At 52.9% G+C, this 69,950-nt stretch overlaps 3 long non-coding RNA genes across 4 annotated transcripts; 2 read left to right on the forward strand and 1 right to left on the reverse strand.

Moving 5' to 3' along the window:
• The first annotated feature begins 11,194 nt into the window (after positions 1–11,194).
• Positions 11,195–13,879, forward strand: LOC119717988 (uncharacterized). Its single transcript, XR_005268478.2, has 3 exons — positions 11,195–11,618; positions 11,961–12,179; positions 12,719–13,879. It is a non-coding gene; the product is annotated as an uncharacterized lncRNA (long non-coding RNA).
• Positions 13,880–28,441: 14,562 nt separating this feature from the next.
• On the reverse strand, positions 28,442–33,146 carry LOC113844892 (uncharacterized). The gene is made up of 2 exons (XR_003499854.3): positions 30,479–33,146; positions 28,442–30,244 (listed from the first exon to the last, which is right to left on the reverse strand). It is a non-coding gene; the product is annotated as an uncharacterized lncRNA (long non-coding RNA).
• Positions 33,147–57,037: 23,891 nt separating this feature from the next.
• Positions 57,038–61,428, forward strand: LOC106018815 (uncharacterized). Of its 2 annotated transcripts, none has more exons than XR_011812009.1 (3): positions 57,038–57,198; positions 59,656–59,712; positions 60,283–61,428. It is a non-coding gene; the product is annotated as an uncharacterized lncRNA (long non-coding RNA). The 2 variants fall into 2 exon arrangements; XR_003499875.3 differs by lacking the exon at positions 57,038–57,198 and adding an exon at positions 58,935–59,113.
• Positions 61,429–69,950: the final 8,522 nt, after the last annotated feature.

Genomic DNA, 69,950 nt, shown 5'->3' on the forward strand with positions numbered 1-69,950 from the left:
CTGAGGGGAACATTGTGGTTTGGGAAGCAGGTAGGTAGGCAGATGAATTGCATGATAAAATATCTTGCTAATGATGTGATGTTAAAGCTGAAGTGTCATTTTCATTCTGTTTTGCACATTTTTTAGTTATTTCTTGCTCGAGATGATTTTCCCCTTTCCACATTTTTTTTTTTTCTTTCCAAAAGCTAAATTACTGGTTACACCTGAAAAGGATGAAGTAGGTGTGATAATTTATGAGTAGACAGCCGTTGTCTGAAGACAATGTGGTGGCACCGTGAGCGATGTGAGAGCCCGTAACAGGGGCTCGTCTTACAAGCACAGCCAGCAGGCTTGACATCTGGGGCGTGTGTGCATGATTAAAGTTTTGCTCTTTTTCAGAGGAGAGAATAGTCTCAAGGAAAAATAAAATAAAGGGATCTCTCCGTGTGCGTTCGCTCCTGTTGACACACACGGTGGCAAAACCGTACATCAAGAACCAGCTCCGCCTCGCAAATAGCAGCCTCGGCGCCCGCCGCCCGCTTCTTGCCTCTGGTTTTGTAGGTGCTGGGTCTTCCACGGTGTTTTTTTTCCAAATCGCTCAGCATCTGGGGGAAGAGGGAAGGATGGGAACAAAGGGAAGAAAATATGGTTCAGGGAAATGTGTTGGAGAGACCCGTTCACGTGGCATTAGGTCATCTCGGAGAACGCACGGAAGCGCATGCGCATGGGAGTGCGGGTGCTGGCGAAGGCAGCCCCGAGGCTGGAGCACGGCGAGGCAAGAGGAGGGTGGAGGAAACGGGGATTTACAGCCTGCCGAGCGAGAGAGCCCTCCTTAGTCTGATAAATAAATGATAAAATAATTAAATTCTGAACTAAACCATCGCCGAATTATTTAACTGCTCACCTAGGAAGGGCTCTGACTCACCCAGCCCGGCACTGTTGTTGTGCTGCGGGTGACTCCGCGCTGCCAAGAGAAACATATGACAGAGCAAAGCGCTGCTCGCGTCACCCCGCGAGCTGGCGAGGGGCCCGCCGCTCCGCTTCGTGACAACACCGGGGGGTTGCAAATCTGTTTTTTGTTCCACCTTGGAACCGGCCCAAGGCGTCGGGAGCGTTTCAGCGCATCAGGGTGGCGAGGCGGCGGCCGTTCCCAGACGGAGCAGGTTGCGTGGGGGCTCAGGGAGCAGAGGAGGTCCCCAGGGTGGGGACCCCGCTGTGAAGTCACGACCGGTCCCCGAGCCCCTGGTTCACATCACCAAGGGGTGCGAGCTCCAGGGCACTACGGTCCTTGCTGCCGCGGCAGCTGTCACGAATTTGGGGTGTCCGTGTCCTTAGAAAGGCATAAAATTATTCTGCTGGTGTTTTGGAAAGTGTGAGCATGTGAATGCGTGTTACAGAGCGAGGCCCATCCCTTCCCAGCACGTTCCCTCCCTCTCTTCCATCCTGGCCCTGTCCCCGTGGAGATCAGGGCTGCTCGGTAGGGTGTCCCCAAGAGCGACACGATCCGAAATGCCTGTGTTGCTTCCCCTGATCTTGGTGATTTACTCGCTGCCACGCTCTCCCAGCTGCACTCCAGACATTTATCTGACGCAGCCTGGAAACGTGGCTGCTGTCAAGGCACGTCCCACCCGGGGTGCTGCAGAGACAGCGACGGGGACAACGTTTCGGTGCTGATCCGCGGTGCCGAGGCTGTGACACGGAGGGGAGCAGGACACTGTCACTGTGTGCTGAGAGCGGTGACACCTCGCTGGGAGGGCAGCAGAAGGAGGCAGGGGTTGGGGAGCCACAGGGCGAGCACCACAGCAGGGCAGGGGGCGGCAGGAGGGGATGCCCCCTGCACCCTGCTCCCCACATCCATGACCCCAGAGCATCACCGAGTGCGGAGCTTCGTGCGTTCATGTTTGCCAACATCGATTTCCCTCTTTGGACACTCCAGCATTGATTTTCCTCTTTGCACACGTTCGTTACTCTGTCTGGGTCCGCTGCTCATCAGTTCAGCTCCTTTGCCCATGCCAGGACGTTGCATTGCTGTAATTGATGTTAATTGGATGAGGTCTGCAGCTGGGGCTGGCTGGCGCCTGCCTGGGGGTGCTGCAGCAGGTGGCACCCGGCGGTGCGCAGCGATGCCTGCGCTCACCTCCACGGGCTGCTGCAGCAGATCCGTGCATCATCAGCTCATGCATGGACAAGACTGGGGCTGCCAACCCCACCAGATGACAAGAGAAAGGGAAAAAAAAAAAATTTTTTTTATTTTTTTTTTAAATGAATCCAAATTCATTCTGTGCTGGCACTGCCTTTGAACCAAATGTCTCGCTGCAGCCAGTGACAGCTCAGCAGCAAGAGCGGTGGCAGCATTCGTGAACTATTAGTGTTAAATTATTCCAACAAAAGCAGGCCTTGATGTTGTGTTGAAGTTGATAACTTGAGGACGTGTTTGAAAAGGATAAAAGCTCTGCCTTCAAAGGATGGCTCCTCTTTTGTATGAGACACGCTGCCGAGCGAATTAACCATTTTGGTAACGAAGGCGCCAATCTAGAAGCTAATTAGCGAGTGTTGAGACTCGTGATTTGGTATCTGCATTAAAAAACAAGACAGGACAAGCTGTTTTCTTGCAGTCCACTGGCACATCTTGTACACCCCTGTGCCCCATATGGGAGGAGCAGGCGCAGGTCGGGCCCTTGGTGAGAGCTTTGGGGTGGCAGAAGCAGGGGAACACGTCTGATACCTCACCTCCTCCCTCACCAGATCAAAGCACAATCTCTTCCAAGAGCATCATCCATCCCGGAGGCTTTTTTCCACCACCAGCCGTGAGTCCTGCCTGTGGTGTGACAGCGGGGCTGGCCCAGGTGGGCACGGCAGCTAACGAAGGGCTAATTGAGCTGTCCCTGTGCTCACAGGCAGCGGGCAGCGAGAGGCTGAGCTCCTGAGCAGTGATAACAAGACGTGGGAGGAGGGAGCTGAATCATCAAATCTACAGCTCCAGCCCCAAAATGAGACCTGGGTTAGAAACGTCACCGTGTGCTGTGCTGGCAGAGGGACGGAGGTGGGTGACACCAGGACCCCGTGCCCAGCACTGGCACTTGCACAATCGGGCACGGGGCTGTGTTTCCCCATGGATAGGGAGTGTTTTAGTGCACGCTTCTGCCCCAGTGCTGTATTTTGGCTTACTGGGTTGGAGCAAGGGCAAAAAAATCCCTTTTTTCCCAGGCTCATGATGTTGGGTGGGAGCTCAGAGCGGGGGCACCTTCCTGGGGGTTTCATCCCCCTGTTCCCCTTCCCTGGCATGGTGAGAGCTGAACACCAACAAGGACAGAGTGGCACGTCCCCAAACAGCCCTATTCCTGCTCGGTCACGCATTTCCCACCCTAAATTTTGGGCACAGCAAGAGCTGATGTTGGTCGTGTTCGCTGTGGCGAGCGGCGGCACTGGGGACAGTGGTTTGGGGTGGTCCAGGGATGGGACCGGGGGCTGTCAGGCAGTGCCCACAGTGGGGCAGCGGTGCCGGGGCTGCCCCCGAGCCCTCCGAGGCCGCATTGGGGCTATATTTGTCCGGCTTGCACTCGGGAGGAGTGACAGCCGCGAGGGGAGAGAAGTGCCTTCCATTTCCAGCGCACTACAGATAGGGTGGAAAAAAGGTTTCACGGAGGATTAGCACCCTTGAGGTACTTCAAGCTGTCACTTACAATATGCACCATCCGCTGCTTGACCCCTGCTGCATGTCAGGGGAGGGGAAAAAAAAAAAAGAGGGGAGAAAAAAGCCTTTTAGAGGATCCCTTCCGCAAGCACGTGACAGTCCACAAATCAAGCCCGCACCACGCAGGACGTACCCGGTAATTAGTTTTATAAACACGCAATTCGGCTGATGTAACAAAAGCTGTAATTTAAAATTCGACACCGTCTCCTTTTCCCAGGGGATGGAAGGGGAGGGGAGGAGGGGGGGGGTGAGGAGGGTTATTAATAGCAGCAGTAAGAGTTTGTTGTATTTTTCTTCTCCGTGGCACTTGGGAGGGGGGCAAATGACCTCAGTGTGAAGAAACTTTATTTTCTACTGCCTCTTGATTTATGTGGGGAATCTGTTGCATGATTAGCGCCTATCATCAATAACCACGCGGCGCGGGCTGACAGCTGCTGAGTGGAATGAAGAAACCCTGTGAAGCAAATAGCTACAAATTTCCCTGACAGCCCCGGTTCGATTACACGGCGTCAGCTGCCAAAACACCAGTTATTACAGGCACGGAGCGCCACGAAGAGCGCAGCGGAGAGGAGCGCGGGCAGCGGTGACGCGGGGGGTGATGTTAACACCCCCCCGAGCTCCTTCCCCTCCGCGGGGGCATTCGGGGATCATTTATTTACAGCAGCCGGGCGAGAGCCTCCTCTTGCTGCCTGGTGCTGGCAGCATCACCCCCCGGGGGTTTGGTGGCCAGAGGAAGGGCTGCAGCATTTTCCCCCTCCTGGCTTGGAGACATTAAAACCAGGAGTCATTTCATAACACCCCCCCACATGCCTTGGTTTTCCAGGGAAATCATTTCTGAGCATTGGCCAATATGCATATTTTTAGGAAAAGCGTGGAGGTTGTATGGAGATGGAGGTGGGACCCCCCTACCCACCCAGGACGGGTGGCTGCATGCAGGGGGAGCCCCACACTGCGCCCCCCTGACACACGCCAGGCTCCACCTGAGAACCTGGCAAAGCTGACCTGGGAAATAACAATAAATTCTAAGCACAAAAATTGGGAAATCCATGTGAAAAAAAAGCAGATGTACGAATTGGAGCACAAAACCTGATTGCAGCACTGCAGGCACCTGCTGAGGGAGCCGTGGTGCTCCCCCAAAACCTATCCAGCACTCCCGAGCTGAGCACGCACAGCCCAAGCTCCCTGTGCCCGGTGCTCGCAGGGAGCTGTTTGCAAACAGACACACCAAGAATCGTTCATGGAAATGATATAGGAAACAGCTCGGAATGACTGATAAATCTACGAAGCGGCATTAGTCTGCAGGCAGCCTGTCCGTGTGGGAGCAGAGGTAGCGCTGCGTAAATTGCTCGCTGTAAATTATTCAGCCCACACCACTTAATGGATGTGCCCCAGTGGACGGGGGATCTCTCCTCCGGGCTGTAATAACGAGCTCTGAGCAGGGCCAGAGCTGCTCCTGGCCGTTCCCAGGGCCCGGAGACAGGGCAGGGCGGGAGGAAATATTGGGTCAATGAAGGTGGTTTGGGCATTTTTCAAGGGATTTTGGTTGGCAAACACTCAGAGTTTCAGCCCGATGGGCACCCACATCTCACCCGTCCTGGTGCTGGGGCCTCCTCCTGCACCCAGGGTTTGCCATCCCTGTCTCCTTTATGCTTTTTCTGCTTTTTTCACTCTCAAAAACATCACCCTTTGCTCCCTACAAAGTTGCAATGGGAAAAAGATGGGGAAAAGGCAGAGCTCTGGGACGCGGCTGGCTGAAAGAAGCCCTGCCTGACGTTTCTTGTAGGAAAAGAAGTTTTTTTTTTCTTTTTTTTTTTTCTTTTTTTTTTTTTTTTCCAACAGAGGGAATGTTTTGCATTAAGTCTTTCGTGTCGTGTTTTGTGCCAGTGTTAGTATTTAATTTTGTTTTGATGTTTATTTATTTTATTTTTTTTTTAATGCCGCATAGCACGCCCTGGCCCGAGCACTTCTGGTGAAATCTGGTTTTCATCTGCGCGTGGCATCTGGAAGCAGAGCCGCTTTGGGGAGATGCCCCTGGGGGCCAGGCAGCGGCAGGTCGGCCCTGCAGCCCCCTGAGCCCCCGCCAGCCCCCAGGCCGCCTGCAAACACACTTTTGTTTTCTAAATGACGACGAGAAAACGCATTTTTGCTTTTTTTTTCCCTAAAGTTCAGAATTATGAATTTCTTTGCCGTTTGTTACAAAAACACCTCCCACATCGATGCAAGCTGCTGCTTTCTGACTGGCATTTTTTTTTTTTTCTTTTTCAGGGCTTGTCAGGGATGCCGTGCACCAGCACCGAGGCGAGGCCGGGCAAGGCTGATGGAGAGCCTTTCCTGGGGCTCCGTGCCCTGTGCTGCATGCTGCAAAGGATGGCCAGGCTGTGCTGGCCGTGCTCCCTGCTGCATGGCATGCAACCCACTGCATGGCATGCACCCTGCTGCACAGCTTGCATCTGCGCCCAGCCTGTGTCCATGCAACGCCCCGGCGATCTGCGGACCCAAATCACATCGCTCTCTGCTGGAAAGTCTCCAGGTGCTAATGAAATATTTACGAGTCAAGGCATACAAGGACTGGGATGCAAGGAAAGGCAGAGTTTTTCTCGTGAAGATGAACTTGAGGGGAACATTTTATTAGAGAGCACGCTGTTGGAAAGCATCGCATGCAGGAGAGGCTGGCGCATGATTTTGCTCCCGTGGAGCGAGGCTCCGTCACCGAGCTGGAAAGTGAAACGTTTCCTCACCTGTCCTCATGATGCTGTGCTGAGGTCCTCCTAAGGACGGGGTCTGCTCTGAAACACAGCTGATGGGGAGCAGCACGTGCTGTCCAAGCCAGCATCCTTGCCCTTCTGCTGGAGTTGTCTCACTCTTGCAACCTCCTGGCTTCAGTTGGAGACGCAAAGTGCCGCCTGCGAGAAGGGAGAAGTGCTGCCAATGCATCCAGGAGGGCTCAGGGAAGGCTTCCCAGCACCCAGCAGAAAAAAAAAGCTCATCCGGGATGGAAAAACTTCCCCTGGAGGTGCAGGACGGAGCCTGCAGCCACATTCAGAAGGGCACCAGGCGCAGGAGCTGCCTCCAAGCCGGCTCCAAGGGCAGGGAGCTCCGCGGCAGGTCCCGCTCTCCAGCACCAGGTTATTTGTCAGGTTTGAGGTTCTCTCAGCTTTCCTTTTAAAATAATTAAAGTGTCAGCGCCGGTTCACAGGCTGGTCAACGTTTTAATTCCGCCCTAACTTTATAAGGCAATTTCATGAATTATACAGTGTGGTAACAGAAGGAGCTAAATAAAGATGCAACACTAGCTGTGTTTAATAAATACACCCGCGCTATCCGTGGAAGCTATTTGCAAGTCAAAAATACGGCACATGATGATATAGCTGTCGATTGCAAATTTTTTAGATTACAGCTAGGTCAGCACTATTTTATGCTAAATCCCATCAACTAAAAATAAAAGGAGGCGGCTGCACTGGGGGGGCTGCGACGCAGAGGCAGCCTCACCGTGGGTCCCTGGCGCTGGGCACCTATCGGGCTGGTGGCCATGTGTGGATGCACAGATTTGGGGTTTTGTCCCCAAAAAGATACCAAATGGCCTCTTGGGAAATCAGGGGCTCTGTAAGGGATGCTGCGAGGTGTTTGTAATAAAGGTGAGCCTTGCCTATGGCTGGATTCTGGGAGGCACCAGGTAGCTGCTGGGGGCAGAGACAGGAGAGGGTGCTCAGGGGGTGCTGATTTTGGGGAGGGTCGAGATGCTGAACCCCATCAGGGGGACAGCCTGGCCCAGGAGATGCCCTTGCTCTTGGTTATGGCTTCTCCTTGCTCTGCCTCCCCTGCACACCTCTATGACAGAAACAAGAATAGAGAGGGGGAGGTGAGGATTGCTCCCTTGGTGTCTGCAAATGGGTAGCTGTGTGTACGGAGCAGGACTGTGCTCACATCAAGGAAATATCTGGCTGTGAGGACATTTTTGCAGTTTTTTGCGCCTCCTGGGGGGTGCAGAGCTGCCAGGGGTCCCTGCAGAAATGCCTGAGGTGGGTCAGGGTGCAGGGCCACGTTGCTTGGAGAAGGCTTTCCATATGGCCACAAGCCTTGTCCAATTTTTTAAAAGAAAGAAGTGACAATAAAAACATCAGGTGATTGATAATTAAGTGCTCCGTGCTGGATTTTGTGGCCAAGTGGCTAATAACTCCTGTGGGACACATCTCACAGACCAGGGAGGGTGGGAAGCTGCCATGGGGTGTGGTGGATGCCCCAAGCCACCTCTGCAAGCGGTGGCACCCATGGGGAGCCTGCAGCACCCTGCAGAGGTGGCTCCCTGCAGCCTGCAGGGATTCCCTGCACCGTGTGAAGCCCTTGGGGCATTCCGGGGTCTGCAGACCGCAAAGGGATGTCCTTGTGGTCATGGCATGGAGGTAAATGTGACCCCGGAGCTGCAGGGCTTGTGCTGGATTCGCATCTCAGCCAACCTCGGTCCTGAGGTTGGAGACGGACCAAGGGAGATGCAGCAGCAATTCCCGTCCTCATCCCTCTCTGCATGCCCCATAAATCACCCTCCGGTTACCAGCCTGGCTGTAGGACAGACCGAGGTTTGTTCCAGACGTCGCAGAAATTAGCGGGATTTAATTAAGCTTGACTCATCGCAACCGAAGGGCGAGGTGTTTGCGGCTGCTGCACTCCGAGGAGCAGCAGCACGGGGGACGGGCACGATGCTAAAAGCGACGTGTTCGGGGTTTTTTCACGGGGAGGGAGCTCAGACCTGCTTCCAGCAGTCCCTAATCCTGCTGCCGTGCTCCATCCTCAGCGCCTGAGCAGCAGCATTACCTGCCCGTGCATTAAATCTGCTCCTACACAAGTGACATCAGTCTTGGCCCCGAACCAGGCAGACCCACTTTCCCCCCCATGCACACCGAAGATATCCCAGCCTCTTCCCCAGCCCGTGAGCAGAACACAACTGGAACTGTGTGCTGGGAGGAAACGAGCACGAAGCAGCCTTCGGTCATAGATCGGGAGCACATCATGAGTTTCATTACCTGCTGAAAGACAGTTGCTGTGCGATGGGGAACATTCATAATTCCAAATTATTTGCAGCTCTCCGTCTGCTCCTTTCGAGCATGAAGCCAGAGAAGCGTTAATAAAGTAGCCTCGATGATCCGGATGATTTATGGAGCGGCAATTCTGTAAACAGGGTTTAAACTTTTAAAGATTTATTTGTTTTCCAACCGAAAGTCATCCTGGTGGTACGCAATGTATATACCGTGTAGGTTAATTATGCTATTTATATCTAAGATAAATTGTTCTGTGGGCAGCGTGCCAGTGCACCAGTTTAGCCTGATGCTAATGTTTTCGAAGAGATTTTTTTTTTTTTTATCCCCCTGGAAGTTTTGTAATGAGTTCCTGAGACTCTGCCAGCTCTGGGGGACGTGCGTCTGAGCCAGACATCACACCACTTGTGTGCCCCTCACGGCTGGGCCACGGTTCTGATTCCTTATTACAAATTCTCTTTGTTCCCCTCTGCCTGCTGTCGGTCCTTCTCGAGCCGAAGCACGCGAGAAGCAGAGCGCTACGGCGGATTTTGAAGTGCAGGCAGCTTTCTTTTCAAACGTCTCCTTTAAAAACCCCTTCAATATTGCAGCCTTCAGAAGTCCTCCCTTCTGCCAAGCCTTTACATTACTTTTGTCCTTTGTTCTGCTTCCTTTACGCCCGGTCCCCTTTCCATTACGCCTGCCAGAGGAATCCCAAGTACAAAGATTTCCACCAGTGGCTTCTCTCCCTCCCTCCCCGCCTCTCTCCCTCCAGCATCCTCCGCGATTACATCCTCGCCGTTGCTCTCCAGCTGTTCCCAAACTCCCCCCCAGCGTCTGAGGCTGCAAATCACGGCTGCCCCACATACGCACAGAGGGTTTGAATTTGCGCAGCAGCGCTTGAATCCCAGGGCCTGGAAGGTTTCTGCTCTCACTTTCAGCTCCAGCCTGGATGTGGTGGATAAGGCTGACTCCCAGTGGCTCGTGCTCATTGACTCGGCTGATGCTCGCTCGGCTTCCTATTCAGGCGATGAATTGTAGAAGCACTCTGCTCTTGGAAAGTCTGCCCGTGCACATAAGTAGATTTTTATCCTTTTCCTTCCAGATGCTGCGGCTATAAGTGCCCGTGTACATTTTGTTATGGCTCCCCAGATAACAGCATTTGGAGTATCGCTCCTTCAGAAAATCCATGCAAAACCATCTGTGATTTTCTGCTCTTGGACGGATAATTGGATTGTAGGGGAGGGTGAGCTTGGGGCTTGGTTTTGTTTCCTCGCCTCGAAACTCAACAGTCCTCACCATCGGGCGACAGGAGGCTTTCAGACAGTGCAGACCCAGCTCAGATCCCAGGCTGGAGGTGGGCAGCATCGTGCCCCCAGCCCCAGCTCAGCCCCCAGCACATCTCAGGGCCGTTCCCCTGCAGGAACCCCAATTTTTCTCCTCTGGGTTTGGTCCCATATTCTAAAGCACCTTTTGAAAAGCCACAGAACGTGATATCATTTTAATATCTGTGATAAGTTCCTCCAGGGCAACCCAGCTGTATTTCTGTAGATTAATTAAACTCTGGGTAACGGTGGCATTTTGAGGATAAAATCTACAGACAGGGCAGTGCTGCGGCTCCAGGCTGTTAGGGACTTCTGGGCAACCTGCTGGGCTGCCACTGCTGCTCCATCACCGTCGGTCTGGTCAACTGGACGGGCATTTAGCTGCGGGGCACTGAGCATCTGCTGCCATTTCGGTCCAGTGGATGTGCTCGTGGAGGGCTGAGCAAATGAGGAGAGAGGGTCGGGGCTTGGGAGCAACGTCCTTGCTTCCTTGGGTAAAATAGCGTAAAATAGAATAAAATGAAATAGTAAAATTAAATTAAATTAAATTAACAAAAAATGAAATGAAATGAAATGAAATAAAATGAAATAAAATAATAAAATAAAATAAAATAAAATAAAATAAAATAAAATAAAATAAAATAAAATAAAATAAAATAATAAAATAAAATAAAATAAAATAAAATAAAATAAATAAAATAAAATAAAATAAAATAAAATAAAATAAAATAAAATAAAATAAAATAAAATAAAATAAAATAAAATAAAATAACTAAATAAAATGCAAGACCAAAGCAAAATGCAGCAAACAACGAGTGGGAATTTGCATGTGGGAGCAGGCTGGGGGGCACTGGTCACGCTGCAGCTCGGATGAGGCTGGCCCAGGTGGCTGCTCCATGGCCCTGAAAGCTCCAGGGCTGCACAAACATCACAGTGGGGTGCGGGTGAACACGGGGCCAGCCGTGGCCATGCTCAAACCCAAACCCCTGCAGCACTTCTACAGGCAAGCCCTGGCCGATTTGGTGGCCGTGGCTCCAGGGAGAAACCTTCAGCTCCCATCCACAGCAGGGCTGGAGGCACGCTCATAAATGCACTTGACATTTGTTGGGTTTGCTGTTTTGCTTTTTTTTTTTTTTTTCCTTTTTTTAAGGAAAAGCAGCCCATTTCCCATCTGCCAGCTCAAGTGCAGCCAGTGCCACGGCGTGTGCCTGCAACGTGGACGGGCAGCTGCAGGATAAATCTCCTGGTCTTTTTCCCCTCCGGTGCAAGGAGCCGCTCGCTGTGCTGGCCGGGGGGGACGGCAGCGTTCCTGCCCCCCTGATTTATTATCTCTGCTCGGCACACAGGGAAGGGGATTCTTCACAGGGAGGCAAGTTGGCAGCTCGAAGCCGTCCCCTGGAAGCAGCCGGCGCTTGGTGTGAGCGTTCATTCGAAGGAGCAGGGAGAGAAAGGAAAAAAGCTGCAGTGGGGAACGAGGAAGATTAAAAAAAAGCAGACACCTCCGAGGCGCTCGCGAAGCTGGGAGGCAGCAAGGCAGCCGGGATTTCTGGTCTGAGGCTGGGACGGAGACCCGCGGAGCTGATGCGAGAGGAGTTTTGCATATTCAGAAAAGTAAACAGAAGAGTCAGCCTTGGTTTTTTTTTTTGCAGAATTACAGGAACCAGAGCTGGAAAAGACCTATTAACTCATCTTTCCGTTCCCCTCCAGGGCAGAACAGGATTGCTCCCTGGAGGAGATTATTTTTAGCACTCTGTTGAGCACAGGTTTTTGATGTCTCATGAGATGGGGGGGTTTCTTTTCCAGGGATTTAGATGTAAGAATGATAACCCAGGTTCCGCCAAAGGAAGGCTTGACCCAGAGATGAAACGAGGATCAAAGCTTTGCTGTGAGGTTCAAAAATGTTTGCCTGCATGTTTTCCTCTCTCTGTAACGTGTTTCTGCATCTCTCTGCAGCGCGCTTTGCCTGGGAAGGAAGCAGAGGCAACGAAGCCCCGGCTCTCCAGGGATTTTTGCTCCTACAGAAACGGAGAAAGGCGACGATTTCTCTGGAAGAAGCTTCACACGGGCATCCTGGGGACACTCGGTTGGGCATTGGTGGGGAGAAAAAGAGGAACGTCACCTCTGGGAGGTGACCGACACATGTCCCCAAGTGCCCTGTAGGCTCAGTAGGAGGTAAGCTGTGCCGGGGGTGATTTTTGGCCCCGATTTTGGGTGAATGCGCTCCCTCGCTGGCTCTGCTGGGGGTTTTGGTGACCCTGCTCTACCAGCAGGGCTGGCACGGCTGCTGGTGGCATCTCAGGGAGGCTTTGGGCTCTCAGACCCATGGCAAACTTCAGCCACAGCCCCAATTAATGCCTCGGCCCTGGGGTCTCATCGCTTGCAGCTCTCCTTGCGCTAGGGAGGAGAGACACGGCGGGACCCGCTGCCTCCCGGCCGCCTCCCTGCCTCCTTCCTGCAGCTCGCTTTGATCTTAAAATTAAAATTGTTTTCAGCCTGCAAGGATATTTTCGCTCGGTGTGCGCTGGAACACGCCAGCCGAGGGGCTCTGGCTCCCCAGCAGCTCGCAGGGAGCCGCCGAAACCTCTTGGTTTTGCCCAGAGCGATCGCAAACAGTTTGCAAATGGTTTCGGTGGTTGCTTCAGCGCGGGGAGGGGAGGGAGAAAAGGAGAGGAACTGGCCTCGGATGCTGACTCCGAAATGATTGTTTGCAGGCCAGTAATTCAGGTTGCAGACAAGGCCCCATTGACTCTCCTCCGAGCGCGGAGCGGTTCAGTTGTTGGCACTGGAAAAGCGGCCGCTGCCCGCCGGCTGGGGGAAAAATCAAGGACCACGAGTGGCCACCCGGCTGTCCCCACAAGTGATGGGGTCCTGGGGGCTCAGCCCACGGGGATTTGGGCTGGAGGATTTGGGCTGGGGGGCTGTAGCAGCAGCCGCTGCCGCAAGCAGGTTTAATTCACGCCAGCAGATGACGGAGGCGTCCCCTGGACCTTTTGTGCCTCGCGGCTCCGAGGAGGAGGAAATTCATCTGCGAGCAGCAGGTCTCTGGCTGGAATCCCCCCTCCGGCCGGGGAACCTGCGCTGGGGACTTTTAATTTAACGTGGCTCTGCTCAGCCCAAAAACATTAGCTTAACATTATCGCAGGGGTAAGTCAACAAATAGGGAAAAATCTACCGAGGTTACGTTTTGCCCACTTTTCCTGCACCTTTGGAGATGAAACTGGAGCTAGGCTGCTAAGTTCCAGTGATTTATTGGTGGGCTGAGGAGCTGGGTTTTAAATACTGCATCTTTGGGATGCTGGCAACCTCGCTTCCTATAAATCTTAACTAGTATTTCTGAGCCCTTTTATGCCAGCTGCTTTCATGTATTCAGAACCTTTTCTGTGCAGTAGCCTATGAAAATATTGAAACGATGCCCAGAGCAACACCAGGATATGAAGGGGAAAACTTTAAGATGTTTTGTAACTATTTTTTAACAGAACCTGCCAAATCTTAATTTTTCCAGTTTACAAGTAAGAGCCTCTAACCATCTGTTTGCTGTCAACCGATGTTTGTTTGGAAAGGAATTTTATTATTTTTTTCCATCTCGCACTCCTGTTCTTACAACTAGTTTACTGAACTTCATAAATGTCAGCTTTCACAGTTGTTTTGTAAGCCAGTTATGATTTAGGATTTAATCAAAATTGAGCAGTCAGTGTCTTTAATCAATCTGAATGGAGATCAAAAACAAAAGAAACGGAGACTGAAAAATGAAACATTTAATGTATCCCAACAGTCTTTGAAAGAGCCTTATTTCCAGCATAATAGCTACCAGGAATCATTATAACAAACTTTAAAAAAAAAAAAAAAAAATACCCTCCGAAATTGCTTGTTGTGTTTTTAAAGATAAAAAGGGCTAAGGCAATTTAAGGCTTAAAAGCAATTCCAACCTTTTATCTCATTAAGTATTAAAAATAAACCAGCGTCAGCCACTCGGCGGCTGTGATGGGCGGCGGGGCGGGCAGCTCTCGGCGTTCAGCACCTGGCTGCTGGTGCCCCGTTTGCTTTGCTCTTCCTTTATTTTTTTTTTGTCCCGATGCTGGGGTCACCCCATGTTCTCTGCAGGGATTTGGGATCTCCCCTTGCACCCCAGCCGTGCACAGGCGCCCTGCAGCCCCGGGGTGTGGATGAAATCCATCCATGCACGTGGGCAGGAGATGCATCGCGTTCCCCAGGCAACCAGGGTTTGGTCTGGATGCACGAATTTGGACCTAACGAGGCACCGCGTGGTGCTGCTGTGGGAACCCGGTGCTTTGGCACCCAAAGGCTCCTCTCCAGCATCCCATTGGGGAGGATTATTTCGTGTTTTGCTTCTACCAAGCTCAGGGGAGCTCCGTGCGGCATCCCAGCTGGCTCCAAACAGCCGTGTCCCATATTAGGGTGGGATCCCTCATTAGCTGGAGTGCTCGTTAATGATGCATGGGGTGCAGCAGAACTGCTGCGGGTCAGGAAAAACAAATTAAATGGGGGAAAACAGCAGCAACACCCTGCTGGCTGGTTTAGGAGTCGCCCAGAACTTGGGTGGCTCGATGCTTTCCAGCCTGCTCACACCATGGAATACCCGGCTGTCACCTCCAGCGGAATCACGGGGAATTGGGGAGCAGTGGAGAGGTCGGGGCTTTTTTGGGGTGCAGGGCAGTGAGGTCGGGAACTGGGAATAGGGCAAATGGGTGCAGGAGCAACGAGGAACCTCACACCAAGAAATGGCCATGGCTTGGCACAGCCTGGCACGGCCTGGCACGGCTCGGCATGGCACCAGCAGTCCCGTGCGCCCCCTGCCCTGTGTGGGGGCCACATGGGGAGAAGCAGAGCAGTGCCTGCAAGCATCAGGGGTGTGCAGCCAGCAGCGCAGCTCCGTCAAGTGCTTCGTTTTGCTCCTCAGCACCAAGCTCCCTTTTCCCCAACAGCCCCCCGTGAGCACCGCAAGGAGCCAAGCAAAGCTTTCCGATGACCCCCGGAGCGCTGCTTTGGGTTTAATTTATGAACCAGCCCCTGACCTTTGAGTTCAAGTCTGCCTCATGTTGCAGGGTTTGGATTTGTCTTTTTTTTTTTTTCCTGGTAAAGGCCCACCTCTGATCAGCTCACCTCCTTAAGCTGGGATGTGGGTACTGCCCGTGTGGCCCTGGGTTTCAGGGTGCCCACCCGGGTGCTCGCAGGGCTGGAGATGCTCAGCACCCGGAGCACAGCAAACCCCCACCGAAGGGACGAGCTGCTCCTGAGCCCCCCCGGGGGACTTTGGAGGACTGCTGGGCTCTGTGGGGCTCTTGGTGAGCAACTGGGCTGGGGTTGTTGGAGGCAGGGGTGGAAATCATCGACCTGGGGGTGCCGCAGCATGGGGGATGCAGTTTTTCAGCCCTGGTGCGTTGAGCAACCGTTCGGCGCAGAGACAAAACAAAACCTGCGATGCTTTAACGTGCTGCTCCGCTCTTGTTTACGCAGTCTGGCGGAGTCGGAAGAAAGCCCTTGGAACAGGAGGCTGTCACCGAACAGACGTCTCCTGGTTTTCACAAGAACATCCCACTTTTGCTGCAGCGTCTACTTCCGATAAATGTTTTGATTTAGCCTCAGCGTTCGTGTAGCAACAGGAAAACATCATCCCGGGGTGATGTTCTATTCCATTTGAAATTATCTCTTGGATGAGGCACAGGAAAGAGTGGATTCGAGCTGTAAACAAAATCCCATTTGTCTCCTTAAATGCATTTGGTTTGCCTGCCTTGGGGAAGGGGAGGATGAGGCGCGTGGGGGCTGAGGGGCATCCTGCAGCACCTGGAGGCTCATGAGGCCATGGCGAGGTGATGTGGGTGAATTCCTGCCTGCCAGGGTGCTGTTTTTGCATCAAAGGTGCCCAAGAGACAGTGTGGGACAGTGCCAGCCTGCATGGGGAGAGGACTTTTGGGGAGAGGACCTGGGCTGCTGGAGCAGGGGGCAAGGTGGTGGCCCTACAGCTCCACCATTTGGGGCCCCATCCTCTCCCATCACCCCGGGTGCTGAAGCAGCACCCACATTTGCTTTTTCACCCCATGGTTCTAAGGCTTTGCCTAAATTAAACTCTTTAACCCCTAAACCCTACCAGCGAACCACAGGGTTTCGGGCACATGGGAATCACACAGAACCTCGCATTAGCTTCTGAAGGATGCTGGCGGCTGGAACTGCAGGCACTCCTTGGACATTCAAAGGCCGAGACTGCTTTTGTGGCCTGTCTGAGCTTGTCTGAAGGGCTGCAGCCAGAAGGGAGGTGAGGCACGCCGGGTATGAAGGCGTGGGCACCTCGGGCACCTCGGTCCTGCTGTGGCCTCTCCGAGGTTGTGCCAGGCAGAGGTGCCCGCGCACTACCGGGGATTTTCTAATTACCTTGATGACGAGGGACTTCTTGCCCCCAGACCCCCCCTGGTGACCTCTGACCGATGGGTCTGCTCTGCGGTTTCCCATAATCCTGCAATTTTTGTCCCAGTTAAAACTAGGTTTAATTTTACGTCCTCCTGCACGCGGTTCTCGGTGGCACGGGGAGGGCGCAAAGTGCTCTGGTGGAGCAGGAGCCCTGGGGCAGGAACCCGGGCGGTGTGAGCACCAACACCCCCTGCACGAGGGCTGGTTTGGGGCAGGGGGGCTTCAGGAAATGGGACTGAGCCTGGTGGCTGCCCTTGGGTACCCGCTCCCCATGGATTTTTGGTGGGGATGGAGGGAAAAGACCCATCCTGCCCCAAAGCTGCTGTGAGAAGAGGACAGGTGAGGAGACACCTTGCTGGTTGCCATCTCCCTTCCAGCCTTCAAGCGGGCAAATCCCAGCCCCGCTCCCACCAGTCTGGGTCCTGGTGAACGTTCCCCGCTGCAGGAAACCGGGGGTTTATTCCTGCCTGAAGCCCCGGCTCCGTGTCGCCTGGCCTGGCAACAAACAGCCCGCGTTCTGCTGGCTCTACTCTATAAAATTCCCTCTGAATCCAGGGAAATGGGTTTTTAAAATCGGTTTTAAAGGCCTCCAGGGGCTCCACATATTCTCACAGGCCTTCCTCTTTATTTGTCCCCTTATTGTAATCCACTCCACTTATGATGTATGGCTAGAGCCGAACATCTGGCTCTCATCACACCTTCTGTTGACTCACTGCTCAACAAAGGGGCTGAGATGAGTCCCAGATGTTGCAGCGTGTCAGCGCTCCCTCGGCCGCATACTTTTATGGAGGGGAATAAACAGAGGTGGGTTTGAAAGTCGGAGGGCTGAGAGCACGCCTTACCTCGGGGTTAGGGGCGCGCAGGGGCTCGCCGGAGCGCACCGCACGCGGCCTCCTCGGGGGTGCCAGGTTTCTGCAGGGACACTGCGCAAACCTAGGGCTTCCCTGGGGGTTGGTGCAGGGCTGGAAGAGGCACGTGTGGGAGGAATGGGGCTGATGCTGAGCTGGCTGTGGTGGTGGAGGTGGGTCTGTGCTGCTGCCCTCGTGGTGTCACCCCCTGGCTGTCCTTGGGGTGTTTGGTAGTGGGGAGCGCGGTGGGAGCACGCAGGGCTCGGTGCTCCCAGGGTCTGGATGCTCTGGCTGTGCTCACACGCTCCCAAATGCCTCGCCATCCTCCCCAGGTTTGGCATCACCGATGGGTGCGACCTCCTGCGCACTCTGTAGGGCTGTGCAGCCCCCTAATCCCTGTGGCATTGCAAGAGTGACGGCCACTGGGGGTTTGGTGAGGGGTCCTGGAGACGTCTGAGCAGGTCTGGCGCTCGTGCAGCCCGCCAAGCAGCAGTGGATGGCATCGTTAGCAGGTCTGAAGCCTGATTTGGAGCTCTTTGATGCTCTGAGCATTGATGTAGCTCCGGTTCATCTTTTTGTCATTGATATAACGTGTTTATCTAAAAGGGAATCTAGTTTTCATTATTGTGGATTTGGGGGCTTTTTGCTCTGCATAACAATGAAGTGGGAAGCTGCTATTGTGGGCTGCTGGAGCCTCTCTGGAGAGGCTTCTCTTTAAAATGCCCTCTGCAAATACGTGTGTTAGACAAAACAGCTCTCCTGCCCGAAGGCATTTCAATCCACAGCGAGCAGAGTGCGAGGAAGGCAGCATATCAGAGCGCCAGGATTTCTCCAAGGCAAATGAATCTGTTCTCATCTGGTTTTCCTCTTTGATGCATTTTTATGTTAAGGGCTCTAAGTGCTCCTTTAATGGTTCTGGCCCTGTCAGAGGAGCTGAGGTTTCTTCGCTTTCTTGTTTCTTCCAAACTTCCCTCCACAAGGCTCCCTGACAGTTCATTCCCTGCGAAGGAGCTTTCCAAGCCCGCGTGCTTCACTCAACTTGAGCCGGGAATACCCACAGCATCCAACGGTGATGCTCAAAAACGCAGCGTGTCAAATCATTTGCCTGGATGACTGGGGGCTCCCAGGAGAAACCCGGGCTCTTCGTGACAACAACCCAAATTAAGGAAATCTGTCTGCTGTCGGTTGTGGGGTGCCAGGACTCACAGGCTCGTGCCTGGCCCCAGGGCGCTGTGGGGCTGAGTGGAGCCCTCCTTGGGTGCCTCCTGCTCCGCGCCAACCTCTCCGCTCTGCCCCACCACTGCTGCTGCTCCGACCAGCTCCAGGCGTGGGGTTTGCAGCTCTGGAGAGCTTCTCCTCTCTCCTCCTGCACACACAAAACTGCTCTGGCACAACGTGGTCAGTGCCGAGAACCCGACTGTGCTGCTGCCTTGTGGCTGCGGTCTTCAAGATAAGGAGAGGGGAGCAGGAAAAGCAGGTGACAGTGACAGCAGAGCCCACAGACCCTGTGGCAGACTTTTTTTTTTGGCAATAACCTCGGGTGTGGGTCTTAGTTAGGGGTCACCTTCCCTGCAAAGCACCCTTGCCCCTGCCAGCCCCTGGTGCCCCGTGGGAGGAGGCGTCGCGCACTGCTCCGTGCTGCCTGCAGCCGTCTGGTGGCTCCTCACCCGAGCACTCAGCGGGCAGCTCTGGGCACTGCTGTGCCACCACCCGGTCCCTCCCGTCTGCCTCGGTCCCTCTGAAAACCACTTTTCTGCTGCCACCCAGCCGAGTGGCCCCACAGCGCGCCGTGCCTGCGCGCCCACGGAGAGGGCAGCTCGCCCAGAGGGAGAAACAGAGACTTGGAAACCTGTGGCTTTGGTTGCTTTAAAGAACAGTTTCCCTGGCCTCTTTCTTTCATGTGGGCTGGGCTTTTAATGAGCTTTTTTAAATATAATTTTAAACTTTTTTTTTTTTTTTTTTTTCTCTTAAGGAGCCTGCTCGCATTTTTATCTCAGCTTTGGATGCACAAAGCTTGACTGTTTTGTTCTCAGAGTCAGCTGGATGATCAAGGTTTTTAAAGTCTACTAAATTATTAAAGGAAACTCAGTTACTCACTAAATATTATTGCTTCCATACTGTCAGAGAGAAGATCACAGCAATATTTTGTTAATTCAAACATCTTTATCTTTCTCTGAGGCTGCTGATGACAGGCAAAGAGCTCGCATAATATACAAAGGTGCTTGTTACGGAAAGAGGACATAATTAATTCTAGCAGGAGCAATAAGTCTTTGCTCCATGGAAAGCAGCACAAGGGCCATGCTGCTGGCTGGGAGCAGCCTCGCAGCTCGGTTGGCATTTCGGATGAACCCCTTGGGATGTTCACCCGTGGGATGTGGCACCGGTGTCCCTGTCAGATGCGAGGGTGCTGGTCCCTGGAGGGGTGTGCCTGGTGCTGGGAGCTCGCAGCAAGGCTGCAGGACATTATCTGGGGACCTGCCAATGCACTGAGCCCCATGAGATGATGGGGAAGGTGACGTGTGGCTCACACGGGCTCTGCCCCATGGGGTTGGAGCCCCTCGAGGTGCTGCAAGGTGCCCGGGTGTCCTGGGAGAAACTCGGAGGAACTCGGAGAAACCCTGCAGCCGGAGGGTTCACCAGCACCAGCAACACCAGTAAGCTCCTGCCTGGCACGGCTGGTGCCACCAGCACCACCAGCCCTGCAGGTGACAACGGGGACCCGCAGGGACCGTGGCGGTGACGGGTGGCTTGTCCCGTGCCATGGCCAGGGAGCGGGGACCTGGGTTGTGCCTGCTGGGGCTGGGGCTGCTTGGCAGAGAAAGCCCCCAGCGAGACGCTGCCACGCTCAGCCTGGGGCCCGTGTGGCTGTGTGGCAAGTTGTATTTTCACACCAATGTTTTTGGTTTTTTTTTTTCAAGTCATTACAAGCTAAACAGCTCAAATAGTCTTCAAGGTGAAATCTGCTTTTCATTACTCTGTAAGGGCACTGCGGCTTCATTTTCATAAGTTACATTACCATATGCAGCATTATAGTGCTTTGCTCTGCTACATATTGTCAACATTAAATAACCTCTTTTTGTGGTTACATCATAAAAATTCTTTAGATCTTGGAAGCAGACTGTGAATATTTGCATATGTATATCTTTAATTTTCGCAGAACAGGCTGGCTACCAGATGGGTGAACCAAATAAGCCTCCAACATTTATCTGAAAGTTAGACGTTTTCCTGTGTTGTTAACCGCAAAGGAAACTAGGTGGTTTGCAGCCATGCTGAGCCGCTGCCAGCCCCTAACCTTCGAATATTTTCACAGGGAGGGGGGAAGAGGGAGGGAGCCTTCTCCTTCAAACCAGATGGCCGTATGGAATCAATAAAAGGCCGTTTCAAAAGTTTGTTTACTTAACATTGAATATAATATGCCTTTGTGGTCCCTTTGCACAGCAGAAAAATGCGATCCAGCACCAAGCTAATGAGTCCGAGCACCGCGGCTCAGGCCGGAGGACACGGCTGCTCCGCTCGACGCCTCTTGCACCCATCCCCGGCACGGCCCGCGGGCTTTCAAAGGGGCTGCGGGGCTCTTAGGGCGAAGACCCCCTCCTCTCGTGGGACAGAAAATTCCTTTTTTCTGGCTAAATCCATGGATTTTGTCATTCGGGGTGTAATGATGCAGGTTGGGGTGTGGGGATGCTGCCCCTGTCCCCAGCCCCGTCCCTAAACCTGCGCAAAAGGAGGGCTCGGCTTTCCGCCGCGTGCGAGGAGTATCTGCAAACTTGTAAGGTATTAATCTTGCGCCGTAATTATTTTTAAACATCCCAAATTATACGAGCAGTACAGCAAAAACAATGTAGCCTTGTCTTTAAAACATAGACTCTCATTACGGAAATCTGTCATCTGTTAATTCATTAGAGCCCTGACAGAAAGAGCTTAGATCAAAACTATTTTAAATGATTCCTGATGACACACAATGGCAAATTTCAGCCATTATTCCGGAAATGTAGCCATCATTCTTTCTGCTGGATTCAACAAGGGTCCTTCCTCTGATATTAATTGACTTCTAAGTAGTTGCACATGTTGTTGTTGTGCTCTTGCTCGGGTCCCTGGGTGGGAAGGCGCAGCGAGCAGCCCTGCGCTCGCCCCGGCTCTCCGTCGGGCCCCGTGCAGCACAGAGCGGCGCTGGAGTAAAAGAGTAAAAAAAAAAATAAATAAATAAAAATAATAAAAAAATTGAACATGTTTTGCCTTTTATTTATTTATTTTTTATTTATTTATTTCTGCAAATCCAAGCCAGGATCTTAAAGCCCGATCCAAGCTTTAATTCGCTCTCCTCGTCTCTGTGATGCCTCGTGGTGGCTCCGCGCACGCAGATCCCCGCTCTGCTGATGAAGCCGTCCCGGAGTCGGCAGCTGCGAGCGCGGAGACGCGAGGCGCTTGGACAGGTTCTGTACAGCAGTTGTTGTTAATGAGTTTATTTACACAACGGCTTCATTGTTGTTGAAAGCAAGAGGTAGAAACTGGAATGTTTGGCGCTCACACGTTTTTCTTCTTGCATTTCAGTTCGGTTCAGGCCCTGAGCCCGTGCTGCTGAGGCTGGGCAGGTTGCTGCTGGGACATGGCCCCAGAATTGAGCACGGTCCTGGGAACCTGAGGAAGAAGGAAGAAAACCAATTCCTGTTCTTAATGCAGCTTCTGTCCTGAGGCTGGAAGAGCCAAGCCGTGCGCAATCTCCAGCAGATGCTCTTCATGTGACTCAAATACAGCCCCCGGGACCATCCCAGTGGACAAGGAGCGAGGGCATTTGCACGTTTGGATGCTCCCGGTGCCCTTCTGCAGCTCACAGCTGAGTTACCTTCCCCTGAGCCCAGCCAGCCCCAGCTGCATCCCTGCCGGGCGCTGCTTTGAGCCTGGATCCCCAAGCAGGAGGGCATTTCGGGTGGTTCCCAGGTCTGTCCCATCACACAGCACCCTGAAACCTTCATTGCCTTTCATTTTTGGGTGGCTGGCCAAGGTGCAGACATATTCCTGCAAAACCTCATAACCCGACCTTTTCCAAAGACTTCTGCTGGTGTGCTACAGAACATCCTTATTCTTGTTGAGCCATCCGGGACAAGGCGGTGGTGCAGGGCTTCTTCATGCTGCTGTGGACGTGCACGGGAAGTGCAGGGCTTGCTGATGGCTGCTTGGGTGACGTTTTGCTCCCGTGCATGGAGAACCTGCTGCTGCCTTCGCTCTGAGGCTTTCCCGGCCGTATCAGGTAGCCCCCGGGCAGCTGATGGGGAGGCAGCAACGTGCTCATGAGGGAGGAAAAGTGGTTTTGTGCATTGCCAGAAAAATGTATTTTGTTCTGTTACAGTTGGCTCTGCACTTTTTCCAAGTAAAGTATATGAAAATTCTGCTCAAATGATGCGTGAGTTCCTTACGAGTTGGGCTGAGAGCCGGCAAATTGCTGTGTTTAATTAAATACCTCGATTTACTGAACTTGAGGTGAAGCCAAGGATAGCAGGCAGGCCATTTTTATAAATTATGAGAAGATGGGAAAACTGACAATGATCCATATAATACTGTAGGACCAAAAAAAAAAAAAAAAAACCCAAAGTGGTGGTAGGGGGATGGATTTGAGTGCCCTTTGAGCAAACCCCTTCCCTTGAATCGTGTTGTATTTGCTGTGCACTGTGCCGCCATCAGCTGCACCCACCCCGTGCCCGGTGCCTGGCATTTTGGGGGCAGATGAAGGGGTTTGGGAGAGAAAAATCCCCCAGGCAGGCAGCCGGGCTGTGCAAAACTTCGTGGGCTTCAGGGATGTGCAAGGACCAGGCTATTCCTGCTGCCAAAACCCCTCAGGGGGCCAGAATTGAGCATCCTCACGCCAAAGCTGGTTGCACACTTGCCACCACAGCCACGCTGCCTGCCAAATCCCATGTCCCCAGCAGCAAGGGACACCAGGAGCAGGGGCAGGGCCCTGCCCCAATCTGGGCTTTGCTTTCGGCACCACCCAGCCAAAGTCCTTGGGGAGAGCAGGGCCGGGCGCAGGAGCGCTCACCTCCAGCCTATTTATCTTCGGGGGCTGCTACCTTGCGGTGCGTGAGCATAACTCTTCTGTGCATAATTCAGCGTCTTTGTACTTCATCAGCCTTTAAATAGCACAGTGGAGCAGAGAAATAATTATTCTCTTTGGTTGGCTAGGGTTGATGCTAAATCTGCACGAGCAGCGGCTGTTCGGGGACTTTCAGTGCTTGAGTCAGCGATCTTCTGACTTTGTAACTTCAGAAGGGGACAAGCGGCTTTCCTTTTTTATTTATTTATTATTTTTTTTTTTTACAATGCACAGTGACAAAGATATAAATCTGTGGCAGCCCTGAAGCATAAATAGCCGTAATGCAGCTCGCTCGCTCTGCTGCCCATGACCCACGAGAGGCTTCACAGCTTCCTTTTCAGCTGTAAAATCGCCCCACTCGGCTGGGAACGGCTTTGGCACCAAGCAAACCGGCGCCTGCTCCCCATCCCTCACCGGCGTGCACATTTTTGGGTGGCCAGTCCTGGTGCTGGGGGGGGTTTCTGGGTGTGCAGACCATCAAGTCCCTGCTATATAAAGGCTGAATACCTCGCCTGGGGGATGCAGCACATGAAGCCCCCACCCCAAGAGGTGCAGGGATTGCCCTGGAAAAAAGGGGCTGTGGGTATGGGGAAATCTGGGGGAGAGGAGGAGGAGGAGGAGGAGTGCCAGAGAAAGCATGGGGATGATGTGGGAGTAGGAGGGAAAATAAACAGCCCACGTTGCACGGCTCAGCCTGGGTAAACAGCAAATATCTTCAGGGCTGAGCCCTTCTGGCCGGGCAGAGCAGGAAGGGGGCAGCCAGCTGGTGGTGCCGAGCCCTTGGAAGGAAGGAGCCGCACGGCGCTAATGAGTTAATACGGAGTTAATTTGCTGGGGCCTGCCCATGCGGGCAGCAGAGCTGCACAGCTCGGGAGGGAGCAGATCCTGCCGGTGCCAGCAGAAAGCAGCGAAAACGTCGAGTGGAGTGTTTACAGATTTTTCTTTCCTTTTTTTTTTTTTTTTCTTTTTTTTTTTTTTTGAGATGCTCTGATTACGAGCCAGACTTTTAAAGACAGGAAGTGCCCAGCAGATGAGCATATCAATCACTGCTTTTATAAGCGTTTGAAGATTTTGCAAATCATTTTATTACTTTGATAGCAGGCTTCCTGCGAAGGCAATAAACCTGGCACCGAATCAGGCAGGAGGACGTGTGTGTGGTGTGAGGAGCCGTGCCCAGGGCTTGCTGGAGGAGCGGCAGCTCGGGTGCTGCAGGATGATTTCTGTTCCTCCCCTGTGGCCGTGCCAGGAACGGGCTGGCTGCGGGGAGGGTTTGTGGCTGGACCCCGGGGATCCAAAGCCCCATCCTGGCTCTGCTCCTCCAGGAGGGGAGAGCTGAGAGGGTCCTGTATAAAGGGAGGATGCACGGAATTAAACAAGCAGTGTAAGAGGAGCGAATACAAGCAGGATGCAAAGCACAAGCAGGAACGTTTGGGGACTGAACGCGGTGCAGCAGGTCATGGAGAGCTGGCTCTGCCTCCTGCTTCTGCTGCTGGACTGTCTGTGTGTGTATCTGAGGATACAACAGGAGGCTGGGGCAGAAGCTCTCAGCAATGCTGTGTCCACATCCTTGAGCCTGCAGTGGGAATCGAGAGGCAGGGATATGTGAAACCACCCCACAGCTCCATGGGCTCAGTGCTGCGGAGTTCCAGCACTTCCCAGGGTAACCCAGCCCATAACTGCTCGTGGAAGCCCTCAGGAGATAAAATGCAAATGTTTGGAGAGTTTTGGAGCTGAACCCACCGTGTCCTCCCCTGGGAATGCTCCGTGCCCACCTGGCTCCCACTCATCCGGGTGGGACCTGATCCATCACCTCGGCCCCACGAGCATCAGGAAGGGGACACAGGAGCCTGGCTTCTGAGCAGCAGCCCGGCTTCTGAGCCCTGCTTCCAGAGCAGGCAGCAAGCAGGGGGTGAGGTGGGGCTGTGTTGGAGAGGTCTGCGCTTTACTTTCACAGATAAACTCTAAGCTGAGCTGCTGGTTTGGCATAGGAAATTCCACAGTTAGACTCAGGCTAGGCCAGCGAATAACACAGCTCTTTTACCACATATTTTCAAAGCATATTTTATTTTTGAAGACAGCGAATGTGTCTGGGAGTGGCGCTCAGTGATTTTTTTTCCTGCATTTTCCTGTGCAAGGAGATCGCGGGTCCCATCCGGCCGGGCAGGGCGGGGGCCACTGGCACAGCCGTCACCTCCCCGGGGACAGGGCGCCTGGCAGAGGCACCAGCCACGCACTGGAAATCTTTGCCCTGGCTGCAATTCATCTTAATTTGGGCAAAGCAAATAAGTTTAGCTGCTGACTTGGCGCAGCTGCTCCTGAGCTCCGAGGAGGAGCGATAAGGGAACAACAAACCCGACCCGGTGTTTGGAGAGCCCAGGACTCGGGGCCAGGCTCATCGGCCGTATTTATAGCCGGTGCAAAATTGATCCGTGCAGTTTCCAGACTGTGCAGCCAATTAAACCTCTCGCTCTCTCGCCGTTCCTGGTGCAATTACCATCTCGCGCCCTGTAACTTGCAGCTATGAGTAAGCCAAATTCAATTTTATATAGAGTGTGCAAAGTGAACTGTAACTGGGGAACAGTTTCGTGCGTGCCGTCCCTCCCCAGCCTGACAACCAGCTTTACTACCCAGCAGGGAATAGACTGATCGCTCATTTACGGCTGCAATCATCTCCCTGTTACAGCATTAGGAAGGAATGAGCACCAAAAGCCATTATAATTAAGATCTCTCTGGAGCTGACAGTAGAAATAGATGGCATGTGGAGCTGGAGCTCTGTGGCTCAGCTGTTTCTTTTCGAGCTGTCACTGGAAAATTACAGAGGCTGACAATCATATTTTTAACGCAGCGGTGCTAAGTAATATATATCCACCTTGCGCCGTGGAAACGCGGGGCGCTGCACCGTGAGTGCCGTGCTGGGCAGCGCCGCGGGCAGAGCCCTCGTGCTGGGGCTGAGCTGTCCCTGCTGCTTCCTTCGCCTCCGAAAACCCAACCCCAAACCACCTCTGTAGCATTCACCCTGTTTCTTGTGCCGTGCCAACGCGCAGCAGCATCTGGGGCTGGGTCAGTGCCGCACACAGCTGCTGTGGCACCAAAGTGCACCAGGTACGTGCCCTCATGCTTCACCTGGGAGGGAGCATCGGGGCCTGATCTCGTCCATCTCTGAATTTGGGCAGCTATTTGTCACCGGGGGAGCTGACAACCCGCAGCCGCTGGTGGCCTCTCCCCGCTGGGAAGACGTGCGCAGAGCCTGAAATATTCCGAGCAGCAGCCAAGGAGCAGCGCCCGGCCGTTCGGAGACGGCGCGCTGTGTCGAGACCTGTGGGTCTTCATACCTGAGAAGCAGTTGCTCAACAGAGATGCCTGGTTTGAGACAGCAGACGATGGTTTCCCAATTATTTCATAATAACGAGCGCCTCCTCCCCTGCCTCTGGACAGCAAACAGCACGCGGTGAGCCGCCTTTCCCCCGCAGCCACCGGTGCCTTTTGCAGGGCTGGGCTCTTGCGGGATGCTTTGTGAGAGTAATACGGTGGGAAAACACCCGCTGGTGCCTTCAGGGTGTCATTAACGTGGCAGAAAGGCAGCTCGGGTGCCGCTGAGCGCCGGTGCTGCTGCTTTTGGGAGGCTCTGCTCATGCGCCGTGGCGTCGCGCTCCTTCCTGCCGCAGGCGAGGGGTGTCCGCAGCATCCCCCCTGTTTTTCTCCTATTAGGCCGGCTGGGGAGATCCCCACCACTCAAACAGTTTTGCATTTCATTTCATCTCTGCCCATTGCCAAAGGCCTTTCATGTTCACATAGGAATTTGACGGCGAGGCCGGGTGGCTTATCGGGCTCGGGGCTGTCTGCACCCACCGGCGGGCGTTTGCCCGCGCCGCTCCTTCCCCGTTGCAGCAACTGAAGTCACACACTTGCTATCTACATTTTTCCCTGACAGCCGGCATTAAAGCTATTTCTATTAAATGTCTGATGCTGTGTCTTGTTGCAGAAGGCTGTGTTGGGTTACTTCTTGCCACATACCTCCGTGACAGCGTGCGTTATTTAAAGCAGCAGCGCTTAGCGAATTATACTTCCTCGCCCCATCGTGTAATCCGCTGTAAACACGGGTGGGCTTGCTTTTCTCGTGTTTTTTAAAGATCCAGATTAAAATATGATTTGTAGGCAAGGGATGCATCAGCCCCTGGGTTGTTTTGACGTGTTGGTCTTTCCCAATCCTGCCCAGGCAGTGGGTGCTGGCGGGGCTCTGTGCCGCAGGGGGCAGAGGCTGCTGTGCCGTGACTCACGGCGCTCGCTCTCCCCTGCGGGCAGGCGGCGAGGTGATGGCAGGCAGGCAGAGGACACACGCATTAGCTGGCATACTGTTACGAGGATCCTCTTCTAATCACTTTTCAAATAACCCCGTCAAGGCACGCACCGCTCCGTGGCACAGCGAGTCCCTGGCTGTCACGAGCGAGCGAGCAGTGATTTTGCTAGGGGAAAGGCAGGCGGCATGGCACAGCTGCCTTCGTGCCCCAAAATGTCCAAGAGACAGGAGCTGACATCAAGTGCAGCTGCCTTGCAGGCTCCATGGGAGGCAAGCTGTGGGTCCAGCTCCATTTTTTGTTTGTTTGCATGTAAATCCAGCACCTTTGCCACGCAGCGTTGTGAGTCCCCGCACCCTGTTGCACTGAGCTCCCCCCTGGTTTAAATCCAGGTGGCTTCAGCCCGATGGTGTGTGAGCATTTGGGTCTGTGCAGATGGATCGGGGCAGACTTGGGATCCCTCTGCCTTTGGGTCTGCAGGGACCGACAAGGATTTTGGAGAACCTTCCTCCACCACAACGCGGAAAAGATCCAGAGCCAACGTGCCCTGTTCCCACTGGGTGACGTTGTGCAAAAGTTTTTTTCTAAGTTGCGAATGAATTATTGATGCAATTATTCATTCTCATTTAAATATCTATTTAATGGCATTTAAATAACAGTGTTCAGAATATGTCAACAGTTTACGCAATAATTTGGATTCTGATCTTTATACCTCTGTTTTCTCCCACACAAATAATTGAAACTCATCCATTCTGAGTGACAATTGTAGATAAGTATCACTTTCTTTTTTTTTTCTGTTGCACATGTGCGTTATCTAAATATATTAAATCACTTACTCAATTTCAATTTCATTTGAATGATTAATCAGTTACTCGGCTATAATTGTTTGTGTTAAGACATCTCAGATTAGAAAACAGAGCGGAGAGACAATTAGGAGAGCAAGGGCTCTGAAAATATTGCTGCCTGCGTCTGAGGGGTTGGGAAAGCGTCTTGGTGCTTCGTCAGGAGGCGCTGGTGCTGCTGGTAGCTTGGGGATGCTCCTCTGATGGTAACAGCTCTTCCCATCCAGAACTGCTGCGGGGGCATGGGATGAAAAGCCCCCCAGTGCTGGATTTGGTGTGGGCTCGTGCTTTGAGGACTTTTTCCATCTTGCCCATTTGTGCAATGGTTCGGGGGGAGCCTTGAGGAATTGAAGAGCCTCAAGTCGGAGCCACGGTGCCCCACAGATACTGGGAACAAGGAGGTGCTGAAGGCCATCTGGGGGCTGCTTCTGGCTTCAGGAGCAGCATTCAGCTGGGTGTCCCCTGGGGCTGTGCACCCCCTTGGGAATGGGTTGGTGCCCGGCACTCTGGGATCTCAGTGTTTTGAGCTGGCTTCAGGCGCGCTGCACGTGAGCGGGGCTCAGGGCGCGATTCCCAGGTTGGGATTAAAGCCTCTGCTTGGAAACCACGCTCCTGCCTTTGATCTTGTTTCCCCACACGTGTAACTTTATGGCCTCTGCAGAAATGACTCCTGATGCACCTCTCCCCAACGTCTGCATCGCCTCCCTTAAGGTGGCGAGGCAAAACTGCGTTTTCATTTGGTGGTGGCAGGGATTTGGCAGGGTTTGGTGAGCGCTGGGCACAGAGAGGACCTCAAAAACCAGGGCTCTCCTGGTGAACAGGGTGGGGGCATTGCTGGGACCCCAGCAGGGAGCAGGGTGCTGCTGGGGGGCTGTGTCAACTTGCTGGATTTTAGGGTGGTTTCTATTCAAAAAGGTTTTTCTTGGTGACCGACGCATGGTCGGTGATTCACCAGCCCGTCCCTTCCACGCCGCCCCACCTTTCTTTATTTTATCCCAGGGGTGTATCCCAGATGTCAGCTTTCTGTAATCAGTTTTCCCAGGAAAATTTTTCTCATTCCTGAGGAGCCCAGGAAGGGGAATGCGGAGTTGATTTAGGAGGGGCCTCTCTTCCATAGCGCTAACGGGGAGCTGGCCCTGATTAGAGGGGGCTTCCCCACCAGCCCCCTGTGTCCGGCACACGGCAGGGCTGTGAATGAAGCCATCGGCATCCCGGCCACCCGCCTGTCCCATGGCCCACGGCTGGAGGAGCTGGAAAGCTGATTCAACCCCAGAAACGCACGGAGAGCAGGGTTATGTGCTCCTAATCCCCGTTTTCTGAGCCCATATTTGCTCCAGCCACTCTGTGCCGTGCACCGCAGCCGCCTCTCAGGCTGCAGCTTTCGGGGCATTAAATCACCTTATTTTATTATTATTATTTTTTTGCTGTTTTCTGGAGGGCTGCGAGGCTGGGAAGGGAACGAGCGCAGGAGTGCTGAAGTGCAGCTGGAGCGGGGATCCCATGTTCTATACATCCGGGCCGAGGCGCTGAGCGCAGCCAGATGTTTCTCCCCTCCCGCAGCTTGTCAGCGTGCGGCAGCAGTAGTCGTGTCGGAGGCAGGAGGAAGCAGACACACGTTGGGGTCACGGGGAGCCCCGGCAGATCCGCACCAAATTGATGGCTGCGCCTTCCCGTGGGGCTGCGCCGGGCACGGCGGGGGTCCTGCAGTTACCTGGATCCAGCCAGAGAACTGTGGGAGCTGCTAAAAAGGGAAAACACCGGAGAAATCCCTGTAAGAAAGGGGAATAAAGGGGCTCGGAGAGAGGGCTGAGCATGGTCTTGCTCTGCAGTGGAGCAGCACATTTTCCCCTGCAGCACCAGGGCCAAAACGAGTGGCTGCAGCAGGATGCGCCCATCCCTGCGGGCAGCCCATGTCCTTCCCCACACACCGCCTGCACCCCACACCTTTAATTACCCCCAGGGACTCTCTGCTTACCCCGAGCAGCTGCAGCTCCGCTTGTTTGGAGGTTTTTGGTCTGGTTCATGCTCCAGGTGGGAAGGAACCAGGCTCCTGTAACGTCACAGCTCATGCAGTGACAGCCCCACACGCAAACCTCATTGGCACCGTGGCAGTGACGACAAGGGTGGCTGACCCCAACTGGCATCCCCCAGGCCCTGGCTGGCCCCCCAGCCTGGCCGAGCCCCCCCCAACCCAGCAGGGCAGAGGCTTGCACAGTCTGAGCCTTTCCCATCACGGAGGAGTGGTTTGGCACTGCCCTGGGTGAAAATGCAGCGTAATGAGCCAAAAACGCGCGCTTACTGGCGCTGGCCGGGCCGGAGCTGGGCGGCAGCCAGGGGTTTGGCCCCGTCTCCAGCAGCAGGAGACCTTCCCTTAAACATGTCATTTAAGGAGAAAGGGGTTTGGACCGCCTGCACCGGGCTGTCAGACCTCGGACACCCGGCTGGGGAGCTGGGCTTGGGCTTCCCCCGGTGCCCCAGCGGTGCCGCGCCGCAGCTCCCGCGCGCCCTCGGACACGCAGCCCTGCCGGGGTTTATAATTTTATTTTTGGCTACAAGGAGGAATGCTGGAACTGCCCCAACACTTCTTGTTGTTAAAGTGCCTCAGCACTTTCCAGGCTCCTCTGGCTCAGTAGAAAAATCAGGTTTTTATTTTGCTGATCGTTACCAGAAGCAAAGCAATCCGGGTTTCTGCTCCGAGCAAAGCGGCTGCCGGGTGTTTGGGACTGCACGCTGCTGCTCCCACGCCTGCAGTGCTGCTGCTTTGGTGCAGTCACAGAAACAGAGGCATCGTGGTGAGAAGGGAGAGAGATTTGAAGGCAGCACCGAGACAAAACTCTGCGTATCTTCATGCAAAACCCATGCAGACCTTCAGGAGCAGCCCCAGCTCTGGGCGTGCAGCAGCCCCCATAGCAGAGAGCAACAGCAAAGCCCAGGGGGCTGCTGATGTAGAAGCAGGGATTGGGCTTTGCTCACTGTCACCTCGTCACGATGGTGGGACGGTTCTGCGTGCCCCCCCGGGCTGAAGATGTGCTGTGTCAGCTCCAACAGGCACACGGGGTGCCTGGGCCGTTAGAGCGGGGCGCGTGCCCGCGCGCTGGCACCCGTCCTGCGGCCGGACCACAGCATGATGTATGGAGCTTGTTTCTCAAACACCACGAGTTCGAAAAAAAAAAAAAGTCTCGGCTGTAATGAAAAACCAATATTTCCCACAATTCCCCCCGTAATGACTTTAGCACATTGATGAGCTCAGCCCAGGCTGGCTGGAAGCAGCACGCCCCGCGGTGCTGGGCTGCGCCGCAGAGGGGGCGCAGCGAGCGCCGACATCGGTGCCCCCAAATCCGTCTTTTTGCTCATGGGGATTTCGGCAGAGCAAGTGGTTCGCTGGCTGACGTGTACATTTCTTGAAGTCCTACAGCATCCTTCGGTATTACAACGCAAAAAGCCAACGCCATTTATCACCACCCAGTTCAGCAAAAAGGAGCAACACGCTGAAGGCTTCTCCAGCAAAGTCACCCCCGATAAATTTGCCCCATTGTTCCCAAACCAGCTGAAGCAGAGGATGTGTGCAGCTTGTAAAAAGAGGCAGCTTTTGTTTTGCTTCTGGATAGCTGCTCCAGCCCATTCCAAGCCACTTGTTCGCTTTTTTTTTTTTTTTTTTTGTAAGGGGAAAAGTATCTTTCATTTGTCCTAATTTAATGCTGTTAATGAGATTGATGTCAGAGGCTGCCCAGAACATCAGCAAGAAGTGGGGGTCGAGCTTCCTCCATTAACAGCAGCATCCAGCCTGTGGCTGTGACCCGGTGTATTTGGGGGCAGGCACTTTGGCAGCAGCAGAACATTTTACCAGCTCTGTTCTCACCCAGTTTTCATTTTCTTTCTTATTTTTGCAGCTCTGCTCCATTAATCTTCTTCCTGGCACCAGTTTTCTGACGCCTCACTATGTAATGTGTTCAGCAGTGCTATGTGTTTGCTTTTTATTTCTTCTTCTCCCACAGGTCTCGTTGGCTTTATAACAAGGCACAAAATGACCTGCTGATAGGAAGGATGCGCAGCTGGATGCCCGGGCTCCACGCGCTCGCCTGCGCTTCTGGAGCTGCTGCTGCTGCCCCTGGGTGCCCACGGCAGCGGGGCCAACCCTGCTCCCGGTGCAGGAGCCAAGCCACGAGCCATAACAGCAAGGCAGAGGACCTCCCCTTATGGCTCTAGACCTTCTTGGGCTCCTGACACCCGGCACGAGTGCAGGAAAAGAGCACGGTGCAGAAAAATTACCCCTGGCACGGCGCATGGCACCACCGTCACCTCCTCACCTCCATCTCGCCTCTTTCCCAGCACTCATCCCAACCACAGCAGGCATTCAGGAGGTGCTCAGCGTACGGGGACCCCTGTGCGAGGAGACAACGGGTGCTGTGGTGCGGCTGGGTGCCGATCTAGGAGCTGCCAGGGGGCACCCAGCCGCCTCTCCCCGCACGGCACCCGGCAGCGGGCGCTCCCGACGCAGGGTGCTCGGTGAAACGTCAGCAAAAATAAATCTGGCTAATCCCAAGGAATGGCCGGGCGCAGCAGCAACCCTGCAGTTCCAGGGAGATTAAAATAAAGTCTAGCATTACACCGCTTGGAAGAGCCGAGATTTACTTGGAAACTGAATCACATTAATTAGCATTCTGCTAATGGCTGTTTTGTATAAATATAGTGTGCCTTAATACCAACACGAGTCGCAGGTTGACATATTTAGATCACTGATATCAAAGTCATTAACGCCTCTCCGTGGTAAACCTATTCTCAGTTAGGGCTGCAAATGGGATTCTCCTGAGCCAATCAATCTTACTAAAGCCTGAGCAGAGCCTGTTGATCTTTAGCCACTGAATGGATACAGCTTCCCAGAAATGTGCTTGCATCTGTCAAAATTATAAGCAGCTGGCAGCCGCAGACAAAGGTCATATTTGCTGCTAGTGTGAAAATAGGATCCCAGGACAAGAAATGCTATTTAGCAGCATATCAGTTCTGGACGTGCTATTAATGTTGCAGCACAATACGAGCGTGTTGTGTGTGTCCGGCCGTGCAGGCATTTCTACACATGCCAATTATGTATTTATACGCAAAATTTCTCACATATACCCTGTGGTCCTGGATCTCGTCCAGGGCTTATTAAAACTCAGTGACATCAAAGGATGGGAAAGGTCTGCCCGAGTTTAGGAACTTGGAGAGCTTAACAATTATTTTGCAATAATTCCCTCTTAATTTATCGTCCGCTATTGCCTTGATTAAAAGCTCCCCTGCTTGATGGCGGCGCTGAAGGTACCGGCTGCCGTTAAAGGCTGATTTGGGGCAATTTCAGCGTGGCAAGAAAATGGGGCTGCTCCGTTTCCCGAGAGCCCTCTCCACACATTTGCTGTTTAATTTCTGTTGTTCCTGCCCCCAGCCCCGCTGCCTTGGGCTCCTCGTGCCCTGACCCACCCGGGCCCGACCTGGCGTTCACCGTGACGCCGGGCGCGCGGTCTCCTCTGGGGTTATAATTAGATCACAGCAGCAGGGATAAAGCCACGTAAGCCCGACTTCTGAAGCGTGCAAATGCCTGTCTCCTCCAGGAAACCTTGCTCGGCGCTGTAATTTAAAGGCCATGCGTTTTAGCTTGGGAGCTTTTAAATCATAAATCACAACGTTACCGAAATCGGGGCGTCACGGTGCTGGCTGCCAGCAGCTCCCATGCTGGGGATGGCGAGAGGATGCTCCTGAGCCCCACAAATTGAGGTGCAATTGCTCGGGGGCCAAGAAGGCTGGGCTGGCATCCCTGGGTGCGCAGGGGAGAAATCCGTGCCATTTCTCTGCCTCTTTTCTTCTCCCTTTTCTTGTGCAGGGACATTTTTGCCTTGTAGCTCACAGCTGCGGAACAATTCTCAGCCTTTTGGGTTGAGGAAAATCCCTGTGATTCCCTTCCCCTGCACAAAACACCTCTCCTGGTGTGCTGCAGATGGAGCAGAGCCCAGGGCCAGGACCTGCGCCCCCGCTCAGCTGCAGACAAGGTGCCCCAAACCTGTACGTGTCCGCGGGGGGAGCGCTGCAATTTAAGTTTATCTTATAAAAGCAAATATTCCCCTTTTGCTCAGCCCTTTAAGCAGAAACATCACGGAAATTGTTTGAAAATTGCTCCTGCAGAGCCCCTGAGCATGTCATGTTTGCAGGAGAGGTGCTGAGCCCTCGGCCATGGCCGGCACCTGCCCGCTGCTCGCAGGCATGGGGGAAATCCCACGAAGCTCACCAAGGAGCAGGCAGTGCAGTGGGAAAAATGCTAGGCAACAAGTTGAAATGGCCTGACAATAGCGAGTGCTTGTTTTGACAGCGTTTTTTTATTATTTATTTTTATTTTTTTGGTTGGTTGGGAGGTTATAATAAAATCCGCGCTTGGCTGATGGATTTTAAATAACACTTATCTCATGGATCGAGCCAGACGGTATGTAAGGCTGAGGTCCGCGTGCAGCAAGTCTGTCCTTTAATTATTCCGACCTCCTATTTTGGGTATTTGTGAGCCAGCCACTCCCCCTGAAGCCCTGCAGGGGCTGCGGATCGCAAACAGAAGTTTCCAGAATGTGACCAACCAATAAAGGTATTAAGCAAAAGTGAGCGCGAAGCTGTATGGAAAGCTTTGGAGTGGACAGGGTGTGGGAAATACATCTGATGTGAAAGAACGTAAATATATACAATTATTTTAATTCCAAAAAGAGACATGGAGGCTGGGGGAATACCTGTGAGTATAAAAATGGCTGGCAGAATTCGTTTTGTCATCACCGAGGCAGCTGCAGAGAGCTTTAGACACAATCCCCCCACCAAAAAAAAAAAAAAAAAAAAAAAAGGCAACCAGAGGAGAAGATTATCAGAAGAGGAAAGGCTTTAATAAACTGTGAAGCCCTGCTCACCCACTGAGAAGTGAAGCTTAATTAGAAGATTAAGCCGTGTGCTGGCTGCGCGTGCGGCCGTGCTGGCAGCAGAGGGGGGCTCCGGCTCCCCGGGTGCGCAGCCCCCCCATGTCCCCACCATGGGGACTCCTCGGAGCCTCTCACCCCGTTGTGTTTGGGATGACTCCATCCATCCTAAAAATGCCCACGAGCGCCGTGTGAGGCAGAGCTGGCAATGGGGCCAAAGAGATGGAGCTGGGGGTGTCCCACCTCCATCCCCTATGCTGCGCCCACCTTAGGGGCATCACCAGGCTCTCCCCGCACGCCTCAGCTCTGCCCCTTCCCCCTGTGCTTGTCCCGGCTCCCTCTGCATCGTCTGCACCATCAGCTGCCGTCGGGACGCCTGCTTATTTTACCCAAGTGCCTGCAAAATGGGAAAGCTGTCTTTAGAAGGATATAAATCGGGACAATTCATATGTCTTTATTGCTCAGGCTCCGCTGACTGCTTGGAGGGCAAAAGCGGCGCATCCCTGAGAGTTTTTGAAACGCTGCCGCGGCGCGCTGCTTTATCGGCACGCCAGTCACAATATAGATTTCAATTATGTCGAGCAACATGATGCAGAATTTATGCCTCCAATTTCTCCGTTTAGTGGTGAATCAGGCCGGCTTGTATTGCCAGCTCATCTTTATGCCAGAGTTGTTAATGTGCTCTGAACCCTCTTTAACTCCGTACGCTGAGGTCCCCGCTCAGCTTTTCTCTCCTAACAGCAAATCAGCCAGACGTCAGGAATGCTGAGAGCTGAAGCCAGCGAGCTCACGTACTGCCAGCACCTGGGGCACTTGTAGGGCAGCCCGGCAGGACCAGAGGTGTGTGCCCCATGGTGTGCCCGAGCCCCCTCGCGCTGTCCCCATGGGCTGCACATGGCCACGGGTGCCTCACCCAGGGGAGATGCTGGGATTTCACCTGCTTGGGAAAAAACCTGAGCTCTGCAGACATCACATCTCGGTCCCTCTGGAAAAACGTGCTTTTAAACACAGTCTTCCAAGATTCGGTCTTGTCAAAGAGCCAGCTCAGGCTTTTTTTATTTTGTGTGAAAATAAAGCGTGTTTGCATCCATTCGGGAGACCCGTGGGCAGGAGGAGCAGCAGAGGCAGCCGTCAGGAGCGGAGCACGTCCCAGGCAGGTTGCTCCGTGCTGCTCCCCAGGGAGCCCCCAGCGAGGTGCTGTCCCATCGCCAGCGTGGGTGCTTTTTGCACCAAGCATTTCCCAGTTTGCAGCTTTAGCCCGTGACTCATGTGCTCGCTTCTTGCCGAAGCTGCCGAGCGGCTCCTGCCGCGCCCAGGGTGCCTCCTGCTCACATACCAGTGCCCTCCGCACCCAGCGCCCCACGAACCATCCCCTGAGGGTCACACCTCCCAGCACCCTGCTCCGTTGGGTGCTACGAGCTGAAGTTATGTTCCCGCAGGGCTTTATCTGACGCCCTTTTATCTGACCTCTGTGCGCAGAACCTCTTTAGGGAGGCGCAGCGTGGCACCGTGGTGCAGCTCCCACTGCCCAGCCTTCATCCAGGGCTCTCAGGGTGCCTGAAGCAAGAATTAACCCACTGCTAATGCACAGCCCCAGGATGGGCTCATGATGGGGTCCATTTAGGGTCCCCAGAAGTGACCAGGGGTGCTGGGGCAGGCCATGCTGCAGCATCTCAGAGGTGGGGCAGGATGGGTGCCACCGCTGCAGTGCAGGGTGCGCTGCCACACTTCTGGCAACATGCTGGGTGGTTTTCCACCCAGCCACGGATTTGGGGTCAGTAAAGGAGAGCAGCAGGCAGCAGGTACACGAGTGATGGGGTGGCAGCACCCCCACACGCTGGTGACCCCAGTGCTGAGCCGTGCCCCAAGGATGTGGGCACGGAGACACCGCCACGCACCCCAAAGGGCAAAGTGCCCCTGGCGCACCCGCACACACGCGGCTTGCGAAATCTAATAACAACCGGTTTAAAAACATACTAAAAACAGAAAATTTATGTAGCATGACCCAAATTGAATTATACATTACAGCACTATAATTGATTTTTTAGAAGAGAGATTAAATTTATTTTATGCCTCACTAACTAACAGCTAGATTTACCTAATTGCTTAGAGTGCAGAGTTAGTATGATTCATTAAACCCCATACATGCCTGGGTACATTACACTGTGACTAAAGCTTCCCTGCTTCGAGCAATTAAAGTGGAGAAACTTGGGGCCTCATAAGTAATTGAATATAACAATACAGCTTGGAGTTGCTGTGGATGTCTTATTAAGTTCTTCGAGCAAAAAACACAAGTTCCCTCCGCTCTCCAGTGAATCATTTCGTGAAATTTTCTATGACTGGCGTTGTTTTCTCCTATTGCCAAAAAAAAATTGTATCTATGAGACAGATTTCATGCCTTGCTTCACAGTTTAATTTTATCAATCATAACATTTAAAAAAAAATTGACAGCACTGAGTAGACATCCCTGCTATTCCAAGGAGAGAAATTTTGGGTATAATCTAGTAACATTTGGTAATTATATACACATTGCAAAAATAAAGGTAGCAATTTAGTAAAACAGGAGTGGAGAGAAATTATCATTTTAGCTGGCAGGAATAAATTAGAATTGTTTGGCACAGTCTAATAAAATCCCACAGACGAACACATTGTGCCTGGAACAAAACAAAGCGAGCGCCGGCGGCTGGGGATGGTCGCAGGGGGAGGCTGCAGCCTTGCTTGGGTTTCTCCTCACCTACGTTAAGATAGCCATGGATGATGTCATCTCGTGGCATTTTTTTTACGTTTTTTTCCCCCCATTTCTTCAGAAATGCAGATGGGCAGCACGTTGTCCTCAGTTCCCTCGCTCCTACTCAGCATGACCGCGCATGGTTTGCCTGCTCCCAGCCTGCTTGGCTTCCACTGTTCTCCTTCCTTCACAGTTTTTTTTATCTCACCAGCAGAGAAAATGCCCTGGGTTATGAGCACCACTTGCTCCGGGGCAGGGTGCAGCCACAGGGCACCCGAAACCCTGGTTTTGGGGAGAATCTGCTCCCGCTGTCCTAGGAAACCACCGGGGGCTCACCCCTGGCCAGGTAGGACGCGCCGTGCCCTCATTGCAGCTCCTGCAGACCTGAGGTCTATAAATCCTCCTAATCAGAGGAAGGATTCATCTGTGGAATATCAAACAAGTGAACAAAGTTTGCAGAATTTGCTTATAAGAAATCAGAGGCCCCAGCGGGGCCGCGCGGCGGCTCTTGTGTTCTCGTTTCGGTGAAGAATTTTGGGTGAACAGACGCTTTGGACAATTATTAGAAAAATGATTAGTAGCCTTCCAAATGCAGGGGTGGAAATGCACATAGCATTAACATTTAATGAGCGTTGCACAATCCAGGATCATCAGTCTACTCACTTGGTGAAGCCCACAGGTCATAAAATGCAGGCAGGATTGTGTGAAGCATCTTACACAAAGGGCTTCCCATAACAAAATAAGCCCTTAATTAGCAGAGCATCAGGCAAGGCTGAGGTGCAACTTTCCCAGACATATCACCGGTGACATTAATTACTGAAGGACTTTGCATATGCATGATTTATGCCATTTTCACTTAAAGTGCTGCCGTGTCTTGTTCCTTTGTGAGGCTTTCAGGGTGAGGGCTGGGTGCCCATGGGCTGGGGTGGGAGCACGGCTGTGGCTCCATCTCTTCTCCCACTTGCAACCCAAATTTCTCATTGAGGATGCAGCCATCTGCCTGTTGCTATCTGTAGGGAAGAGCATAAGAAAGGGTTTCTTTGGTAGTGCCTGGTTATTGAGTTAGAATAAGATTTTTTATTTTTTTTTTTATTTTTTTCCTTTTTTTTTCACTGAGTTTGGAGGCCTTGGTGGCAAGCTCTTAGGGAGAAAATGTGGGAGGCTCTCAGGACATGTCCGGAGTTGGCATTGATGTTTGTATGATAGGTTTATGATAGGTTTATGATAGGATATGATGGGTTTGTGATAGGTGATGATGGGTTTATCAGACCTGGGAACATCCCGCAGCACATCCTGCGCCGCCGATTCTGGCGCACGGTCCGTGACCCGAGATACCAACGGTCCACGAGACACAAGCCAACAGATGCAGGGAGAGACAACAATTTTAAAACCATTAGGCAAATGACTGTGGTCTTCTTAATTACAACTCAAGCTGTATCACAGGAAACCTTTCAGGGAAGGAGCGCGCGGCGCTAATGGGAACGGAAACTTGTGCGCTTTATGGTCTCAAAATCCGGTTGTGTTTTCCCAGTGCTGGCCCCAGAGATGCCAGCAGTGCTGCTGCTGCCTGCTCTGCCTCACGGGGCTCCTTTGCTGCAGAGCTGTGAGCCTGGGAGTGCTGCTCCGAGGAGCTGCAGGAGAGGCTGAGCTTTTTGCTGGGAGATGCAGCGATACGGTGATCCCTCTGTGCCGTGACAATCCCAGGCTTCTTTTTATTTTTATCTTTTAAAGGAAAGATCAAGGGTTGCATTTAACAAAACGAGATGCCCTTTATGCCTGTACACACCACCATCCCTCGTAGCTGATACCATGAAGGGAGAGCATCATTAAGGAATAACGAATGGCCCTGCACGGGCTCCACCCAGCTCTCGGTGCTGGGAAGCCTAATTAGAGCGCGGAGATAACGATGGAGTGCTTGGATGAATTTGCATGGGACTCCAGCCTGTGTAGGGTATGAAAGTAATTTATTAAGCTTATTAGAGAGAAGCTTTTGTCACCGCAGGCTGAGCCCCGGTGAGCCCCTGGGACCTCCAGCACCAGCTCCGGCTCTGCCCAGGTCCCTTCCAGCCCTGAGAATTCCCAAATCCTGGGGCTAGGCCCAGGTAAGGTGGTGATGGGGAGGGAGGAATGGGTCCTGGTGCTGTGTCCAGAGGAGAGCAGGCAGTGATCCCAGTGGGATAACTGGAGACTGAGCCCGTGGCAGCAGCTTGCAGCAGGGAGCTGCGGGTACACTGGGGGCTCACAGCCCACTTCCCCCTCTGCAGCGCCTTTTTCAGCCAAGAAAACCATTTTGTTTGGCCTTGTGAAGCCAAAGGGGAAGGCAACGCTTTCTCCCAAATGTCTGGAAATCCCAGATAACCAGCAGGAAAAGAGCAACATGGGTTTTGACAAGGGGCATCCCGCTCAGTCCCTGTGTGCTGGGGCAGGGGTGGGGGGCTGCACCCACCCGGGGGCTGTGCAGCCTGCACCGAGCCTGCCCCCGACTCTGTTTTGGGTGAAAACACATTTATTTTGCCAGCTTTAGACTCGCTGCCTTTCCATTTTCCAGGGCGCAGCTTTGTTCTCGTCCAAGATGAAAGCCTCTGATCTCCTCCTTTAAAGCATTTTGCTTATTTGTGTTGGTTTGCCTCTTGTTGTTCCCTTCCCAAATTGGGGATGGCGCGTACTTGGCAGCCCCTCCGTGCAGCCGGGGAGCAGCTCCGTGGGCCAACGCCAGGGAAACCCAGCACTTTGCCCCCCCTCCGATTCCAGTTCCTGACATGGGATCGTCATTAACGCCGCTCGCCTAATGAACGCGGTCTGTGAACAATGGCAAACATGTAAACAGGTCTCGTCAGGCAAACTCTGATTAAAAGCGTGGTTTGGGTTAATTAGATGGAAGTGTCTTGGGTTGCTTTCCCTTTTCCATGAGCAGTTTTTGATGTTCGGAGAGGAAAAAAAAAATAAATTACAAAAGTTCAGGAGTTTTGGAGACGTTTATTTCCAGACCAAGGCACTTTTCTGAGGCTTCAATTGCGTTTTAGTGGAAAAGTGGCCAAGCAAAATCCTTCCAGTGGGGTGGGAGCTGCGGGTTTTTGTTGGTGCACGCAGACCATGCAGGGCTGGGGCTCTGGAGCCCTGTGGCTGCAGGACGAGGTGCAGCACCGAGCTGCTTGTAGGTTCGGGGGCTGCATTTCCAGCTCCCTGTCCCACCCCTCCTCCGGGAACCTTGCGCATTGAAAGCTTCTGTGAAGCTACCAGGGGTTTTGCATGGGAAAGGATGGGGTAAATAGGTCCTGGGAGAAAGTAGGGGGAAAAAATCCCCCAACCCAGGTAACGTGTTACTTGCATGTAGAATGCATCCTAAGCTTGTCCTGGGCATTCCCATCCCGGCTGGCAATCCTGCCCCCAGCACGTCTGGTGGGGCTGCCCCGTGCTTTCAGCCTAGGAAAGGGGTTTTAGGGTTAGCACGGGCTGAGATAGCATCTGGGAGAACCAAACCTAAGCAGCTGATCTCTCCCTGCAAAGGGTTTCCCGTAGGCACCAACCCACGGATCCCACTGCTGGGTCCCTGGGCAGATCCTGCAGCCCCGTGGTTCCCGTAAGCCTGGCTCCGGGAGGAATGTGGCAGCGGTAATTGGAGGTAATTGGCACCGACCATGCCCCGCGATACCAGGGCCACCTTCGGGGCTGCTGGAGCTTTGTTCTTTGCATATGGTTTGACCTGGGCGTGTTCCCTGCTCCGTAATTGCGTGCCGATAATCGCACACAGCCCGTGCGGCGGGCTCTTTTATGGGGCTTTTAATGCAGCCGTGACTTGCAGCAGCACAGAGAAAACGTCGACCAGAAGAGTGGGCTGATAGCCCTGGTTTGCTGCAGGAATTGCTCTGAGAAAGACACGAAAACACCCCATTAAACGCCCTGGCCCTATCCACGGGACAGCAGGAGAGGTCAGGGGTCCATGCTGCCCTCCGCTGTTAATATTTTGGACTGAGCCACACTCCGCGATGTAGAGGTTTGGGCTACAACGCGTCTGCCTTAATGAACTATAACAGCACAGAAGGCAATTATGTTTTTGTCTAGACCTGTCTAAGACCATCAACAGCACCTCATTACTTTACAGATTGTTAATGCTGTTGGCAGAAGTTGAAGATCCTCCTTGGAAAAAAAAAAAAAAAAAATGTCAAATTTATTCTCTGTTGCTACATACTTCAGCTGATGATAAATGATAAATAGGGGCTTGTAGCTAATTAGACCTTGCTTTGTCCAGAGGCAGATACATGACTGTAAACCGTAACCATGATAAAAGGAAGAGGGGAAATGGCAGAGAACTCACATGAGGTTTCTTTTGGAGATCATTAGAAGCTTTAGGGAAATTAGGAGACAAAACTGCTGCTGGTGTATCAGCACATCTTCCCTGCGTATAAGGACTTGTGGTCAGCAATTAATCACACCGCGCTCGGGAGCCTGCGCGCAGGTTTGTTATGCAAATCTCTCCATTTTGGGTCATTTCTGTGTACATTACAAACCTGGAGAGGAGGAGGATACCCCCAGCGGGGTCTTCTATCAGCACTTCTCCGGTTTCCAGAGTCAATGACCCTTTGTTTTCCTGCCTCCCCATCCCTGTCCCCACCCTGTGCCCCCTGTGCCCACCCAGCGGCCGGGTGCCGAGCGGTGCCGCGGAGACACCCAGGAGCAGGACGCAGCAAACGATTTGGGCTCTGTCCGCACACGTTGTGAAAGCAGAGCTGCGTGTTGCGAGCTGCCAGCCAGCAGTAATGGACTTGTTAGGCTCCTGATTGATGGCAGTGGCCTTGGAAATTGCCAGAAGCTCTTTCAATCTCCGTCTGGCTCGGAAGCGGCACCGCACGGGGACGGGGGAAGCGCTGACAGAGGGATTTGGGCAGCCTCACAACCAGCTGCTGAGGGAATGGTCCCCGGGCTGCTCCGTGGCACCCTGCAGGCATCAGCCCTTGGGCCCAGCAGCTCAAGACTCTGGATATTAGCAGCTGGGTGTCCCACAGGTCCCTGTGGATCTTGTCCCTGGAGCAGCCCCAGAGGGAAAGGTGCAGGGATGCGCCGTAGAGGGTGGTAACATGTAAGGCTCGGAGAAAAAAGTGTGATAGAAAAGATGAGAGGGTCAGCTTCACCTCAAACCTGAGTGACTCCGTGGTTCTGTGGTTTCCTGAATATATTCACAAGAGCTGCTGCCCATCCAGCATCCCAGGAGGTGAGCGGGGAGCAATGGTGACTGCCAGCAGCCCTCTCCATCACGTCCCAGCCCACGGTTGGGTTGAGCAGCACTGCCTTTCTGCAAAGTGCCAGCATTTGGGCAAGCTGAGCTTTGCCCCCCCTGTGTCTCTTCCTGCAGCATGCCAGGCTGCGTTTCTTTTGGAAAAAGCTGTTTCTTTACAGGTCTTCACTCCTCATTTTGTCCACGAGGATGAGGATTTCTTACCCTTTATGGTGCTCCTGAACTGGCATGGTGGGATGGCTGTGGCAGGGCTGGCTTTCCTGGCCCTTCGCCCTTAGCTCAGGGTCGCTGTGATCCATCAGTGCCACAAAGAAAGGAGCAAAATCCTACATGAGAAAGGCACCTGTAGTGCACTGGTCAGGATTTAAGGCCAGGCTTCTTGTGGAAGGTGTTATCCTACAGCAGAGAGCATCTCAGCTGTCCTTATCTCTGAGCTTCCAGGGGTGAAAATCTGCAGTGGAAACTGAGAGCAGCTGACTTCACAGCCACATCCTCTGCTTCCTTAGGGTCTGGTGACTGGAAGGGGCTGGAGGACGAGCACTGGTGGGCGAGGAGGAAGGAGAGGGGAAAACTGTGTGGGGATGGGTGTGCACATCGGTGGCTACAGCACGCCCAGTGCCTGCGTGCGCTTCCCCGGGGCTAACATCGCTCCAGCGCTCATCCACACAGCTGGGAAGCAAACAGGGCGGTTATCCTGCTCAAAAGGCACATTTGGATGGGTTGATTAATGACGAGGAGCACGCCTTCTCTTAGGAAAGTCTCCTCTTGCTCCACGCTGGTCAATGCCAGAGGGGAGGGGTGCTGTTATTAATTGGGGAATTACCCCAAACAGGCCGATGCTATCCAGAGGTATGAAGGGTGCGAGTGTCTGCCCTGGAGAGCTTTCCATCTGAGCAGACGGGGTGGGAAGTGTAAGCCTGCAAGATGTGCAAGCGTGCAGATGTTTATCTCGGAAGCTGGAAGCTTGGCAACCAGCAAGTGTCTTCATGTGACCGTGGATGGGGAAAGGGTTTTGGCTTGTTTTCGCTGGGGCTTTGGTACCAAGTCACCGTGTGGGAATGTGTACAGGAGCGGATGCGTGCTGCTTGCCCATCCCGTGTCTCAAAGCACATCTTTCCCTGAGTTTTACCCCTTTTTTTTTCGCCATTTTTCCTTTCTCTCCAGGTGAGCTAAGGACAGGGCAGCTTTTGGAGCCCCCCTCCTGCCCACAGCCCATGGGCGTTGTGGAGGTATCAGCAAGCAAGGCGAGCCCGGGGCACAGATAAAGCACTGGATGGGGTTTCATCCACAAGGGAAGCCTGTTCAAAGCAGAGCTGGTCTGGAACACGGTTATTAGGTTTGGAGGATGGAGAGCTCATTTTACAAGGGTAGACAGAATTTGCTTGCTTAATCAAGAAAAACAGCCCGTGGAGGAGATTATGCTTGAGATTAATAGATATACCAGGGACAGAAGCATGAAGGAAGATGAAATTTTGTAATGCAGATGTGAATAAATGAGGGCTTGACTTCAGAAGAAGGCTTGCAGCCCTCTGAGAGGGGAAGTACTGTGATCGCCTTGGAGAAGTTTCAAGTTTGAGGCTGATTGTGGGATCTTATGGTGTGTCTGGCTGGGAACAGGCTCTGCAGCCCTTCCAGTCCTGTGTGAAGAAAACTGGCCCTCACAGAGCTGCTACATGGAGAAATAGTTTATTTTTGTCCCTATTTTGGCCAACTCAAATGTGCCTTTCCATCAGCAGCGCAGACAGCAGGGGGGCATTCGGGTGATATCCAGGTGGCGAGGTCCCCCCTGAGCCCTGGGGACTGTGGCACTGCGTCTCCACCAGAAATCCCTGCCCTAAAACCAGTGCTCCCAGTGCAGAACCTGCTGGCAGAGCTGAGGCTTTCCATTTCCCCATTTCCCAGCCCCAGCCTCACATTGTGCCGTGCCCCATCCTCCCCGCGTCCCCCCGCGGAGCGCCTCCTTCTGCAGCAAACTTGTAGAGATCGAGGGAGCCCAAACTGCTCATCTCGGTGACCCCAATCTAATTTAGGTTGTTTATCTTCACCGCAGAAAGAAAATTAGAAAAAAAAAAAAAAAAAAAAGAAATCAAATCATAGTTGTGGAATTCATTGCAGCGTTTATTATCCTCTATTGTATTATCTTCAGCCCTAGCACAGACTTTGCAGCCACGCGGCGTTGCTTGCTCGGTGCTGTGCCAATGCGCCTCGCTGTGACCTGGAGGGATCACTATGTCTTAGGTATAAAATGTTATTTTGTTCCCTCTTTTTCAATCTTGGGGCTCGTTTCAGTGAATGTGATCATTTCAAATTGTTCTCAGCAGTGAGGTATTTTTTTTAATGGACTATTGAGCTCAGATAACAAATTTTAAATTATAACACACATGACCTGAGCCAATTTAAACTTAATCTAAAATGCCGAATAGCTACTGCTCAAAATGGCTGAAAGAACACACACACACACAGAGTTGTTGTGCAAAGAAAGTTATTGCAGTGAAGCGAGCAAGGGCTCCAACCCACAAGGAGGAGGAAGCCTTGATCGAGTAAATCACCAGACACATGATGGAGAAGGGGTGTTTAAAGCAGATTTGCGTGGACCGAAATCTCAATTAAAATATTTTTGCGTCTCCTCAAGCCGCATTAAAAAGCAGGCTGCCACAATACGATTATTATTTTTTTTTTTAGTGTTCATTTGTGTCTAGGCTGTCATTAGATTACCCAGGCTCGAGCCAGCCCACGATGCTGCTGCGAGGTGGGGTACCCAGGGAAAGGCTCGGCTTCGGGATGCTCATCACTGGCGTCCGAGGCCTTGCTGTAACTCATTAGGCAACTTGATTTAATATGTCACGCATCCATTGTGCTGTCCTCTGCCAAGGAGGGTTGTCCAGGCTTGTGGGTTTTGGTTTGAATTACTTTCATTGTGTGCAGACACAGAGCACCCCGGAGGGGCAAGGACGGAGCACGGAGTCCTGCTCGCTGGGTCTGGTCCCCTTGTTCCCGGGGGTCATCTCCTGGGATCTGGGCTGTGGAAACGCAGGGTTTTTGTGTGGGCTGCCGCAAGCCATCGCTTGGTGACGCCCGGTTATGTTAGGAGCTGCTGCCCTGATGTGAGCAGAGCACAAAACCCAGCTGGAGGTGCTCGGGTCTGGGGCCACGCTAATGGGCTGCTCCTGCATCACCTGCTGATGGTCCTCCAAGCATCACCCGTGCAATTATTAATTAAGATTTTCCCAGCTGCTTTTTGGCCAAATAGATTAGACTGAGCTCCCAGGGAATGGGTCTGGGAGAGCCTCGGAGTGCTGATAACACGTGTGGCTTGGTCCAAGGAAAACCTAAACTGAAACCAGGAAGGGAGCTCCACTTTTAGGAGCATTTGCTGAGTTTCTTGGGATGGGGAGGGAGCTGGGCGGCTCAGCCCCATGGCAGGTTGGTGTGGGTAAGGGTCCGCCAGCTCCTGCCCCCCAAAGGGAGCAGCAGAAGTGCAAGTGTGCACGGCGCTGCAGGCAGCTCCATGCTGCTCACCGTGCTGAGGGCTGTGGCCAGGACATGCCGAGCCATGCCGAGCTGTGTCATGCCATGCTGAGGTGTGCCGAGGTGTGCTGAGCCGTGCCGTGCTGTGCCATGCTGAGCTGCGCTGTGCCAAGCCGTGCCATGCTGTGCCGAGCCAAACTGAGCCATGCGAGGCTGCGCCAAGTCGTGCTGAGCCACGCCGTGCCAAACTGTGCCAAGCTGAGCCATTTGCAATCTGTGCCAAGCCGTGCCAAGCCGTGGGAGCAGCCGTGACAAGCCCGCAACCATAAACCCTGTGTGCAGGAAATCATCCGTGCTGAATAAAATGACAACAGAGCTGTAATGCTTTGTGGAGTGTGTTTAATGAAAATATCAGCCCGGGCCTATGACATGAGGCATTCATGTATAATAAAATGAGGTTCCTGAAACACTTCAGAGCATAAACCATCTGGTCTGCTGTGATGTACTAACAGCTTTGACTAATTTTTAATGCAGGTTTTATGACGGATATGCACATCATGCTACCCATGCATAAGGAAGATACAGCCTGGCTGCACTTTGAACTGAACTGACTGATGATGAATTTGTCTCCCATTTTAATTACTTTCTGTACATTAAAGGTGTAGTGGACCATGTGAAGTGCTTTGTCTGTCTTATCCCCTCTGTGTCCCCACGTTTCTGTAAAGTGCTGGAGCTGCCTCCACTCCCTTATCTGCAGCGACGTGTGCGGGCAACAGAAAAAAGGGAGATGGAGTAAAAAACGCCGCAGATAGGATTCGGTCAATAAACACATCAAGCCACCAGCAACAAGCACATTTCATGAGGTTAATTAGTTCTTATTAATTATGTCCCTGGAAATGTTCTGCAGCCCATATGGCAAGGCTTGGTGCTGCCTGGTGGTGCTTTGCAGGGAGAGCTCACCATTTCACTCAGCACAAATCAAAGCCGTGCCCAGCGTTTGCAAAAGGCTTTCAGCCTGAAATCTCTGCTTGTGCTGCCACGCTCTCAGCTGTCTCTCGCCAGCTTCTTTCTCTTTAATGAATTTTTAAAACACTTTATCAGCTTCAGAACATATTTGTTTAACGCAGCCTGAGTGGAACCATTCATCTGAGCAAGCCCCAGCCGTGGGGATGCTGCTGAAATGGACTTGGCCTCGTCGGGCTGAGCCATGACCAGCACTGGTGGTGAAACCCAGGCAGGACTTCTGCCCGTTTCACACTGACTCTGCAGCCTGGTTTGTGAGTGTCTGGATTCCCGGGAGAGCCATTTCCCTGAGGGGAACTCGGTTTTGGAAAGGGGAGCATCTCCTCCGCTGGATTCTTCTGACCAAATGTGAATGACTCCTGATTTCAGCTTGGAAGGGCCGTGCCCCAGTTTCTCCAACTTTTCCCATCTTTCAAAACAAAGGAGAATAAGAAGAAGTCTGAAAATAGTTTTTCTTCCTTAAATTGCACATATTTATCATGGAGGAATGTGTTTTGATCAGAAAAGTAGCTTTTATTCAGTAAAAAAGGGACTTGTGAGTGGCTGAAGCTGTGCATGTGTGCATGCTCCTGCTAAAGCCCTGCACGGCCCAAGCTGAACATGATTTTCTTTACTGGTTAGCTACGATATTAGGACTTAACTTGTCATTTAAAACGCATGACAGGACTTCAGTAAACAAGATGAAGACTTTTTATAGCTCCCCTTTCTCTCTCTTTCCATTGTGCGTGGAACAGGACAGACCATTAATTGCAAATACATTATCTAATGACTCTCGTCTTTTGTTTATTCAGAAAGTCATTTGTGAACCGATCACGATTCCTCTAACTGCCGTCAGCGTTTGGGGATGAATGAGCTTTACTGTAGTCTGGGAATTCGGCTTTGGCTGTCCGAGCTGTGTCGGTTTTGATGCTCGCAGCGTTGTCCTGGCTTTGCTCATTGATGGGCCAGATGAGGCATTTGAAATGGGAGAGTGCTAAATAATGAGGAACCCGCTTCCTTAAACGAGTATCCAGACATGCCGAATGTCATAAGGCTTCGGGGATTCACCAGGATTTGGACAAATTAGCCAGCAGTCATCCTGCTCCTTGAGGAAAGCCAACGCAATGGCTGGGCTGCGAGCGACCGCAGACAAAACACGCCGTGTTTTATTAGCAGGAACATCCACAAATCATGGCTGATGCGCTGCAGCCAGCTCGGAGTAGAAACTTAATTTGTAATCTGACTTTAAAGAAATAAAAAGGGGAAAAAAAAAAAAAAAAAAGAAAGAAAAACAGTACCGAGGCTGGGCTTGGTGACTGACCAGAAGGGAAAGCACCTACGAGCTGCAAATCAACTGCTAAGGACAGAAACTCCTTTGAGTGGAACGCATTAAAAAGCAAAATGTCATCTTATTGGAAGCGCGTTTCATCTTGCTAACAAGCACTCTGCCTCCTGCCCTTTTCCTGGAGGATTTTAGCTTTGCCTCTATTTTTTTTTTTTTTTTCTTCTGCATTTTCTCTCTCTTTCTCTCTGCGGATCTCCAAGGGAGCAGCTTGCGTCACCCTCTCGGATGGGTGGTAATGGGGCTGTTCTCCCATTAGCAGCAGTAATAGCAAGTTCAGCACTTAAACCGCGCGCTAACTGATTTAAGCGGTTTTGTCTAGACTGTACTTGATCACCAGGCACAGATATTAAATGCATCTCTATCGCTGCGTGCAGCTCCAGACAGCTGCTGCATTTGCATACCGTGTTCCCCAGTACAGACACGATCCTGCTTCTCAAAGTTTCTTCAGGGAATACCTCACAGTTGGCCTTGTTTGTTTAGGAAAATATTTATACAAGTTGTTCTTTGAACTGCAATGCTCACTGAGAGAGGCTTCCTGATGCTGGCGTGAGCTGGGAGGGGAAGAGCTGGTCCTGGGCACGCAGGGCTGTCGGGGGATTCGCTGCCCTGGCTGCAGCTTGCAGGTTTTATCCATCACTACTGATGTCCCTTTGTGGTCTTTGAGCTCCCAGTTTGGCTTCCCACCAGGGAAGCTCCCCAAAACATGATGCCTCCCCGAAATACAAAGCTTCTCCAGAACAGTGCCAGGTACTGATGCTGGATCTGATGTACCACATGGCATCTTTCCATCCTGCTCAGCAGAGGTGTCCAGGACGGGTCCCCACATACCCACTGAGGTTATCCAGGATGCCAGGAGCCAAGCAAAGATCTGGGCAAATCCCCGGTTCTTGGGGTGCACCCTGAGCACCGCCTGTCCCTCAAAGGGCTGGTCCCAGCTGGGCATGTGGCCTTACAGTGGGAGCAGGAACCTGTAGGTTGCTTTTGCCCTGTCGACATCAGGTCCATTAATAGGCACCTGATTGCCTAATTCAGAGCCAGACGTGAATGAGCAGCTTTATTCAGACGGGTGAGTTTGCACCAGTGGGTGCCATCGCTGGGCAGCACTGCCAGGCACCAGGCTTTGGCTGTTGAGTCGAGACCAAACCCTTGCCCGGGCTCGTTTCCCTGCTTGCAATGACAGCCGAGTCCCCTGCCTGTCCTTTTTATTTTTAGGACCTTTTTATTAGGTCAAAAATGTGGCTGACTTCTTCCCTCCGACTGCACGTTTCCTGTTTTCTTTGGGGACCTGGAGCACAACGCACGGAGCCGCGGGGAGGAGCCGCGGCCGCCCGGACAGACGAAGCTTTCCACGGGTTCCCCTGGGATTCCCGGCCTGGCCCTGCACACACACGAGTGGTTTAAATCACCCGAGCACTTACGGAGCTGGACTTCATCTCCAAACCTCTTCAGATCCGCCCATTTGTGTTTACTGCTCTAAATCTCACTTTTATCATTACGTAAGGATAATGGTGCTCCTCGCACTGGGAGCCGTGTTCTCCTGTTCGGATGCAAATGGTGCACATTTTTATATAAAACGTGCCCTCCTCTGCAATTAGACACGGAGTGCTTCAGCTGCCTATCCGGGCACTGCAGCATTTGAACCACTTGCAGAAGGCGAGATGCTCTGAGGCTCCTGGTAGAGACATCCAGGCTTGTTTTCAGGCTGGGGGATTAAATGGGTGCTGTGTGCCCTCCGCTGTGTCTGCTGGGGATGGAGGGACTGTCCCCACCACGATAAAAATGTTAAGGATGAGCCCAAATCCGAGGCAACCCAGGGGAAGGCTGAAGGTGCTGGCACCAGGGTGGGCGTTTTGCAGCCCAGCTGTGGGTGTTCAGCCCTCAGGCTGGTGGGGCTGGGGAAGGGGCTGCTCTGGGGGGCTGTAAGGGGGGAAGACAGCCAGCAGAGGTTCCCTCCTGCGTAACGAGCACCTGTGTGCACTCAATTTTGGTTGTTACAGTCCCCAGGGGGCTCAGAACAGGACCGAACTGGGAAGGCACGTGTGTACTGGGAGAGCAGTGGGGTCGGAACAAGAAAGGGTCACTCCTAACTGGTGGGCAGTGGGGAAAAGCTGAGAGATAATAAATAGGTTATGGACGTACTTTGGATACGGGGAGCTCGTTTTCCATGGCTGTAAGTCCAGCATAAAACCCACCCCCAAGCAAAACAAAACTGCTCGTTTGTTTTTCAGAGGAATTGCGAACACCTAGAGGTAGGAGCTTGCCTGGGCTTTGTGTGCCTCTGCCCTGATTGCCTGTTTGGGGGGTTCACAGCTCGACTGGAGAGAACTCTGGCTATCACAGACGAGAGCAAGAGGGAAAAAAGCTCTCCCAGACATGCACACACACAGCTGCTTCCAGTTATCTATTGCTCCCTAGGCAGACGGAAGCATTGCGCAGAAATTCATCTTTCACTGTGGAAGTGAATATTTTTGTCCCAATTTTATTTTTTTTTTCTACTTCAGCTTCTGGGAGGAAAGGGGGCTTCCTTCCCACCACTGTCTCAGTGTGATTCCTCCTCCCTGTGCCCAGCAGGGTCTGTGTCCCCCCCAGCGCATCCCTCGGTGCAAGGGCGATGCAGGGGCAGCAGCGGTCCCCCCGCGGTGACCCACCTGGAGCCCCAGCCTCCACAACCAGCGCTGTTTCAGCCCCTCTCACTGCTCTTTGAAGCCCTTTCTGCTCAGGGAAAGCCCTCCTCGTGGAGCCAGCTCGGTTGAAAGCAAAATACCATGTTTAGTGAAAACATTCCTGGAAACGGCTTGTGCTCATGCACTGCTCCGTCAACATCGTTACGGCTTCTCGTCCGATTAGCGCCAGCCCCGGCGTTGTTGCCAAGCCAGGAAAGTTTGACAATGAAAGGATTCCATCATCACTCTCGCACACATTTCCTAATGCTTATTTTAATGCCTGAACATCTGGGAGAGATACACGCTCCGCTCCCAGAGCCATTTGCTTTGGCTGCGTGCAGGCATTTTGGAAAGGCGCTGTGCGGGGAAGCAGAGCCTGTGTGGGCCAAAGCTCTGTTGAAGTTGGAAGTGCGAGGAGAGAATTATTTTAAAAGTGCATGACAAGTAATTAACAGCTTCCTGAAAACTAGAACCAGTTGAAATTTTTTGCTGAAGTTTTTTTTCCCCCCCCCCCCTAAGAAAAATTGCTTTTTGACCAAATAATTTCTCTTTAATTCAAGTCTTATTTCTATTGACTATTCGGGAGGTTTTCTTAAAATAAAATAAAAAAATAAAAAATGGATACTGAGATATTTTTGGTTGCTGGGAAAAAAAAATAAATCTCACTCCTGAGTTTTCTGCTTTTATTGGAGATGATTGACAAGCCCAGAAAGGAGAAGAGAAGAGAAGAGAAGAGAAGAGAAGAGAAGAGAAGAGAAGAGAAGAGAAGAGAAGAGAAGAGAAGAGAAGAGAAGAGAAGAGAAGAGAAGAGAAGAGAAGAGAAGAGAAGAGAAGAGAAAAGAAGAGAAGAGAAGAGAAGAGAAGAGAAGAGAAGAGAAGAGAAGAGAAGAGAAGAGAAGAGAAGAGAAGAGAAGAGAAGAAGAAGAAAGGAAAAGAAAAGAAAAAAGAAAAGAAAAGAAAAGAAAAGAAAAGAAAAGAAAAGAAAAGAAAAGAAAAGAAAAGAAAAGAAAAGAAAAGAAAAGAAAAGAAAAGAAAAGAAAAGAAAAGAAAAGAAAAGAAAAGAAAAAAAGAAAAAAAAAGAAAAAAGAAAAAAGAAAAGAAGAAAAAAGAAAAGAAGAAAAAAGAAAAAAGAAGAGTTGCAGAGGCTCCAGACAAGGAGAGCCAACAAGGTCTGCCCATGGCCGGGGGGACCGGGGACGTCTCCAGTGCCCATCTGTGCTGCTGGAGCCCCTGTGCACCCATCAGTGATGGGGAAGCAACTGCGTGGATGGTTCTATTCAATTCAATTATATTGGAAACAATTAGATTAGACTACACAGCTAATTAACGACAACCTTAGTGGCGAGAGCTTCATTAGGAGTGCCGTGTTATTGCTCCGGGCGGCAGCGGCGTCCTTCCCGCACCCTCCGATGTTTGTGCAGCTGGGGGAAATATTTTCGCCAGCGAACTCGTGCACTGGTGGCGGGCTCGAGGGACGGCGCTCCTCGATCCGGCTGTAATGATGCTAATATGCTGCTTTCTGGTAATTTTCTATTAATTGTTTGCACTCCCTGTGTGTCTTCAATCCATTAGTTACACTTTCCGGGATCGGAGCAGGCAATAAATCCTCCGGTCTGCCAAGGCTCCTGCGACGTCTTTCATACGATCATCCCCAAAGCTGATGTTTATAATGCAATTGAAGCAATCCATATCAGGCCTTGTCCCTCTGCTCTCCGCTCCGCCAAAGACAGCGAGAGCAGCGCTGCCGGATTCCCCCGGGGTTGTGCCTGTGGAGTGATGATAAGGGAATCGGATTTTAGTGGCGACACGAGAGGTGAAATCCGAAGATCCAGAATATTTAGTTATGTTTACCCACAGTAATCAGCTTCTCAAATAGATGTCACTGGGAAAGCTCTTGCTACATTGATTGCACTGTTCCCCGCTTTCTGCCCAGGGGCAAACAGCTCTGATTAATATTTCACAACACTTTCTTTTTTTTTTTTTTTCCCTTTTTTTTTTTTTTTTTTTTTGTGCTCGGAGAGCCTTGATAGAGAGACACAGAATATTTTACCATCTCTCATGTTTGCCTGCTCCAGTAATCATTGGATTCAATCACTCTTGCAATGTTTTTATGAATTAATAACAGGCACTTTGGAGGGCTAGCGGGGAGATGGGAAATGCAATCTGTACAACCTTAATGAGCACCGTGGGGACCCGGTGCCATGGTTTCCGAAATCCTCTCTGCGCTTCGCTCTAAATCATTGTCTCTAAAATTACCTGCTCGCAGTCCCTTGTAGCTGGCTCTCGTTCGGCGGGTGAGCACACCTGCCTCCCCGCCGTGCCCTCTCTTTCATTGCAACGGCTCATTTGGAAGCTGTCCCAATTAATTTTTTTTTTTTTCTTTCCGCTTTAATAAAAGCTCACCTTTGTCAGTGCTGACAAAATGTTTGTCTTCGCTGCCTCATTAGCGTTAGCTGTGACCCAGGCGCTCAGCACCGGAGCAGGTGGGAACGGATGGGTGCGGAGCAGGGCGGGGGAATTGGAGCTGGGAATGAAGCACTTCGGGCGTTTTGCTTCGTGAGTCACCGGGGAGGGTGGAAATGGGGAAGAGGGGGAGCTTGTCTCAGCTCACACTGCCTCTGCTGCTGTGAAATGCTGGGGGGAGCCAGGCAGGGCACAGCAGGGTGGGTGATCCTGGTCGCCCTGTGGTGCAGAGGGATGGAGCCCCGGCGCTCTGCTCGCCCCCTTGCAAGGAAGATGGGTGAAGGTGAGCCCAAAGAGAAGCTTCAGTCATTTCTGAATGGAGTGGAGTCTAGCTGCATGATGCTGGCGTTTCCCAGCCCAGGAGTTTCTGCAGATCGTGCTGTGGTCCCAGCTCTGCTTGAGGCACTCCTTCTTTTGCCACCCTTTGGGTACATCGGGTCACCATCTGCCCCCATACAGAGACCCCAGTGCTGCCTGGTGCATCTTCAACAGCATCTCCAGCACCCCCCAGCCACGGTGGGACATCTCCAGTGACCCCCTGAGCCCGTTGCCCTGTGCTGAAGGAGCAGGGATGTCCCCCAGCCACCAGTCCCAGCCCCTCGTCCTGCTCCTGGGCCGGGCGGCAGGAGCGCAGATGTGCCGAGCGCTCGGCGCGTCGGCTGTCAGCTCCCACGGGGTCTTTGAGGACGAGCATCCAGACAACCTTAATCCTAGACGTGCGGCTGCACTTTTAAAAGTTGTCTGAGTGGAAATTTGGCCACAGGCAGCACAATTGTGTTTCAGGCTTTAAAGCCAACTGGAGTCATTAAAACACATACTGCATTCCTCTGGAGGAAACAGAGCTGTTGATAGGGCATAATTTTACAGCGCAAGTGTTGGGTCTTAATCCAACGTTAGTTTTTGTACAAGTTCACGTCTGAGGAGTCCAGAAATATCAGCTGGAGAGATCCAAACTGTGAGTCCTTCGGTGGTTCCCGGCGTGAATTACGCCGGGGAAGCGGCCGTGCTCCGTGGGGAGCGTCGGGGACGTGGGCAGAGCTCGGTGCCGCTCGGTGGGGCTGCTGCCCTGTCTGATTGCCCCAAGCCAAAATTCTCCAAACCCAGGCTTGGGCACCGCATACCGGGGAGCACAGGTGCTCTTCAGATCTTTGGGAGCTGATTTTTCCTTGCTTGGATCACCAGTGAAGGGCTCGCCTGCGAGATGAGGCTCTGGTAAATGCTCATCAGGGCTTTGCTCGAGGTCTCCATCCAGGTGGGGTTGCACGGCTGGGGACTGGGGTGTCCCCCAAGCAGTGGGTCCATGCTGATGCTCATCCTAAATACAGCATTCCTGGTGCTGCTGGCTGCAATCCCATGCTTTTAGCTGAAGATTAAGTCAATGAAAAAAGCAATCAGCAAACCAAGCCCCAGAGAAGTGCCAAGCTGGGACCCCTCAGCTCCTCGCAGGCAGGCATTTCTCTGCCACCAGCTGGGTCTGGGGTCACCCTGCCCACTCCCCCTGCCCACAGAGCTGAGCTCCTCATGACTATCTGAGAACAAACGTGATGACATGGGATGACAAATGTACCCAGCCCATCTCTTCACGAGCCTGGTGATTTATTTCCAGCCCCCTCAAGAGCAAATTGCACTCGATCTGCTAGCGAGCCCAGAAAAGCTCTGACTTCAGGAACCTCTCAGTTTTCACCCCGCTCTATTTACTTTCTGCGTGTGTGTTTTTTAATTGCTTTTTAGAAGTCTGTTCTCAGCCTACAGCTATTTTGGAGATGTGGCACGGAGTTCTAGTCTGGGTGACTAACAAGTCATTTATAGAGACTTGGCCAGCTCCGCTCCAACATTTCTGCTGGCCAGACAGGCATTACCGCACGCAGACGTGTCGGGACACGTGCAGCAAGTGCACTGGAGCAACACCTACAGAGCTCTAATCGGCTTACAGCGGTGTGAACCCGGCGGCACAGGGGAACACGACCTGCTTCCCACACCAGCAGGCTGCGGGGCTGGCTGCGGCCGGGCGCTTGGGCTGCGGTGGCTGCTCGCAGCGATGCTGCGCTCGCGGGCTGAGGCTGGCCATGTATGGGCAAAGCCTGGGTGGCTCGCACAGATGCGCTGCCGATGAAGCTCATGGTGAAAGAATTTCCCCCAAAACAAGGCCCGACTGTTAACCTTCCCCATCCAAGCAACCAGCCGGGCCCGAGGCGGCCGCACTGATTTCCTGCGCTGATTTATTGCGCGTGCACCCGCGGCGCTGCCCGGCCCCAGGATGGCAGCCAGCTCCCCGCCAGGGGGGCACCGAGCTTGCTGGGTGCCCCCTGCCCAGGGACCGGGCAGGATTTGGCCTCGCAGCATCACCAGCAGCAGGGCTGCCAGCACCCCAGAGCCGTGCCGCCAGCCCCCCGCGCTGAGCATCCTTGTTCCTGCCTCACCTCTGTGCTGCCAGCTGATTTTTTTTTTTTTCTATTATTTTTTTTCCCCTTTTTGCTTGATGGTGTTGTTGTAAAAGCGCCTGAACAATAGCCTGCATTTATCCAGAGCGCGACAGCCTGCCAGCTGGCGGCGGATCAGCCTTCTCATCCACTTCCAGGGCTCTTAAAGACGACTGTCCCAGAAACTCGGGTGTGCGCTGCTCTGAGAAGTCCCTGCTCTCTTAAATGCCTGGGCACTGATACAATTAATGTTTAATGCAGCATTCTTGTTTCCTGGTTGCCATTCTCTGCAAAACAATGGGGTGTTTTGCCCATGAAATTACTGTTCTGATTAGGAGGAATATGTCTGTCATTAGACTTTCAAATGCGATCCTGTTGCAGCACAGCACTGGCAATCCGGCCCAGATGACTCTGGCGATATTTCTGTTCCTGAAGGAAACAGCAAGTGCAAATCGGGTAATTTTATACGCTGGCTGGGGAAGGGGGCTCACGCTGATGGATGCTGTTGGGTTTGCAGCAATAACAGCTGGGGCCAGGGCACGCAGGGGATCTGCCAGGACATGGCTCGGGCTGCGGTTGTGGCTCTGGCTCTGCAGACACACGTATGTGCAATGCTCCTCCTTCTAGCAGGGGGCCTGGGCTCAGCTGCCAGGGATGCCCTGCTGCAGGTGTGAGCCTGAAATTCCTCTGGAGCCGGCGCAGGCAGTGCCGCGCTCCCCCAAAACCCTGCCAGTGCTTGGCCTCCAAAATGCAGCGCCTTGTAATTGGGAGCAGATGCTGCAGGTTCCTGCAAGAGCAAAGGCACGGCAGAAATCCCCTTAGAGAGAGAGAAGCAGAGAGGATCAGAGGCACGGATCTCAGGGCTGGGGTGTTTGCCTGGCTGTGGCACGGGGTGCAAGCAGAGCACGGGGCACCCAGCTGTGGTATGGGGTGCACGACACCATACCCAGTCCTCCTGAGCGTGTTGGGTTGGAGCTCAGAGGCACAACGGGACCCCAAACTGTTTTGGGGTTCCTGCTCCATAACGGTGAATCCATCTGCGAGGGGAAGGTGCTGGGGGCAAGGAGCATCCACGGCTGCTGGGGGGCTCAGGGTGGCCTCTTGCTGCTGGTTTTCCTTGGGGAAGGGGCGCAGGATGAGGCCAGGAGCACAGGGATGCAGCACTGCCATGGGGGCTCTGCTGGGGCCAGGCACTGCTGCACTGCCCCACAAGAAGGGTCTCAGCCTGAGGTCATCCTGGAGGGTACTGGGTGCTGTGGGTGGATAAGGAGGTAGAAGGCACAGCAAAAAATCAACATCTCCAAGTCTGGTAGCTCTGCACAATGTGCCGGGGCACGGGATGCTGCTTGGCAGCCACAGGGGAGCTGTTTATTCCTGCCCATTTCCAACCAGATGAGAAAAGCACTTTGAGCACAGAGGGAGGACGGGGAGCTGGAGCTGGGAGCAAGGACAACCCCCTCCCCGCCCTGCTCCTGCCCCAGCCGGAGCCTCTCTCACCAATAAAACGTCTCTTCCTGCAGCCTGGAGAGTTTTTTCCGGAGTTCAGCTGATATAAATTCCCACTGGAGAGTTTGAGGCTGGCAATCAGCTTACTCATTCTCCGCTTATCATCACAAACCTCTGACCTTCAAACATCGCTGGTGCGGTGCCCGGCTGAGCAAACTCAAATCGAACCAGCTGGTGATTCACCGCGCTCCCGTGTCGCGACACGCGGCCTCTGCTCGCTCCCTGCAGGTTCCCGACCTCGTCCCACGTCTGGTGCTTGTCCCACACCAGTGGTGCTGGGCCCTGGGTGGTGCTGGAGCACGGTCGGGGTTCCCACATGGTTATAGGTGATAGGGCAGGGATGCAGCACGGGCAAGGATGCTGAGCTGGTTGGGGTCCCCCAGGTGTCCCCAGCCTGTGCCTGACATCTCCGGGGACATCTCTCCCTCTGCAGGAGAACCAGGGTTGGGTTTTGATGAGACCGATGCCTTTTCCAGGCAGCATTTTCTGCTCCCCCTGGCCCGTCGGATGCTGGCGACTGACTTTTTGCTCACTTTTTCCTAGAAAGAGCCATCCTCACGGCCTCTTCCAAAGGCAACCCGTGCGTGCCAAAGCCACCTCCGCTGCCCGGAGCCCTTGGTGCTCGGAGCAGGGATGCTGAGCCCGCAGGGGGATGAAACAGGGGGGCTGCAAGGCTGGAGGGGGGGCGCAGCCACTCCTGCAGGAGGGCCGTGGGAGGCAACTGGTGTGCCAGCAGGCGCAGAGGAATGCGGCAGCAGGGCGGGGGGAGGACAGAAATTAATAATTATCCAAAGCGCACCCCTATCACTGTTCATCGAAATTTGCCCATACTTCATTCCAGCCTCCTTTCTTCTTCTTGCCTCCAGTAAGTACTTTAACATCCTTTTTAAAAATTAAAGGGGGAGGGTTATGGAACAGATAAGAGATAATTGCCTAGCTTTGACTCTTCTATTGATGTGAAAATAGGATTGGAATTACTCACTCTGGTTGAAAGGTTAGTTGAAGGTTATTACAGGAAAATTGTTATTCATACATTTTTTCTGTGCTGCTGGATAGCCTAAAAGATTAAATTCACAGAGTGCATAATGACCCATCACAACGGACAATGGTGGGAATAATCTCCAGAGACTCCAGATAACAGAACAGAGACTTCTTTGAATAATTCATGGTTCAACAGACATCCCTCACTAACAGATTACATGCGAGTTTTCATTAGAAAGGAGATAATTTAAAGTAGCTTTAAAAATAACCGGTATTTTTAACGGAAGTGGAATTACCATAAGCATTTATGCAGTTTGTTTATGCTTTAATAAATCTACTTTCCTCCTGACCTTCATGCCATGGGAACAAAACGCGAGGGGATAAAGAAAGTCATTGTTTGTGACAATCCCGCTCTCGTCCGCGCAGGGCTGACGGAGCATCGGTTTCAGATTCTGCCTCACACTTGGCTGCCTCCAGCACACGGTGAGCACAAATCCTGGGGCCGAGGCAGTGCAGGGGACAGGTCGGGGTGCTGCAGGATCCAGGTTTCTGCCCCAAAATCCTTCTGCAGGGGTATGGGACGCCCACAGCCCCCCTCGGACCTGGGTACGGGGTGGCAGGAGGAGGGCTCGATGCCGTTCCCCAGCCCCTCAATTCTCCCCGAAACCATGCACCAGCTCGGGCTAATCTTTTAATTTCATCTCGTGGAGTAGCTGCTATGCCTTGAGAGCTGATTGTTTGGTAAAAGCAAGTGTTTACGAAGGTTTAGCAGCGGCGCGATACGCATCTGTAGCAACAGTTCTGCGCGGCAACAAATGTATCTCAGACAATTAATTGATATTTAGTAAACATGTAAGAGTTATCTCCTCCCATCTAAATTAAATCCTAATTAAAGTTATACAATGCGCTGCTGCAGGCTGCACTGATTGCAACTTTCCTGGCAGCGGGGACGAGGGGAGCGCAGTCACCGCAGGGCGCTGAGCTGGGCACCCCCGGCCAGGGGCACGGAGCTTTCTTCCTCTTCCTCTTCCTCAATTTTGGGCAGTTTTGCAGGGAAGGACCAGGGGTGATGCTCTGCTGGCAGTCCCGGCGTGCAGCGCAGCAAGAGGCCGGCAAGAGCATGCTGGAAGCTGTAGTCCAGGTGCCCCGGCATCGCCAGCGCCGCGCTGAGCTGCTCACAGCCCTCCTGCTCCTCCTCCTCCTCCTCCTTCCTCACAAACACCGCCTCTGCTTGCTAATCCCTCCCAGGCTTTGCAGCCTTCGAGTGACAAAATGCAAATGGTGGGGGAGCAGAGGCAGCAATTGCACAGCGAGGAGAGATAAAGCAAATATCCGAACACCGAGCCGCCTTCAGCGCAGCTCGCTGGCGCCTGAGCGTTCCTCCAGGAGCGCCTCAGCTCGGAAAATGTTTGTCGTCTCCCATCAGGTGAATCCGTGGGCACGGTGTGGAGTAAATGTTAATTAAACTAGCACGGAGCTGCTTAGCAGTGGGCCATCCCAGGCAATCCCTTCTGCTGTCGACAGAGCTTGGTGAGAGCGTGCGAGGGAAGACTTTGACCCCGAGCAACTGCTGCAAAGGAAGCAGAAGCAATTTTGCTGCCATCAGTGGCATTTCCCTGGATTTCTTCTGGCCTTGCCAAAAGCAGAATGTGTTGTCGAGCCTGCAGGAAACGAAGTTTTCTTTATTTTGCAGGAGACTCTTGCTCTAATTGCTGTCTTCCCGTGCCCGAGCAGCCGGCACCGCTCACCCCCAGCGGGGCCGGGGCTGGCCGAGGGACACCGCTGCTCCGGGGTCCTGCACTGAGGTTCTGGGGTTTTCCTTCTCTGGTGAGCAAAGGAAACCCTGGCAAAGTGATAAGAGCAACGTGGTGAAGTGTTAAACCATGAGTGATTCCTCGGGTCCTGTCCCAGCAAAGGATGCACCGAAAAGGATTCATCCCCCCGGGGGAAGCAGCAGCTCCAAGGATCTTCCTCTCACCCACCCCTCCGGGTGTAAGGGCTTGTTATAAATAATACTCGAGCCTAAAGGAGGTGAATGAGGACTTTTATGGATTTAACACGCAACTCTAACATCTTTTTCCACTAAAGCTTCTGTCAATAAATCATTTTTTAATTATCAGCTTAAATTATCAGCTAAGCACGTCTAAATGATCTCTGGAGTGATTTCTGATGTAAGACGTTCAGAGCACCATTAAAGAGGTCTCAGAAGAAAGTTGCTCCCCTTCCTTTTAAAACATTTCCCCCCCTTTTTTTTTGCACCTCCCAGAAAACTAACCTCTAAATGTGTGCCTTCCAGGTGGGGTGTGAAGGAAACGGGGCTCTAACAGCACAACATCCCTCCCCAAATCAGGGTCTGTGCCAACCCACATCCAAATGCGATGGCTCCAACACCTACCAGCAGCAGCGGGTTTGATTTAGTGCTGCCTCCTGCCACTAGATCGTGCACCATCATTTGTCTCAATACCATTTAGCCATGCCCACCAGCTCCTGGGTGGGTGCCCTATAAATTGTTTGCAGGGTGCCTTTGGGGAGGCTGGGGGCAGGGATCTGTCCCCCTGCTCACACACACACACTGCGGCTGCCTGCAGAGGTGGCCCTGACCACCTACCTCCGTGGTTCTGCCTCTTGTGAGATGCTTTTTTATCCATCTGATATTTTTAACAAGAACTCTGGAGGGACGAGGATGTCTCATTGACCCGACGGGACGAGGCGGGCCCCTTGCTGCAGGGTGCAGGCAGGGCAGGGGCCCTTTGCTCCACAGATAGCTCTCTGGTGGCTCAGAATCAATTCAGGAATGATTTTCTCCTTCACAGGAGGAGATTTACAGCGTTTCTCGTGTTTCCCATCTTGCCCTAATTAATGCAATTAATCAGGGCTGTTGCCCCAGGCGAGGAGCTGGGAGCTGCGCGGGCTCAGCCCCAGGAGCTGGATTTGTGCCGCGGCGGGGGCTGCGCCACGGGGCAGGGTGGAAAGAACCCAGAGCATTTTCTGCTGCCTTTTCTTTCCCCTGCAAGTGCCTGACCCGTGAATTGTTGTGTGAGACCCCGTGCAGACCAGCACGCTGCTCCTTCTGCGAAGGAGTAGCAAATCTCCCGGTGCTTTAAGAGGTCTGGAGATGTTCAGATGAGAACGTTATTGGTATTCGATGGCAATCCTCCTCGGCTCCTCTTATCCTCCCAACTAGTCTCTGATTTCTCACTTTCTTTTCCTCTGCCCCGATTAATCTTATTTCACGGGTTCCATGACAACACGAGCATCCGAGGAGCTCGCTCTCCAAACCGTTATTGAATTATGTGCGGGGAGCTCGGGCTCGCTCAGCCCCCGAACCACATTAACCTGATTATGCTATGAAGGTCGAACACAAGAATTAACCAGAGTGTTAGAAGCACATCATTTTGCACCAGAGTGCAGGGGCTCATTACAGCACGATACCACCACGGGCTCTCCGGGCTGCCCTAGGAAGAAGGACACAAAGTGCTCCTTGCACCAGGAAAGCGCAGGAGCGCCGTGACCATTTGCTGCCTGGAGCCCCTGGGGGTCTCTGCAGGCTCACAGCCCCCCCAGCATGGACACTGCGCTAAAGTGCCCGTGGTTTAATAGCCAGGCACGGTGACACGGTGCTGCTGTGCCCTGGGGGGCACAGTCTCCCCTCCACATCCCTGGTTCCCCCCCCCAAAACCAAGGCAATCCAAGTTTTAATTCACTTGGTGCGGCGCGATGCTGCCTCTCCCATTAACGTTTAATTTCCGTGGGCATCCACCGAAAGCAGCCGCTGCTCTGCGGGGTGCCCGCAGCCTTGGGAGGATGCTCGGGGATTTACACCCCGCCAGGACAGCTGATGGAAGGATCAAGAGCGGCACGGGCGGGAAGGATGTGGCCCTGCAGGAGGATCCAGCGGGCGCAGGGGAAGGAGCAGTGCTTGTTTTTATGGGCCTGCCTCCCTTTCAGCCAACGTGTGTCTCCCAGCAAGCCTGTTAATGGGTTTCCGTGTCACGGCGGACACGCAGAGGTGTGTGGGGTCAGCGTGGCCCCGCGTGGCTCCCGGGGACGAGGCTGCTCCTGGATACGCGGCCGCAGCGCGAGGGCACGCGGCTGCCCCGGGGGCTGCGCTCACGGGGGGCGCAGGGCTTCACCCCAGCTTCATCCTGCCTGGGCTGTAAATATCCCTGCCCGAGCCTGCTTAAAGGCTTTTGTCTGTGCTTAATGACGTGGCTGCAAATTCACCCTTGAGGAGGTAGGAGCTGTAAATAATGTGATTTTATTTTATTTTTTTTTTTATAGAAAAAGCCCTTTGAATGGGATGCTGTTAACCCCCAGCTTTGCTGTTCCTGCAAGGTGCTGCGAGCCCTCAGCTGGCACAGGCAGGGCAGGGGGGGTGCAGGGTGTCACGGGCAGCCCAGCACCCTCAGGATGGTGCCCAGGGCTGGTGCACACGCCTCTGTGCACCCAAAAACAGGACGGGATGGGCTCTGTGCCCCCTGCTTGCCACCTGCACGGTGACATTTGAGCTACACCCCTTTGGTGAAAAGCACCCCAGTGGCACCTGGGGCAGACTGGGGGCACTGGTGGGGTGCACTGGGCTGGGAGGAGGCATGGAGCTGGGCTCTGTGAGGAGCTGGGAGCACGCAGGGAGCTGGGGGATGCGCTCAGCCCTCCACGGGCTGTGCTGCGGGTTCCTCTGTATCTTCAGTGTCCATCTGCACGGCTCCCCGCTAGTCAAATAGCGACCGCTCGCTGCGAGTTTGTTTTTCAAATTGAAAAGATTCGGTAAAATAAGGGTTTTGCTGTTGTTCAAATACGCGCCTCCCCACAGAAACGGTGACATTTGCTCTCGGACCAGCCACAGGACCGCCTGTCTCCGCACAGGACGCCGCGGCTCCTTCCCGATGCTGCTCACATACAACCAGCACCAGGGTTTGGCATTTTGAAAATGTCCACCCGTGCTTTTAGGAGCGTGGAGCAAAGAAGTCCTCCAGGTTTTTGCCTGCAGAACCGCACACCTTTGAGGTACCCTCTCCGATGGGCTGCAGTCCTGGGGGAGGATTTGTTGTGAGGCTGCAGGATGGGGTTGTGGGGGGTTTTCCCAAGGCAGGTGTCATTACCCCTGCCTGGGGCAAAATCCTGAATAATAAAGAGTTGCTGAATTGTCTTTTCTCCTTCTTATTTTAATCTGTGAAAACGTTTGACGGTTTCAAGGCACCTTTCCCTGCCAGCGAGCTCTTTAAAAGGAACAGGAATGGGGCAACTGAGCTGCGTAATGCCAGGCGTAACCCAAAGCACCCAGACCAGAATATTGTGTGTGTGTGTTCGCTTCCATCTCCTCTGCCCAAGCGGCTCTAAACAGCCTCAGACCTTCGGGATAAAGCACGTGTGCCGTGCCTTTTCCACAGCCAGCCCTCCAAAAACACACGCAGCCCTTTAATAATGAAAAAAGCAGATGATGTATGAGACACTCGCAGGCTGTTAGCACTTCTATGTATCACTGCTCCGGAGTTTTGGAAAGCAAATTGCATTACCCTGCAAGAAGGGAAGTTTCCCTCCCAGCTCTGCGCTTTGGGCAGCTCATGGGGGGGCTGGGGGCAGGTGGAGTCGTGCTGGGGATGGCTGCAGCCCTGGTTTTGGGGGCGCTGATGGTTTCTGTTAGATGAGAGACGTGCTCCTGTGCTGGTGCTTGTGATGCTCTGCATGGCCAGACCCAAAGCAGCGCCCCGGCAAGGCCATACCCATGGGGCTGGGGGTGTCTGGGGGGGCTTTTCTCTCTATTACAGGGTGGTGTGGCCGTGTAGCACGGGGGGAGCTCAGAGCATCACGGAGAGACTGCCTGTGTGTGAACAAAATCCAGATTGAAGGAACAAGCTGAGGTCACCCCAGTGGTGAGGCTGCTGAGGCCAGTGGGGCTCTGTGCCCTGGGGCTGCACCCGTGGGCTTTCTGATGGCTGATTTGGGGCCACACATTGCCACCTTCCTGGCTTACTCAGGGCTCAAAACTTTGATGGAAATCTGCCCAGAGCAGCTACCAAGGATTACGGGCTTCAGGGGAGTTTTCCATATCCAGCACAGGGCAGGCTTGGATGCCATGTCACGCACCTATAACTTATACCCACTGCCCGTGTGTCTCTCAGCCTGCAAGCCTGAAAAATCCTGCTGCCGCCCTGCCAGCACCGTGATCCGAGCCTGCCTGCTTTGCTCTCACCTCCAAAAGATGATGGTTTGCTCCCTGTACCCAGAGCAGGACTCTGAGCTGAGGTGGTATTCGATTAAGAAGTGCGAAGTTTTCCACTCCAGCCCTTCTTTGCCATCTGGTATAGCACAGATTTTATTTTTTATTTTTTTTTTCCTCACTCTTTATTATTCTACTCGCTGTTTTCAGACCAGACCTGGACCGGTGGAGTGCTTGGTGTCAGCATCCAAGTGTGTGCTTTCATGCACGGCGTATGCAAATGCCAGGTAATTTGTTTTATAAAACTATTTTTATTGCAGCTCCCAGCTCCCCGGCTCCCAGCTGCCGTGAGAATCACTTGGATGTTAAAGTGCTGTTGACAAAATTGTTCCCAGTGGCACGTGGGCACAGATGCACGGCTCTCCCCCTGTCGAAACCTGGCGGATCAGGAGGGTGAAGGCAGGAATTGTGGCTTCGTTTGGAGCTGGAAAACCTTCACCAAGCATTTGCCTCCACCTAGGTCTGTGGTCCCAAATTCTCCAGGGCTTGGTGCGTGCGTGCCCTACCCACCCTAAAATCAGGGTCTAGCATGGGCTGGTCCTTCCCTTCCAGGGATGTCCCTCCTGCCAGCCCCCACGCGGCTCGGTTCGGCGGGGAGGGAAGGCGCTGCCAGCTGAGTTTGGGGAGGAGGAGTTAACAAGCAAGGAAAATAGGAGATAAATAGCAAAAGAATGCTTCAGCCCATTCATCCCGGAGCCTTACTAAATGTACCATGAATGATTCCTTGCAAAATTGAGATGTATGTACACTTGCTTGATGGCACTGCAGTGAATTGCTTCTTCAGTAAATCTGTCATGTATGCGCAGACTTTATGGCTTTTTTTTTTAATGTAAGAACTGTGCATCTCTTCAGGTTGAATATCTCTCGCCGTGAGCAAGATTAGATTCCAGCGCATCATCCCGAATCCCTGGTATTCGTGCTGGGGGCTAGGGCAGAGGGGCCTGCATTCCTGGGGCATCTCTGCGCTTGCCTCAAGTGCTGTGATTTTGCCCCAAATGCAATGGGCACAGGACGTGGCTGCAGGGGTCTGGTCTTGCATGCATCCAGCACGTGGGTACCCAACTAAATTAGTCCAGCACGTGCATCTAACGGGTGTGTGCCATAAATGTGCCCGATGCATGCATCCAGCTGGGTCGCTGCACGTGGAAGCTGCGCCCACAACCTTTTCATGCCCTGATTTCTTCCTTCGCTAGTCCAGAAGGAAGATTTCTTCTTTCTACTCGCAGGGTCACCGAGAGGGTAAATGCATTAATGCTACTCCTGGACGGATGGTGCTGTTAAAACAAAGTCTTCCTGCTATTTGTACACTGGATTTTGCTCCGAGGGCTGCTTGCGGCCAGCCGGTGGCTGGGTATTTACACGCTGTGCTCCCAGTCCACGGGACAGAACAGATATATTTTTGAAGACACTTTCTTTTCCATAAAAAATATTTGATTGCGGTATTGACGGAACTACTGATGTAAAAGGGCAAGGAAATATTTCCAAATGGTTTATCTGACAGCTGTAAATTTCATCTCATGTTGCTTATTGACCTCTAATTGTTTCCAGTAGTAGCAGAAGACAGGAAGATCAATAGGGCCGGGGAGATAGTTAATATCCTCACGGTGTGCTTAACTGTAGTTAGAAAATACTGGAATTCATCTTCCTGCGATTTTTAGCAGCTTTATAATTGAAATGTTAGGTGCCTGTACCGTGGCCTTCTCCGTGCGATGGTTTCGGTATAAAGCAGTAATTTCTTTCAGAGAGATGAGGGTTTAGGACTATTTTCTCACTAAAACATTCCCCCACGAATACAAAGAGAAAGAGGTGGGATGTGTGAGAAAAGGGCCGACCCAAATGTTACCCCAGAACTAGTGGTGTTTTTAGGTCTCGTCTCCCTTCTCCCTTTTTCTCCAAACCAACTTCTTCTCCCAAAGAGCCTGGCCACCTCATTTGCTCAGCAAGAAAGGGGTTGTGTTATATTTGCTGAGTAATGAGGAAATGGCGTGCCATCACCCACAAACATCCCTTCTCCGTTTAATTCGCATAGCTCACCAGTTTGGGGTTGCTGGGAGGGTCTTGGAGCCCCGCTGCTCCTCTCCCCTCCTCTTTGTGCCTTCCCCCACACGCCGTGAGCTCAGCGCCCCTTCGGCCCCCCGTGCCATGGGGCGCTGCGGCTTCCTGCGCTATAAACAGCATTTTATTTTTTTTTTTTGCAATTTGCAATTTATGACCTTTAATGCCCAGATTAGTGGAATGATTTCCCGTCGCTTCACAAGCTGGAAAGCATGCGTATCGATCGGCTGCTCATTGCAGAGGCCCCGCTTTACGCCACAAAGGCTGCCCGTTGGGTTACCCTCGTGGATCCAGATATGGGCATGCCCGGCTCGGAGCCGTGCCAGCAGCTTGCACCAAAACTGCCGCCCCCATCCCACACCGATTCCTAACACCTCTCTCATCATCCTCGGCTTTATTTCTCTCTCTCGAGCATCAGCTGCTCGATTTGCATCCCAACGGCTGCACACCCCAAAGGGCACGTTTATAATGCAAACATCAGGTTCGCTCCCGGAACGGCGGTGCACCAAACCCCGCCTGAGGGAGCGGGCACTGCAAACACCACGGGCACTGCGGGCACCGTGGGCACCTTCCACTGCGGGCCAGCATCTCCTCCTGCTGCCCTCATTTCCCGGGAGCAGCTCTGGGATGTCCCCGAGGTCTCCGCTGTGGGCGCAGCAGCGTTTGGTGCCCTCCCCGTGTCTCCTGCAGGCTCTGGGCCACCCAACCATGAGGACGCAGCTCCCCGGGGTGCAGGGATGCCTCCAGCCTGGCAGCGGGGTTACTCTGAAGGCCCTGGGGTGCAGGTAATGGCAGCGGGGTTATTGGCTGCCCGGCGGAGCACAAGCACCGCTCCTGCTCTGCCTGTCATCATGAATCACGGCGGAGCAGTAATCTTTCATTAGAGCATTCAGCACTAATTGCTGGCAAAATGCCACGTGCCTATTTTCTCATTTTAACAAAACATTTATGCATGAAAGATTTAATGCCAGGTATCAAGCATATCATTGTAAATTTACCACTAATTAAGCCTAATTAAAATAATTAAATGGCTGTGGAGTCACAATGTGAATTAAAATCACATTTCCTCTTGCGTGCGTGCCACTCTTCTTGCTGCCCTTACTCCGAATTTAAGATACAAATATTTTCCTATTCAGAGTCATGCAAAGTGTCTGTGTGGCAGAGGGGATTTAATCATTAAGATAATGCTGTGATTTGATGGCAAGTTTTTCAATTTCGGGACCTCTTGAGATTTTTCTTTATCTGGATGAAGTATGGACAATTTGACAAATCTGTTCCTCCGAGCAGTCGCTTGCTTTTGCATATTCATTACTCATTGGATTTTTAATCAAAGTCGCTGATGGACCCTTTGCACCGCAAATAACTCGGTCATGAATAATTTATCGTGTTTAGCTCGGCGTTGTTTGGAGGCTGCGGGCGGCTGCGCGCTCGGTGCCCGCGCCACATGGCGCTGCAGATGTTGGGGCTCCACGTGTGCCCCGCTCAGCACCGCGGTGCTCAGCGCCCGCCCCGGCACCAGCTGCTCCCCGGTCCCAGGTGAGAGCAGCCTGAGGAGCTGGGGGCTCCAGCGCCGCTCTCCTGCTGCTGGTGCACGCCGTGTTTGGGGTTCTTCTTGCTTCAGAGTTCCTGCCCCATTTGCACGGCGCTCAGGCTCTGGAGCTCCTGAGGGTTCATGGGGTGCTCGTCCCACAGGAGCCTCGTCCACCCCCGGGGGAGAAGAGCTGCTCTCCCAGCCCAGAAAACCAGTGTTTGTTTTCTGGCCACGTCTCATGGTCCCTCACCCCTTGCTTTAGGTGCTCAGAGCATGCAGGAGACACAGAGCAGGACACGTGCTACAAGTAATTAAGGTGCCGAGGAGCGGCCGAAACAATTAGACGTGATTTTGACCTAAAAGGACACGAGGAGAAGGGGAATTGTAATTGAGCACCTGAGAGCAAACATGCTGAGCCTGGAGAGCTCGGGCAGCCCCATCACGGGCAGAGCCAGGGAGGCTCCAGGCACTGACACCCCCAGTGCCAGCGGTGCTGCTGGTCCCAGCAAGACCCCCGAACTGGGAAGGGCCCCGAGGCAGCGGGAGGAGGCAGAGGGGAGCCGTCCCCCCCTGCCCCCCAGCCTCTTCATTAAGCCCCCTGTGCTCGGGGTCTGCTAATCCTCTCGGTCTGCGGGGGAAATGCGAGAGCAGATAGAGGAAATCTCCGCTTCAAAGCAGGGATCCGACAGTCCTCCCAGAACTGTGATGAGTTTCGGGTGCCTGATAAAGAAGCTTTGCGATTTGCTCCGCACCAAATTACAGCCGGGGTTACGAGGAGCTCGGAAATCCACCCCGTTTGCCCTGGGCAGGGGTCTTCCTCGGCACGTTTTCTGGGTGAACATCTTGCTGCTGCACTGATCCATGCACTTGACCCAGTTTTGCCCAGATTTCAGGGAGGTGGGGAGCTGGCAGCCG

Source organism: Anas platyrhynchos, chromosome 11 (genome assembly GCF_047663525.1).
Source record: "Anas platyrhynchos isolate ZD024472 breed Pekin duck chromosome 11, IASCAAS_PekinDuck_T2T, whole genome shotgun sequence".
NCBI lineage: Eukaryota > Metazoa > Chordata > Aves > Anseriformes > Anatidae > Anas > Anas platyrhynchos.